At 50.4% G+C, this 72,089-nt stretch overlaps 3 non-coding genes and 1 pseudogene across 3 annotated transcripts; 3 read left to right on the forward strand and 1 right to left on the reverse strand.

Annotated features, from left to right (window-relative positions):
* The first annotated feature begins 45,937 nt into the window (after positions 1-45,937).
* trnaf-gaa (transfer RNA phenylalanine (anticodon GAA)) lies at positions 45,938-46,010 on the forward strand. Its single transcript has one exon. It is a non-coding gene; the product is annotated as a tRNA-Phe (tRNA).
* Positions 46,011-46,035: 25 nt separating this feature from the next.
* On the forward strand, positions 46,036-46,107 carry trnad-guc (transfer RNA aspartic acid (anticodon GUC)). The gene has a single exon. It is a non-coding gene; the product is annotated as a tRNA-Asp (tRNA).
* A 32-nt stretch (positions 46,108-46,139) lies between these two features.
* trnac-gca (transfer RNA cysteine (anticodon GCA)) lies at positions 46,140-46,231 on the forward strand. Its single transcript is given in 2 exon segments — positions 46,140-46,176; positions 46,196-46,231. It is a non-coding gene; the product is annotated as a tRNA-Cys (tRNA).
* A 9,634-nt stretch (positions 46,232-55,865) lies between these two features.
* Positions 55,866-56,067, reverse strand: LOC139276521 (U2 spliceosomal RNA; annotated as a pseudogene).
* Positions 56,068-72,089: the final 16,022 nt, after the last annotated feature.

Here is a 72,089-nt window from a genome sequence, read left to right on the forward strand (position 1 = left end):
TGAAGAATGGTCAATTGGGCAAGGGCTTGGGCCTGTCACTGCCCATCAGAAACATTGACTCAGAGAAACGGGAGATGCGGCTTGTTGGGTCAAGGGTCAATATCTTGCTAGTTTGAGCAAAGGACCCCATGCCTGAAAGTTCCGAGACACATTGTTTGTTGACTGATGCGATTGGAGAACTGGGCAGAGAGGATCTCAATTAAGGAGAACAGAGTTCTTGAATTGAGCTTGAATTGTCTATTTGCTGGAAACTGACAAATGGACAATGAGTGAGAATTAAAGAAAGAAGCAGAGGGACTTTGGAAAGTACTAGAAACCAAAGAACAAAGTGAAGGGATAGACTGGTTAGACCACACCTGGAGCACTGTGAGCAGTTCCGGGCACCACACCTTAGGGAGGGTATATTGGTCTTGGAGAGAGTGCAGCGGGGGTTTACCAGACTGATAACTTAACCCTTGGAGTCCAGGTGCGAGAAGAAATTACACAAACTCGGGTTGTATTCCCTGAAATTTAGACGGTCAAGAGGTGATCTGATCGAGGTTTTCAATATATTAAGGGGAACAGATAGGTAAAAACTTTGGGGTCAAGTTTCGGGCCGTGCCTAGAACGGCACAGCCCCGACATGGACGCCCGTTTTTCGCGCCTAAAAGCGCGACAAAAATTTACCTCGTAATTCTCGGGCTCCTTGCTGGTCGCTGGGAGCTTGGCGCAGCGCGCAGACAGCAGCGGGGGGCGGGGCCACAGAGGCGTGCCGATTCTGCAAGTGGAGAGGGGCGGGGCTAAGTCAAATGAGGGAACATTGTGCTGGCAGCCCTGCGCCTGCGCGTTGGAGCGCGCGTGCACACGCAGTAGCCCAGAAACATTGGCACTCGCCCATTTTTAAAGGAACTTAAAGAAAAGTGCTGATTTGTCTCGTGGACCTCTGGAAAGGCTTAGGATTGAATTTTGGTGATTTTTTTGTGTCTGAAGGAGTGCTTTTAGCAGCACTGTTGAATAAATCACCTGCTGAAATCAGTGAGTGCTGCTTTTCACTGCTAAACTTCCAGAACAGGTGCTGCATTGGTGCATGCAAAATAAGGACTGTGTATTTTGAAAAATACGAGTGTCAATTCAATACAGCAATGGAACAACGTCCACCAAGAACAAAGAATTTCTTGCATGAGGAAGTGGAGATATTAGTTAATGTCATTGAGCAGAGATGGCAGGAGCTGGATACCAGCAACAGAGGTCGCATAAAAGTGCCACCTAAAGAAATGATGAAACGCTGGAACCAAGTTGCAGAAGATTACTGTGCAGTGGTGCATACCAGGAGATCTGGAAGCCAGTGTAAAAAGAAATGGCACGACCTTGGTCAAGTAGTTAGTGTAAGTAATATTTTCATTTTTTAATGTAATCGTAATTGTAACGTGACTATCTGTATGTCCCACCCTGCAGAAAGACGCACTCTGTAAAAAGTTATATTTTACTCTTTGCAGAAGAAATTGGCCCACAACAAAAGGAGGAAGCAACTCGGACAAGAGGAGGCGTGCCCAGCCTGCATCCACTGACACCCTTGGAACAAAGGGTAGCTGCTATGATGAGTCGTACATGGAGAAAAGCAATCAGTACAGCACAAGCTGGGCCCGCACGCGAGGAAGAAGGTAAGTCCTGAAAATGCATCGTGGCCCTTCAAATCAACCTGCTGCACGGCCTGCTATGTGTGAGAGTACTCATGCCACCCATCCGGCCTCCTCCCTTGCTGTTAAACATTGGACTGTTCTGATGTATTTTGCAGAACATGATGATGATGATGATGATGATGATGATGATGATGACGACGATGCTGCTGATGCCAACCCTGAGGATCCTGAAGAAACAGAACAAGAACCAGTACAACCAGATGCGGACGATCCAGACTGGATGATGGCGGCGATGACTGAAATGTCTATAGGGGAGAGCTTCCAAATTAATGTTTATGAGCCCCCATTAAGGGGCATCAGAGTTTCAACCCCTTGCATAGGTTCTGGTTCCACCTTCCATGGTTTTGATTCCGATGTTGCGGGTCCCAGTGGTGCGTTTTTCAAATTGAAATTGTTTTGTAAGTTTTGTAACTTTACAACTTATAAGTGATCTTAGGGTTTTTAAGTGATCTTATAGTGTAAATGCTCTCACTTTTTGTAACTTATTAATTTTGCACCTAAAAAGTGATCCTGAAGTCTAAGTAATCTTAAGAGTGTAAGATTTTTCACATTGAAATTGTTCTGTAACTTTACAAGTTTATAAGTGATCTTAAAGTTTTTAAGTGATCTTTAAGAGTCATATTAAAAAGTGAAGTTTGATAAAACAAATATTTTATTACATTGACGTTAACTTTTCAATAAAATATTTTTTCATTAAAACTGATTCATTTTCCATTAACACAACACAACGTAGGTATTGTGTTCCTAACACAGATGAGACTGCACACAGGGAGGTTAAAGTAACAGTGACCTCAGTCTTTAATAAGACACTCCAGAGTGAGGAACAGGCCTTAGGGGCCGGCTTATATACAGTGCTCCCAAGAGATGCTGGGATCCCTTGGGACTTCAGGGGATGAGCTCCCTGGTGGCTGAACATGGGAGTGCATGCTTTACAGATACACAACAGTAGGAACAACTCCAAAGAATAAACATGTCCATGCACAATAGTGGTCGCAGAGCCCTCAGGCATCAGTAACTGAAGTGTTCACGGATGAGCTGCTGGCGTAGGGCTCGAGCAATTGTTAAAGGAGCACGATGGACGGCCCTCCTCCGACCTCGAGCACCGGCATCAGGCATCATCGTCATCATCCTCGTCCTGCTCTTCCAAAATACTATCATCAGGCACTGGACCCTCACGTGGGTCTTCTGGTTCCACTACCAGCTCCTGCTGCCTCATGATGGCTAAGTTATGGAGCATGCAGCACACAACAGCGAAGTGACCGACAATCTGAGGAGAGTATTGCAAGTGGCCTCCGGAATGGTCCAGGCATCGGAAACGTTGTTTCAATGTGCCAATGGTTCTCTCAATGATGCTGCACGTCGCAATGTGCGCCATGTTGTATTGATAGTCGGCTTCTGTCCGTGTCACGCGTAGGGGCGTCATGAGCCAGGTGGTCTGGGAGACAAAGGGTACGGCCTGTAGCCAGCTCTACCCTTCTGGCTGCTGCTCAAACATGTCAGATAGAATGCTATCGCGTAGGATGAACGCATCGTGGGTGCTGCCAGGGTATCTCGCATCGACTGACATGATGCGCTGCTTGTCGTCACACACGAGCTGTACATTGATGGAGTGGAAACCTTTTCTATTCCTGTACTGCTCGGAATCCTCCACAGGTGCTCGCAAGGCGATGTGGGTACAATCAATGCAGCCCTGTACCTTTGGGAAGCCAGCAATCCTGAAGAAGCCCACAGCCCTCTCATGGATCGCTTGTGCGGTCATTGGGAAATTGATGAAGTCATTCCTTCGCGCATACAGTGCAGCCGTGACCTGGTAAACGCAGGTATGTATTGCACAGTGAGAGATGGCGCACACATCTCCAGTTGTAGCCTGAAACGATCCCAAGGCATAGAAGGCGAGTGCAGCTGTTACCTTCACTTCAACAGACAAGACAGTCGGTGTTCTGCTTCTGGGCTGCAAATCTGCTCTCGGCATATCACAGATCTCAGCAACAACTTCTCTGCGGAAACGCAGCCTTTTGACACAATCAGTCTCGCTCATGTCCAGGTATGAGCGCCTGGCTCGATATTGCCGACGTGGGTAAGGTCTCCTGCCCATCAGCCTACGGGCTATGACGTTCCTGGTGCGGTGAGCTCTAATCAATTCTCTCCTATGCAGTGAATTGCTGGCGAACCATTGCATAATCCCTGGTGTTGACAATGCAGCACCCATTCTGCAATTACAAATTTAAGTTTCAAACTGGCTATCTGGCTGCCTCTCCCTGTCCCTGGCCGAATGGCCTCAGCCTCCCTCGCAGCTCAAAGGCTGCTTGAAACATAAAAAATAGGTGCAGGAGTAGGCCATTCGGCCCTTCGAGCCTTGCTGTGTCTTCGGCCGCCGTCAGCCACTGCTGCCGCCTCTATCCCGTGGCCGACTGGCCTCAGCTTCCCTCGCAGCTCGAAGGCTGCTTACTGTTTCTTCGGCTGCCATCGAGCCACTGACGCCGCCCCTGTCTCCAACATGGAAGGCCTGCCTGAAGCACCGCAGCTCGAAGGCTACCGCTGCTTCACACAGGCAGGAATATTCAATATTTTGTATTTGCTTTGTTTATAATTTTTTATTCAGGATGGCTCTTCATTTGTATAAATAAGACTGTTGAATGCTTGTAAAATGTAATGACTTCCCTCCCCCCCCCTCCCCTCCCCACCCCTCGTTCCCTACGCCTGATTTGTAACCTACGCCTGATTTCTAAAGTGTAGGCAAGGTTTTTCTGAGCGTACAAAAATCTACACTTACTCCATTCTAAGTTAGTTTGGAGTAAATTTTCACTGCCTAAGCTTTCAAAACAGGCATAAGTGGCGGGACACGCCCCCTTTTGAACAAAAAATCTGTTCCAAAATGAATCTGTTCTAACTGACTAGAACTGGAGCAAGCTAAATGCGAGAATTGCAATTTCTAAGATACTCCATTCTAAACCAGTTGCTCCAAAAAACTCAGGCTGAAACTTGACCCCATAGAAACATAGAAACTTACAGCGCAGAAGGAGACCACTCCGGCCCATCGTGTCCACACCGGCCGACAAAGAGCCGCACGGCCCTCGGTCAGCAGCCCTGAAGGTTACATATAAACCTATGAACAATGAACAATGGCGGAAAGGTAAAGAGCACCCAGCCCAACCAGTCCGCCTCACACAACTGCGACACGCCTTATACTGAAACATTCTACACTCCACCCCTACCGGAGCCATGTGATCTCCTGGGAGAGGCAAAAACCAGATAAAAACCCACGCTAATTGGGGAAGAAAATCTGGAAAAATTCCTTTCCGACCCATCCAGGTGATTGAAACTAGTCCAGGAGATCACCCTGGCTGTATTTGATTCCCTGCAGTACTTACCATCGTATCTGTGCCAGCCAACAAGAGGTTATCCAGTCTAATCCCACTTACCAGCTCTGGGTCTGTAACCCTGCAGGTTACAGCACTTCAACTGCCCATCCAAGCACCTTTTAAATGTGGTGAGGGTTTCTGCCTCTACCACCCTTCCAGGCAGCGAGTTCCAGATCCCCATAACTCTCTGCGTGAAGAAGCCTCCCCTCAAATCCCCTTTAAACCTTTCACCAACCACCTTAAACCTATGCCGCCTCGTAATAGACCCCTCCACCAAGGGAAATAGGCCCTTACTATTCACTATATCCAGGCCCCTCAAAATGTTATACACCTCGATGAGGTCTCCTTTCAGCCTTCTCTGTTCCAAGGAGAACAAACCCAGCCTATCCAATCTGACCTCATAGCTAAGATTCTCCATTCCAGGCAGCATCCTAGTAAATATCCTCTGCACCCTCTCTAGTGCAATCACATCCTTCCTATTATACGGCGACCAGAACTGCAGCTGTGGCCTAACCAGTGTATTATACAATTTAAGCATATCCTCCCTGCTCTTGTATTCTATGCCTCGGCCAATAAAGGCAAGATTCCGTATGCCTTCTTAACCACCTTATCCACCTAGCCTGCTACTTTCAGGGATCTGTGGACAAGCACTCCAAGGTCCCTTTGTTCATCTGCACTTCTCAGTGGCCTAACATTTAATGTGTGTACCCTTTCCTTATTCGCACTCCCCAATTGCATCACCTCACACTTCTCCAAATTAAATTCCATTTGCCACTGCTCTGCCCACCTGACCAGTAAATTGATATCCTCCTGCAGCCCATGACTTTCCTCTTCATTATCAACCACACAGCCAATTTTAGTGTCGTCTGCAAACTTCTTAATCATACTCCCTATATTCAAATCTAGATCATTGATATATACCACAAAAAGCAAGGGACCCAGTACTGAGCCCTGAGGAACACCACTGGAAACATCCTTCCAGTCATAAAAACATCCATCAACCATTACTCTTTGCTTCCTACCAAGGGTCAAGGATGTCTCAGAGCTGGTGCAGGACATTCTGAAAAGGGAGGGTGAACAGCCAGTTGTCGTGGTGCACATTGGTACCAACAATATAGGTAAAAAAAGGGATGAGGTCCTACGAGATGAATTTAAGGAGCAAGGAGCTAAATTAAAATGTAGGATCTCAAAAGTAGTAATCTCAGGATTGCTACCAGTGCCACGTGCTAGTCAGAGTAGGAATCGCAGGATAGCTCAGATGAATACGTGGCTTGAGCAGTGGTGCAGCAGGGAGGGATTCAAATTCCTGGGGCATTGGACCCGGTTCTGGGGGAGGTGGGACCAGTACAAACCGGACGGTCTGCACCTGGGCAGGACCGGAACCAATGTCCTAGGGGGAGTGTTTGCTAGTGCTGTTGGGGAGGAGTTAAACTAATGTGGCAGGGGGATGGGAACCAATGCAGGGAGACAGAGGGAAACACCTGGAGTATTGTGTACAGTTTTGGTCTCCTAACATGAGGAAGGACATTCTTGCTATTGAGGGAGTGCAGCGAAGGTTCACCAGACTGATTCCCGGGATGGCGGGACTGACCTATCAAGAAAGACTGGATCAACTGGGCTTGTATTCACTGGAGTTCAGAAGAATGAGAGGGGACCTCATAGAAACGTTTAAAATTCTGACGGGGTTAGACAGGTTAGATGCAGGAAGAATGTTCCCAATGTTGGGGAAGTCCAGAACCAGGGGACACAGTATAAGGATAAGGGATAAGCCATTTAGGACCGAGATGAGGAGGAATTTCTTCACCCAGAGAGTGGTGAACCTGTGGAATTCTCTACCACAGAAAGTTGTTGAGGCCAATTCACTAAATATATTCAAAAAGAAGTTAGATGAAGTCCTTACTACTAGGGGGATCAAGGGGTATGGCGAGAAAGCAGGAAGGGGGTACTGAAGTTGCATGTTCAGCCATGAACTCATTGAATGGCGGTGCAGGCTAGAAGGGCCGAATGGCCTACTCCTGCACCTATTTTCTATGTTTCTATGTTTCTAAAAAGGAGACAAAAGCAAAAGACAGAAAGGAGATGAGTAAAAGTCGAGGGCAGAGAAACCCAAGGCAAAAAACAAAAAGGGCCACTGAATATAAAGGGGCTGCAGGAGGGGTCAAAACTAAAAATCATGGATTAAAAACTAGGATGAAAACACTCTACCTAAACGCACGCAGCATTCGAAATAAAGTAAATGAGTTGACGGCACAAATCATTACAAATGGGTATGATTTGGTGGCCATTACAGAAACATGGTTGCAGGGTGGCCAAGACTGGGAATTAAACATACAGGGATATCTGACAATTCAGAAAGATAGACAAGAAGGGAAAGGAGGTGGGGTAGCTCTGTTAATAAAGGATGATATCAGGGCAGTTGTGAGAAACGATATTGGCTCTAATGAACAAAATGTTGAATCATTGTGGGTGGAGATTAGAGATAGTAAGGGGAAAAAGTCACTGGTGGGCGTAGTTTATAGGCCCCCAAATAATAACTTCACGGTGGGGCGGGCAATAATCAAGGAAATAATGGAGGCATGTGAAAAAGGAACGGCAGTAATCATGGGGGATTTTAACCTACATATGGATTGGTCAAATCAAATCGCACAGGGTAGCCTGGAGGAGGAATTCATAGAATGCATACAGGATTGTTTCTTAGAACAGTATGTTACAGAACCTACAAGGGAGCAAGCTATCTTAGATCTGGTCCTCTGTAATGAGACAGGAATAATAAACGATCTCCTAGTAAAAGATCCTCTCGGAATGAGTGATCACAGTATAGTTGAATTTGTAATACAGATTGCGAGTGAGGAAGTAGTGTCTCAAACAAGCGTACTATGCTTAAACAAAGGGGACCACAGTGGGATGAGGGCAGAGTTGGCTAAAGTAGACTGGGAACACAGACTAAACGGTGGCACAATTGAGGAACAGTGGAGGACTTTTAAGGAACTCTTTCATAGTGCTCAACAAAAATATATTCCAATGAAAAAGAAGGGCAGTAAGAGAAGGGATAACCAGCCATGGATAACCAGGGAAATTAAGGAGATATCAAATTAAAAACCAATGCCTATAAGGTGGCCAAGGTTAGTGGGAAAATAGAAGATTGGGAAAATTTTAAACGACAGCAAAGAATGACTAAGAAAGCAATAAAGAAAGGAAAGATAGATTACAAAGGTAAACTTGCACAAAACATAAAAACGGATAGTAAAAGCTTTTGCAGATATATAAAACGGAAAAGAGTGACTAAAGTAAATGTTGGTCCTTTAGAAGATGAGAAGGGGGTTTTAATAATGGGAAATGTGGAAATGGCTGAGACCTTAAACAATTATTTTGCTTCGGTCTTCACAGTGGAAGACACAGAAACCATGCCAGAAATTGCTGGTCACAGGAATGTGGGAAGGGAGGACCGGGAGACAATCACTATCACTAGGGGGGTAGTGCTGGACAGGCTAATGGGACTCAAGGTAGACAAGTCCCCTGATCCTGATGAAATGCATCCCAGGGAATTAAAAGAGATGGCAGAAGTTATAGCAGATGCATTGGTTATAATCTACCAAAATTCTCTGGACTCTGGAGAGGTACCAGTGGATTGGAAAGCAGCTAATGTAACGCCTCTGTTTAAAAAAGGGGGCAGAAAAAAGGCAGGTAACTATAGGCTGGTTAGTTTAACACCTGTAGTGGGGAAAATGCTTGAAACTATCATTAAGGAAGAAATAGATTTTCAAAAGGCATTCGATAAGGTGCCACACAAAAGGTTATTGCAGAAGATAAAGGTACGCGGAGTCAGTGGAAATGTATTAGCATGGATAGAGAATTGGCTGGCTAACAGAAAGCAGAGAGTCGGGATAAATGGATCCTTTTCGGGTTGGAAATCAGTGGTTAGTGGTGTGCCACAGGGATCGGTGCTGGGACCACAACTGTTTACAATATACATAGATGACCTGGAAGAGGGGACAGAGTGTAGTGTAACAAAATTTGCAGATGACACAAAGATTAGTGGGAAAGCGGGTTGTGTAGAGGACACAGAGAGGCTGCAAAGAGATTTAGATAGGTTAAGCGAATGGGCTAAGGTTTGGCAGATGGTATACAATGTCGGAAAGTGTGAGGTCATCCACCTTGGGGGAGAAAAACAAAAAAAGGAATACTATTTGAATGGGGAGAAATTACAACATGCTGGGGGTCCTTGTGCATGAAACTCTTTTTGGAGTTCACCTGCAAAACATAAAACATTAAACGGTGCCACCCGACCTGGGTGACACTCCAGACATTTACAAGGCCCTTTTTTTTCCCCCCTTTTTTTTTTTGTGTTTTTCTTTTTTTTGTTGTTTTTTTTTTGGGGGGCACTAAAATCACAATTTTTCCCCAGTGCCCCCTATAAAAGGGAAGTGAACACTAAAAGCACCGGCAATTAAAACAAATTAACTTTAAAACGTAAAATCAAATTAAAATTTGGTTGCCGGGCGTGATGATGCACTCCAGTCCCTCCGGTGCCCACCTCTCGCGGAAGGCCGCGAGCGTACCGGTGGACACCGCGTGCTCCATCTCCAAGGACACCCTGGACCGGATGTAAGAGCGGAAGAGAGGCAGGCAGTCAGGTTGAACGACCCCCTCGACCGCCCGCTGCCTGGACCGGCTGATGGCACCCTTGGCCGTGCCCAGGAGCAGTCCTACGAGGAGGCCTTCGGACCTACCCGCTCCCCTCCGCACAGGGTGCCCAAAGATCAGGAGAGTGGGACTGAAGTGCAGCCAGAATTTCAGGAGCAGCCCCTTCAAATAGTGGAACAGGGGCTGCAACCTTGTGCATTCAATAAAAACATGGAACACGGACTCCTCCAGACCGCAGAAATTGCAGGCGGCCTGGGAGTCCGTGAACCGGCTTAAAAATTTGTTGCACGGCACTGCTCCGTGCACCACCCTCCAGGCCAAGTCCCCGATGAATAGTGGGAGGACCCCTGCGTAGAGTGCCCTCCATCGGGGACCCCCGCCTCCTCCGGACGGCAAGATGGTACGCCATGGCGTGTCCGGACGGCCGGCGAGGATGGCAAAGTTGAGGGTGTGCAGGAGCAGCCCGTACAGGAAACCCCTCCGCGCGGAACTGAAAGGCACGGAGGGGATTTCCCGGAGGCGGCTCAAGTTGTGAGGCACCGGCCCCCGAGGGAGGTTCCGGGGTTTGGCGCCGATGAGGAATTCCGTCCGGACGGGGGTCAGTTCGGACGGGATCTCCCTACGTGCTTGAGCCTCCTCGATGCACCTAACGGAGTCAGGGCCCAGAGCTGTTTTTAGCGACTCGATGGCATCGGCCGCGTGGCGGACGTTGGCAGAGTTTAGGCGCCGCGCCAGCGTGTCTGGCGCCATCCAGCCCGCTCCTCCGCCATCGAGCAGGTCCCTGACCCTGGTCACCTCACCAGCCACAGCCCTCTCTTCCGACCGCCACATGAAACCTCGGCCGTGGAGGTACGGATTCCTGAGCAGCGGCTCCTGCAGGACGGCCGCCACTCCAGCCGGCGGAGAGCTGCGCTTGGTGGAGACTTTGTTCCAGACCCTGATGAGTTCCCTGTAAAAGACAGGCAGCTCCCGGAGGGCGGTCCTGGCACCCCCCAAGTTCACAAACAGGAGCTGCGTGTCATAATTGAGGTCGAGCTGCTGGCGGAAGAAATACCTCGCCAGAGCGCACCACCTAGGAGGGGGCTCGACGTAAAGGTATCTCTGCAGGGTCTGAAGACGGAAAGTCGCGAGCTGGGCGCTGACGCACACCAAAGACTGACCGCCCTCCTCAAGCGGGAGACTCAAGACCACAGCAGAGACCCAGTGCTTCCTGTTGTTCCAGAAGAAGTCCACCAGCTTCTTCTGTATCTTGGCGACAAACGCAGGGGGAGGGGTCAAAGTGACCAGCCGGTACCACAACATTGCGGCCACCAGCTGGTTTATGACTAGCGCTCGACCCCTGTAGGACAGCACTCGGAGCAGTCCTGTCCAGCGCCCTAGGCGAGCGGCGACCTTGGCCTCCAGCTCCTGCCAGTTCGCCGGCCAGGCTCCCTCGTCGGGGCTAAGGTAGACTCCCAGATAGAGGAGATGGGTCGTGCTCCAGGCAAAAGGCCTGAGCTCCTCCGGCAGGGAGTCCACCCGCCACTGACCCACCAGGAGTCCGGAACATTTCTCCCAGTTGATCCTGGCGGAGGACGCGGCCGAGTAAATCTCCTGGCACTCACGCATCCTCCGCAGGTCAGCGGGATCCTCTACCGCGAGGAGCACGTCATCGGCGTAAGCCGAGAGGACGACCTCCACGCCCGGCCCTTGCAGAGCCAGTCCCGTCAACCTCGTCCGCAAGAGGCGCAGGAAAAGCTCCACGCAAACAGCATATAACTGGCCGGACATGGGGCACCCCTGGCGCACCCCTCTCCTAAAGCGAAGGGGCGCCGTCAAGGACCCGTTAACCTTAATCAGACACTCCGCGGCGGCGTACAAAAGTCGGATCCGGGCGACGAAATGCGTCCCGAACCCGAAAGCGCGCAGAGTTCCGAGCAGATAGTCGTGATCCACCCTGTCGAACGCCTACTCTTGGTCGAGGGATAGGAAGGCGACCGACAGACCAGCCTCCTGGGAACAATGGATGAGGTCCCGGACCAGATGGATGTTATCGTGGATTGTCCGGCCCGGGACCGTGTATGACTGGTCGGGGTGGATCATGTGGTCCAGCACGGCACCAAGGCGAGCAGACATCGCCCTGGCGAAGATTTTGTAGTCCGTGCTGAGGAGGGAGACCGGGCGCCAGTTCTTAAGGAGGCGGAGATCGCCCTTCTTAGGCAGCAGGACGATGACTGCCCTGCGCCAAGAGAGGGGCATCTCCCCGGTCGCCAGACTTTCCCCCAGGACCCGCGCGTAGTCGCTCCCCAGGACGTCCCAGAACGCCCTGTGGAACTCCACGGTCAGCCCGTCCAGCCCCGGGGATTTTCCCCTCGAGAGCCGGGCGAGGGCACCGGTCAGCTCCGCCAGGCTTAGCGGAGCTTCCAGATTTTCGGCGCCCTCCGGGCTGACCTTCGGCAGGTCCTCCCACATAACTCTACGCGCTTCCTCGCTGGACGGATCCGGAGAGAACAGAGCCCCGTAATATTCACGGACCCTGTTGTTGACGCCCTCCGGATCCGAGACGAGAGAGCCGTCGTCGGCCAGCAGCGTCAAGAGCTGCTTACGGACACTCTGCCTTTTTTCCAGCGAGTAGAAGAAGGGGGAGCCGCGGTCCAGATCCCGCAGGAACCGGATCCGCGACCTCACGAACGCGCCTCGGGACCCGACGAGCTGCAGGTCCTTCAGCGCGGCCTTCTTCGCTTCGTACACCGTCCGCAGGGCCGGGTCCTGGACGACTTGACCGAGACGGGCTTCCAGGTCGAGCACCTCTTTTTCTAGGCGCCCGACTCTGGCCGCCCGCCTCTTGGTCGACCCCCTCGCGTACTCTTGACAGAAGACGCGGACGTGAGCCTTGCCCACGTCCCACCATAGCCTCAAGGAGGGGAAGCCCCCCTGCTTCCTTCTCCAGTCGGACCAGAATCGACGGAACGAGTCCTGGAAACGCACGTCCTCCAGCAGCCGGTTGTTAAAGTGCCAGTACGCGGACCCCGTCCTCGCGCGGAGCGAAGCGAGCTCCGCCCACACCAGGTGGTGGTCCGAACACGGCACCGGCCGCATGGAGGCCGCCGGGACGCAGGAAACGTACGCCCGAGACACGTAAAGGCGGTCGACTCTGGACCATCCAACTCCAGGCCTCACCCAAGTAAAGGCGCTGGAGTCGGGGTGGAGATTTCGCCAGACGTCCACCAAGTCGAAGGACCCGACCAGGTCCCTCAACTTCTCCATCGCCGTCATGCACTGCGGGGCACCGGAGCGGTCCCTCGCCTCGAGGGTGCAGTTAAAATCCCCCCCGAGGACAATGCAGTCGCCGACGTCGAAGGAGCCAAGAAGAGCGGACACCTCTTCAAAGAAGCGCGTTTGCTGCGGGCCGGGATGAGGGGCGTACACGTTCACGAGATGGAGCGGCACGTCCCCCAGGCGAACCGTTACGTGCAGCAAGCGGCCTGGCACGGGCTCCTCGACCCCCAAGATCTCCGGCTGAAAATGCGGGCCCAGCAAGATGGCCACCCCACTAGAAATGGCGGTGAGGTGGCTCATGCGGACCTCTCCTTGCCATTCCAGGAGCCACGTGGCTTCGTCTCCCGGAAGGGTGTGGGTTTCTTGCAGGAAGCACACCGCATATTTCCCCTCCCGCAGGAGCGAAAAATTGTCAAATCTACGGCGTGCCCCTCTGCCGCCGTTGATGTTGAGGCTGGCTATGGTTATCTTCATGACAAAAGCATAGTGCAACCTCTACCTTAACCTATTGTGGGGGGAGGGAGCGGAGTCTTTTGTTGAACTCCGCTCCTTCAGCAGCCCAGCGAGGAACTTTTTGAGCCGGCGCAGCTCAAGGCCTTGAGCCTTTAATAAGGGCCCGCCCGCGGCCATGGTTTTAGCGGCGGCGCGGACGGATGCGACGAGCAGCCCCGGCTCGGACCATCTTTCCAGGGCCAGACGGGCTTGGTCGCGGCGACCCCGGCACTGGACCAAAAAGTCCCGGAGTTCCTCTGCGGGAATGAGGAGGGTCTCAGTGGCGGCCGCGAGCAGATCCACCACCTCACTGGCGATGGACTCCAGATCTTCTCCCTCGTCCCCCACCGAGTCCCCGTCCCCCTCCGGGAGGTCGCCGCTAGCAGCCGGCCCGTCGACCGCACGAGGTACGGCAAACGGCCCGGCCGCTCCATCTGGCCCTGGCTCTGCCCCGATCCCACCCCCAGGATCGTCGGCAGAGGAGTCCCCACTGGGCTCTTTTAAAATTGGTGCTGGGTCGGGAAGCGACAGCGGAAGGGGTTCCTCCTCCGCCCCAGGAGCCGGGGAACACGGAGAGACCTGGTTTAGAAAATTCTCCAGGTCCACCAAGTCCCTCAGCTCCAAAGTAGGGGGCGAGGGTTGTTGTTCTTCCCCCTCCCCGCCGCCTCCCCCCAGCCCAGCGTGTACGGATTCATTAAACTTTTCCATTTTTTCAGTTTCTACCGAGTCGAGCAAATCCCGGGGGAAGTTGGGTATTGGCTGGGCGGGCTCAGGTTCGGCCTTTTCGGCCCCGCCCGCCTCGGTCCCCGGGACGCTCGACCCGGCAGCTACGCATTCTTCCTCTGGCCCCACGCCCCCCACGACAGGCAGATCTTCCACGCCCTCCCCAGGAGGCAACGGCTGGGCAGCCTCGACTGCCTCACCCTCCCCGGGGAAAGACTCCTCGCGCCTGCAGCGCAATTTGGGGGCGCTGGTGGGGGACGCGGGACACGCAGCGGGCACCGCCTCCTCCGCGGAGGGATGTTGTTCCCCCTCCGCCTCATTGGGGCGGTGCCGCATGAATCCCAAAAAGTTAGTTTGCAGGTGCAGCAGGTAATCAGGAAGGCGAATGGAATGTTGGCCTTCATTGCGAGAGGGATGGAGTACAAAAGCAACTGTATAGGGTATTGGTGAGGCCGCACCTGGAGTACTGCGTGCAGTTTTGGTCGCCTTACTTAAGGAAGGATATACTGACTTTGGAGGGTGTACAGAGACGATTCACTAGGTTGATTCCTGAGATGAGGGGGTTATCTTATGATGATAGATTGAGTAGACTGGGTCTTTACTCGTTGGAGTTCAGAAGGATGAGGGGTGATCTTTTAGAAACATTTAAAATAATGAAAGGGTTAGACAAGATAGAGGCAGAGAGGTTGATTCCACTGGTCGGGGAGACTAGAACTAGGGGGCACAGCCTCAAAATACGGGGGAGCCAATTTAAAACCGAGTTGAGAAGGAATTTCTTCTCCCAGAGGGTTGTGAATCTGTGGAATTCTCTGCCCAAGGTAGCAGTTGAGGTTAGCTCATTGAATGTATTCAAATCACAGATAGATTTTTAACTAATAAGGGAATTAAGGGTTATGGGGAGCGGGCGGGTAAGTGGAGCTGAGTCCACAGCCAGATCAGCCATGATCTTGTTGAATGGCGGAGCAGGCTCGAGGGGCTAGATGGCCTACTCCTGTTCCTAATTCTTATGTTCTTATGTAAACCAATTTTGGATCCAACTAGCCACTTTGCCCTGGATTCCATGTACTTTTATCTTCGTGACCAGTCTGCCATGTGGGACCTTATCAAAAGCCTTGCTAAAGTCCATATATACTACATCGTACGCACTACCCTCATCGACCCTCCTGGTTACCTCCTCGAAAAATTCAATCAGGTTAGTCAAACATGATCTTCCCTTAAAAAATCTATGCTGACTGTCCCTGATTAGTCCTGGTCTTTCTAAATGTAGATTTATCCTGTCCTTCAGAATGTTTTCCAATCATTTTCCCACCACTGAGGTTAGGCTGACAGGCCTGTAATTACTTGACCTATCCCTATCTCCCTTCTTAAACAAGGGTGCCCCATTAGCAGTCCTCCAGTCCTCCGGCACCCTGCCTGAATCCAAAGAGGACTGGAAAATGATGGTCAAGGCCTCTGCTATTTCCTTTTTTGCTTCGCTCAACGGCCTAGGATGAATTTCATCTGGGCCTGGGGACTTATCCACTTTCAAAGCTGCTAAACCCCTTAATGCCTCCTCTCTCACTATGTTTATTTCATTAAGAATTTCACACTCCTCGATAGCAGTATCTGGATTGCCCCTTTCCTTTGTGAAAACAGACGCAAAGTATTCACTAAGAACCATACCAACATCTTCCGCCTCCACACAAAGATTACCCTCATGGTCTCTAATAGGACCTACCCTTTTTTTAGTTACCCTCTTGCTCTTAATATATTTATAGAATATCTTTGGGTTTTCCTTGATTTTACTTGCCAAGAATTTTTCATGTTCTCTCTTAGCATTCCTAATATCCTTTTTAATTTTACCACTGAACTTTCTATATTTCTCTAGAGATTCTACAGTATTTAGCCGTCGGTATATGTCATAAGTGTCCCTTTTTTCTTTATCCTCTCCTGTAAGTCCCGAGACATACAAGGGGCTCTAGAATTGTTATTCCCACTCTTTTTCTGTAAGGGCACATGTTTGGCCTGAACCCTCCGGATCTCCTCCTTGAATGCCTCCCACTGTTCCGACACTGAAGTAGCTGTTTCCAGTCCACTGTGGCCAAATCATTTCTCAACTTAGCAAAGTTAACTTTTCCCCAATTTGGGACTTTTATTCCTGTCCTTATCTATAACTACCTTGAATCTGACTGAATGGTCACTGGCACCCAAGTGCTCTCCCACTGATACCCCTTCCACCTGCCCAGCTTCATTCCCCAAAACTAATTCCCAAATCGCCCCCTCCCATGTTGGGCTTGTCACATACTGACTAAAAAAGTTCTCTTGAATGCATTTTAGGAATTCCACACCCTCTATACCCTAGATGGAGAGTAACTATTTCCGCTTGTTGGGGAGTCTAGGACTAGGGGGCATAGTGTGAAAACTAGAGCCAGATCTTTCAGGAGTGAAATTAGGAATCACTTCTACACACAAAGGGTGGTAGTAGTTTGGAACTCTCTTCCGCAAACAGCAATTGATGCGAGATGAATTGTTAATTTTAAATCAAAGATTGATTAATTTTTGTTAACCAATGGTATTAAGGGACATGGGTCAAAGGCGGGCATATGGAGTCAGGTCGCTGATCAGCCATGATCGCACTGAATGGCCTCCTCCTGTTCCTATGTTGCTATAAGTGTGATGGCGAGAGGAGAGGAGAGCAGCAACAACTTGCCCTTCATGTAGGAACATTCTGAGAATGAGACGATGGGAGTCAAGAGGTCACGTGAGAGGCCAAGGTCATGTGCTCAAATATTGTGAATAAAGTTATTTTTGCAAATAAACATGAGATTAAAACCAACCTCGGCAAACCAGCACTAAAGCAGTTAATCGCTGTAAATCAAAATCACTTCCCCCTCCATCTGATCTGCCTCTTGACCTTAGACTAATTGACAGTTTAGCTGGAAGCTAAATTAGAGGTTTATTGTTAATTGCTGTGTGACTTTGAATTTTCTTCGAGCTTGTGACGGAACAGAAGATGTGGGCTGGGCTGGATCACTGACCATGACGAGTTGAGCACACTGCTGGATGGCTGGGAGCTGAGGGACCGTCCAACCTTATCCCGACTCAAGCTCCAGTGGGCAAAGACTGTTTCAAGCTCACAATCTACCAGGCGATGATATCTTTGATCTCGGAATGGATCTGTGCCCTTATGGATCTTGATACCATCTCGATGTGAAAAAATGTGTCCAAAACAACACGTAAAATTGTTATCCTATTTTTCAATTAATATTCTTTGAATCTCACACACACTTATACTGCATTTATATAGAGCCTTTCACAACCTCAGGATGTCCCAAAGCGCTTTATAGTCAATGAAGTACTTTTTGGAGTGTAGTCACTGTTGTAATGTAGGAAACATAGCAGCCAATTTGCGCACAGCAAGCTCCCAAACACAGCAATGTGATAATAATCAGATAATCTGTTTTAGTTATGTTGATTGAGGGATTAAATATTGACCCCAGGAAACCGGGGAGAACTCCCCTGCTTTTCTTCAAAATAGTGCCATGAGATCTTTTACTTCCACCTGAGAGGGCAGGCGAGGCCTCGGTTTAAAATCTCATCCGAAAGATGGCACCTCCGACAGGGCAGGGCTCCCTCAGTACTGCCCCTCCGACAGGGTAGGGCTCCCTCAGTACTGCCCCTCCGACAGTGCAGCGCTCCATCAGTACTGCCCCTCCGACAGTGCAGGGCTCCCTCAGTACTGCCCCTCCGACAGGGCAGGGCTCCCTCAGTACTGCCCCTCCGACAGTGCAGCGCTCCCTCAGTACTGCCCCTCCGACAGGGCAGGGCTCCCTCAGTACTGCCCCTCCGACAGTGCGGCACTCCCTCAGTACTGCCCCTCCAACAGTGCAGCACTCCCTCAGTACTGCCCCTCCGACAGTGCGGCGCTCCCTCAGTACTGCCCCCCGACAATGCGGCGCTCCCTCAGTACTGCACCTCCAACAGTACAGCGCTCCCTCAGTACTGCCCCTCCGACAGTGCAGCGCTCCCTCAGTACTGCCCCTCCGACAGTGCAGCACTTCCGCAGTACTGCCCCTCCAACAGTGCAGCACTCCCTCAGTACTGCCCCTCCGACAGTGCGGCGCTCCCTCAGTACTGCCCCTCCGACAGTGCAGCGCTCCCTCAGTACTGCCCCTCCGACAGTGCGGCACTCCCTCAGTACTGCCCCTCCGACAGGGCAGGGCTCCCTCAGTACTGCCCCTCCGACAGTGCGGCACTCCCTCAGTACTGCCCCTCCGACAGTGCAGCACTCCCTCAGTACTGCCCCTCCGACACTGCAGCACTCCCTCAGTACTGCCCCTCCGACAGTGCGGCGCTCCCTCAGTACTGCCCCTCCGACAGTGCGGCGCTCCCTCAGTACTGCCCCTCCGACAGTGCGGCACTCCCTCAGTACTGCACCTCTGACAGTGTGGCACTCCCTCAGTACTGCCCCTCCGACAGTGCGGCACTCCCTCAGTACTGCCCCTCCGACAGTGCAGCACTCCCTCAGTGCTGCCCCTCCGACAGTGCGGCGCTCCCTCAGTACTGCCCCTCCGACAGTGCAGCACTCCCTCAGTACTGCACCTCCGACAGGGCAGCGCTCCCTCAGTACTGCCCCTCCGACAGTGCAGCGCTCTCTCAGCACTGCCCCTCTGACAGTGCAGCGCTCCCTCAGTACTGCACTTCCAACAGTGCAGCACTCCCTCAGTACTGCCCCTCTGACAGGGCAGAGCTCCCTCAGTACTGCATCTCCGACAGTGCAGCACTCCCTCAGTACTGCACCTCCGACAGTGCAGCACTCCCTCAGTACTGCCCCTCCGACAGTGCAGCGCTCCCTCAGTACTGCCGCTCTGACAGTGCAGCACTCCCTCAGCACTGCCCCTCTGACAGTGCAGCACTCCCTCAGCACTGCCCCTCCGACAGTGCGGTGCTCTCTCAACACTGCCCCTCCGACAGTGCGGCGCTCCCTCAATATTGCCCCTCCGACAGTGCAGCGCTCCCTCAGTATTGCCCCTCCAACAGTGCGGTGCTCTCTCAGCACTGCACTGGAGTGTCAGCCTCGATTTTGTGCTCAAGTTTCTGGAGTGGGATTTAAACCCACAACCTTGTGACTCAGAGTGAGTCTGTCCACCTGTGGTAGAATATTATCCTTTAAGTTCTCGAACACTTTGATGAGATGAAGTCAGACTGGGCCCCAGGATTGCCCACAGTGGCAAGTTTGATCTCACTGAATAGAGATTAAGCTTTGCAAAGAATTGGTTCTGATTTCTCATGTATTTGATGAAAAGTTGTGTTTGAATAACAGTATCATTTTGGAAGAAGGGGAATCTGTAGCAGTTAATGAAAGAATGAAATGGCATTATAACGTGGGTCTGTGGCTGGAGTTGATATCACAGCCCCAGTCATCATCAATCGCAACCAGTCTTTATGACACCATTATTTTAGCAGCACTGTCTCGCCTGGCACTGGGCCAAGAAACTAATGTTTCTAATTTCAATATCGCTCTGTAATCCTGTCAGACATAGGCCAGTTTCACAGCTCTTTATTTATGCATTACGATGGAGTGAATAAGCCAGCCTCAGTTGGAACAAATACATCATCCTTTACATGAGAGATAGAAATGTTTAGAAGATTAAACCTCTAATCCACTGTGGGGAATGTGAGCACAGCTTCACTATATAATGTGTACTCACACTGGAGGGTGAATAAGTTGCCATTTAATGTGAGAGAATAGAAGGTAAATAGGAACAGGAGGACATTCAGCCCATCAAGCCTGCTCTGCTAGAAGATTAAACCTCTAATCATTTTCATTCTAAATTCCCCGCCTTTTCTTACTACACTTACTTCACAACTAATTATCCACCTACCTTTAAAAATCCTGGGTCCTCACCATTGAAGACGCGGCCACTAAACGCGAGTCAGAGGATGCCGAGATACAGGGGAGGTCAGAGGCTGGGTGATGGAATGTGGGGCTGGAGGAGGCCGCAGAGCTCAAGGTTTGGAAAGCGGACAATGTTGGAGAGGATTGAAGGTTTGGATGAGAGTTTCAGCAGCGATGGAGTGAGAAATGGAGACACCAAGGTGGAAGTGGACAGTCTGATGGGTAGGGGAGGGGAAATCGCTCACCTCAGGATCACTCAGGGCACCAAGGTGGCGTCCCATTGCGTTAATTCGGGAGGGGTGGAATTCGGGGGCCCAAAGCACATTCTGGTGAGACAGGAACACAAAGGATTGGGTCTTGTCAAATGTGAAGAAGGGAAAGGTTGGTCATTTGAAATTCAATCCAAAGGGAATGAGAGAGAAGATTTGGTCCACTGATATCAGAACAAGATGCCACAAGGAGCAGTCAGCCAGGATTTAGAAGTAGTTGCCAATCTGTCACCAATTGGCTGGAACTCTATGATCAGCAACCAATGGGTGAGGCTGTACAATGGAAATAATTTACCTGGAGTTTCAGAAGGAGCTTGAACAAGCTCCACGTGTGTGTGATCGGGCATTAATGGTGAGTTAGCTGGCTGCATTGGAAACTGGGTCGGTATCAGGAAGCAGAAGGTGCTATAATGGTGGGGGGGGGGCGAGGGGGGCAATAAATAGAGGAGTTGGGCAGCGGTCTGTTTGGGTCACCTGTTGTCCATTAGTGATCAGGTGGCCAGGATGCGTCGCTGGGTGCTGACTCTCTGTCGCCTTCCAGAAAGAGCTGGGCCACTTCCTGGCTGGGGCAGAGATTGTACCATAAAGAAGGCCAGTGGATTAACCGTGCATTGGTTTCGATCTCCTGAGGGGGTCGGAGAGGAATGCGGTTTTAGACACATGAACTGCAAATGGACATTGGAGCACTGGCGACAGTTCAAAGGGCAACAAGGGTGACGCAAGGTGGGAGGGATTCAGTTATCAGGAAGGAATCACATATTTATTTTCATTGGAGAAAAGAGGGCAGCAGGGAGGAGAGACCTGGAAGTGGGTTTCAGGAATTGTGTGTGGTCCAGGGAGATGAGAGAATGCAGAAAAACAAAACATATCTCTTGCGGAATAAAGGTTGGAAAGACTCCTAAATGTAATTAGGTTTGCAATAAATTACAAAATGGCTATCAGAACATTACTATGGAAGTGAAATCTAATTAAAGAGTTATCCTTGTGTGTGGCTGTGAGGGGCAGATGGTTGTGATGAACAGAGTGTCTGGAGGGGAGGTTAATGAGAATAAACACACTTCGCCCATCAGTCTGACTGATTCGAGACCTCAACCAAACATCAATCACCGCAGAGCTGCCCAAGGGTTCACGTTCCCGAATCACCGCACCAATCCTCATCTATTAAACTGTTCAGTTAAAAGGTGGATGCATTGGGCTGAATGCGAGTTACATTTCACGGTGCATTTGGCCATCTCTCCTCATCCCTCTCTCTAGTCCTGGTCCTGTCTCTGTCCTCAGTGAAGTGCCTTTACTACGTTGCAGGTGGCTCAGAAAATGTGTCATATTATGACTTAAATCAATTGGCAAAAGAACCAGGGGAGATGAGGAGAATGTTTTAACTCAGCGAGTTGTTGTGATCGGGAAGGCGCTGCCAGAAAGGACGGTGGGAGCAGATTCAACAGTAACGTTCAACAACAACAAATACAACTTGCATTTATACAGCACCTTTAATGTAGTAAAGTGTCCCAAGGCCTTTCAAACAGATCACAACTTCCTGCAAAAAATAAATTCAAAAGGGAATTGGATAAATACTGGAACGGGAAATATTTGCCGGGCTGTGGGGAAGAGCGGGGATGGGACTAGTTGGATCGCTCTTTCAAAGAGCGACACAGGCTCATAATAACATAAGAACATAAGAATTAGGAACAGGAGTAGGCCATCTAGCCCCTCGAGCCTGCTCCGCCATTTAACAAGATCATGGCTGATCTGGCCGTGGACTCAGCTCCACTTACCCGCCCTTGCCCCGTAACCCTTAATTCCCTTATTGGTTAAAAATCTATCTGTGATTTGAATACATTCAATGAGCTAGCCTCAACTGCTTCCTTGGGCAGAGAATTCCACAGATTCACAACCCTCTGGGAGAAGAAACTCCTTCTCAACTCGGTTTTAAATTGGCTCCCCCGTATTTTGAGGCTGTGCCCCCTAGTTCTAGTCTCCCCGACCAGTGGAAACAACCTCTCTGCCTCTATCTTGTCTATTCCTTTCATGATTTTAAATGTTTCTATAAGATCACCTCTCATCCTTCTAAACTCCAACGAGTAAAGACCCAATCTACTCAATCTATCATCAGAAGGTAACCCCCTCATCTCCGGAATCAGCCTAGTGAATCGTCTCTGTACCCCCTCCAAAGCTAGTATATCCTTCCTTAAGTAAGGTGACCAAAACTGCACGCAGTACTCCAGGTGCGGCCTCACCAATACCCTATACAGTTGCAGCAGGACTTCCCTGCTTTTGTACTCCATCCCTCTCACAATGAAGGCCAACATTCCATTCGCCTTCCTGATTACCTGCTGCACCCGCAAACTAACTTTTTGGGATTCATGCACAAGGAACCCCAGGTCCCTCTGCACCGCAGCATGTTGTAATTTCTCCCCATTCAAATAATATTCCCTTTTACTGTTTTTTTTCCCAAGGTGGATGACCTCACACTTTCCGACATTGTATTCCATCTGCCAAACCTTAGCCCATTCAATTAATCTATCTAAATCTCTTTGCAGTCTCTCTGTGTCCTCTACACAACCCGCTTTCCCACTAGTCTTTGTGTCATCTGCAAATCTTGTTACACTACACTCTGTCCCCTCTTCCAGGTCATCTATGTATATTGTAAACAGTTGTGGTCCCAGCACCGATCCCTGTGGCACACCACTAACCACCGATTTCCAACCCAAAAAGGACCCATTTATCCTGACTCTCTGCTTTCTGTTAGCCAGCCAATTCTCTATCCATGCTAATACACTTCCTCTGACTCCGCATACCTTTATCTTCTGCAGTAACCTTTTGTGTGGCACCTTATCGAATGCCTTTTGAAAATCTAAATACACCACATCCATCGGTACACCTCTATCCACCATGCTCATTATATCCTCAAAGAATTCCAGTAAATTAGTTGAAAATGATTTCCCCTTTATGAATCCATGCTACAGGGTAGATGCTGAGAGGATGTTTCCCCCGGGCTGGGGAGTCTAGAATCAGGGGTCACAATCTCAGGATAAGGGCTGGCCATTTAAGACTGAGGTGGGGAGGAATTTCCTGCTCCTAATTCTTATGTTCTTGTGACACAAGGAAGGGAGTAGAAATTGAGAGTTTTGGCAGCGTTTCAGGATCACGGTTTGCGAGGTGTTGCCAACGAACGCTCACATAAAGAATGGCCCCTCGGGTGAGGGAGCGTGGGCTGGAAGTGGGGCTTCAGAGCAGCTAGATCGAGGGGGCAGAAAGTGAAGCTGATCATTGTATTTTATAATCTCTTGAACACTCTGAGTTCAACTTAACCCTATTTATTTGGGAGATCTGAGACAGCCATGTGGAGCTTAAGATAGTGTTCCTTCACAGACCCTCTCTCTCAATACAGCTCCCTATACCTCCTAGCTGGAGAGCGCTATACATTATATCGATGCCTCCTAGCTAGAGGGCACTGAATTTAAGAGGAAGTTGGAAACAGATTTTATGTGGAATGAGCTGGCAGCGTCAGAACCATCAGCTGATCCACACCGTGCCATGCGGCAATGCACCGGGTGGTGGCTGCAACGGAGCACGGTATTACAATATCAAATGACAGGGGCGGTTCACAGCGGACAGTGAGGGAGGAGTGAAAGGGACGTACCTGAGACGTGAGGGTAGGTTTATCCCTCGGGACAGGTTCAAATCCAGCACCAGTGGGTAGCTCTCTCGGAGTCAGAAGGTTGTGGGGCCAAGCCCCACTCCAAGGATTGAGTACATAATCCAGGCTGACACTGAAGGGAGCGCCGCAGTGTCGGAGGGGCGGTACTGAGGGAGCGCCGCACTGGCGGAGGGGCGGTACTGAGGGAGCGCCGCACTGTCGGAGGGGCGGTACTGAGGGAGCGCCGCACTGGCGGAGGAGCGGTACTGAGGGAGCGCCGCACTGTCAGAGGGGCGGTACTGAGGGAGCGCCGCACTGTCGGAGGGGCGGTACTGAGGGAGCGCCGCACTGGCGGAGGAGCGGTACTGAGGGAGCGCCGCACTGTCAGAGGGGCGGTACTGAGGGAGCGCCGCACTGTCGGAGGGGCGGTACTGAGGGAGCGCTGCACTGTCGGAGGGGCGGTACTGAGGGAGCGCCGCACTGGCGGAGGGGCGGTACTGAGGGAGCGCTGCACTGTCGGAGGGGCGGTACTGAGGGAGCGCCGCACTGGCGGAGGGGCGGTACTGAGGGAGCGCCGCACTGTCGGAGGGGCGGTACTGAGGGAGCGCTGCACTGTCGGAGGGGCGGTACTGAGGGAGCGCCGCACTGGCGGAGGGGCGGTACTGAGGGAGCGCCGCACTGTCGGAGGGGCGGTACTGAGGGAGCGCTGCACTGTCGGAGGGGCGGTACTGAGGGAGCGCCGCACTGTCAGAGGGGCGGTACTGAGGGAGCGCCGCACTGTCGGAGGGGCGGTACTGAGGGAGCGCTGCACTGTCGGAGGGGCGGTACTGAGGGAGCGCCGCACTGGCGGAGGGGCGGTACTGACGGAGTGCCGCACTGTCGGAGGGGCAGTACTGAGGGAGTGCCGCACTGTCGGAGGGGCGGTACTGAGGGAGCGCCGCACTGTCGGAGGGGCAGTACTGAGGGAGTGCCGCACTGTCGGAGGGGCGGTACTGAGGGAGCGCCGCACTGGCGGAGGGGCGGTACTGACGGAGTGCCGCACTGGCGGAGGGGCGGTACTGAGGAAGCGCTGCACTGTCGGAGGGGCGGTACTGAGGGAGCGCCGCACTGTCGGAGGGGCGGTACTGAGGGAGTGCCGCACTGGCGGAGGGGCGGTACTGAGGGAGTGCCACACTGTCGGAGGGGCGGTACAGAGGGAGCGCCGCACTGTCGGAGGGGCGGTACCGAGGGAGCGCCGCACTGTCGTAGAGGCGGTAATGAGGGAGCGCTGCACTGTCGGAGGGGCGGTACCGAGGGAGCGCCGCACTGTCGGAGGGGCAGTACTGAGGGAGCGCCGCACTGTAGGAGGGCTGTACTGAGGGAGTGCTGCACTGTCTAAGGGGCAGTACTGAGGGAGTGCTGCACTGTCGGATGGGCAGTACTGAGGGAGCGCCGCACTGTCGGAGGGGCAGTACTGAGGGAGCGCCGCACTGTAGGAGGGCTGTACTGAGGGAGCGCCGCACTGTAGGAGGGCTGTACTGAGGGAGTGCTGCACTGTCTAAGGGGCAGTACTGAGGGAGTGCCGCACTGTCGGAGGGGCAGTACTGAGGGAGCGCCGCACTGTAGGAGGGCTGTACTGAGGGAGTGCTGCACTGTCTAAGGGGCAGTACTGAGGGAGTGCTGCACTGTCGGATGGGCAGTACTGAGGGAGCGCCGCACTGTCGGAGGGGCAGTACTGAGGGAGCGCCGCACTGTAGGAGGGCTGTACTGAGGGAGCGCCGCACTGTAGGAGGGCTGTACTGAGGGAGTGCTGCACTGTCTAAGGGGCAGTACTGAGGGAGTGCTACACTGTCAGAGGGGCGGTACTGAGTGAGCGCCGCATGTCGGAGGGGCAGTACTGAGGGAGCACCGTATTGTCGGAGGGGCAGTACTGAAGGATGCTCACTGCTGATGCAGAGTGAGTGCACCCCCAGTGTGGGAGGGAGTCACACAGACCCAGAGTGATAGTGAACAAAATCAAAGCGCCCGGATTTTATCTGAGTGAGCTTTGGCTGTTTTGGTTGCGTTCAGTATCTCCGGGCTAGGGAGCGGGGGAGTATGGGGGGTGGCGGGGTATATAAATCAATCCAATTCCCAGGTCACTAAGCAGTGCCCTGCTGGAAATGGCATCGGTTTGGATTGCAGGATGTGCTGTGATGCCCTCGCAGTTGAATAGCCTGTGAAATTCACTGAGTTCATAATGAACAATGTCCACTAACAATATACCATCGGATCCTGATTCAGCGTTTGGGGGCATGATGGGGGGATAAGGAGCAGAAATCTAGGGGACAGATTCAGCAGCACTCGTATAGAGTCGGTGACACTGGGGACCTCCCACTGCCTGTGCCCGAGTGGTCAGCCCAGAGATTATACACAGGTTCGACTCTCGGTCTACTCTGCTTCTGTTCTCTAATGTTGTGCTTGATGTAATTCCATTGCAAAGTCAAATAAAGTCTAATCTGATTCCACCATCTCCTCCTCCCCCTCAATATCTCTGCATTAATTAACCCGGGATAATGATACTGCAGTTCATTCTTCGCTATAATGGGTATCATCAACTTTTAATGTCTTTGATACCATGCAACTTTTTAATTTAGAAGTCTGAATACAGATGATGAACCGATGATTAAAAGACATAAAGTAAAGCCCTTCACTTTGGATTCAATTAATGGACTTATTAATTTGGCCAAATAGTTACCTTCACAGCACATAAACACTTTAACTAGATTGTCCCAGCAGGGGTAAAGACAGAACCAATTGAATCAGAAGCTTATCAGCGACCTCCTTATGACTGGCAGCAACAGCAGGAGAGAGTGAGCGCTATAACTCTCCGCGCTCCGTCACACCAAACAGCATCCTCGGACCAGAAATGTCCTTGGGCCTTTGCAGCGCTAGTGCTGTTCATCACTCGGCATTCCCTCCACGCACAGGAGACACGGAACCAGCTCTCAGCTGAGAACGTGGGGCCCAGATAATGCACAACAGGGGATTATCAGAGAAGGATTTTAGAAATGGTTTAATGGTCTATGTCATGTAAGTCCATGTCAAAAACATTACAATTGTTGTACCTCTAAGGACATGAGCACATAAATCTAGGCTGACACAGCAGTGCAGTGCTGAGGGAGTGCCGCACTGTCGGAGGGGCAGTACTGGGGGAGCGCCGCACTGTCGGAGGGGCAGTACTGAGCGAGCGCCGCACTGTCGGAGGGGCAGTGCTGAGGGAGCGCCGCACTGTCGGAGGGGCAGTGCTGAGGGAGTGCCGCACTGTCGGAGGGGCGGTGCTGAGGGAGTGCCGCACTGTCGGAGGGGCGGTACTGAGGGAGCGCCGCACTGTCGGAGGGGCAGTGCTGAGCGAGCGCCGCACTGTCGGAGGGGCAGTGCTGAGGGAGTGCCGCATTGTTGAAGGGGCAGCACTGGGGGAGCGCTGCACTGCCAGATGTCATGATGATGATGATGATGATGATGATGATGACGGAGGGAGTGCCACACTGACAGAGGGGCAGTACTGAGGGAGTGCCACACTGTCAGAGGGGCAGTACTGAGGGAGCCTCTGCTGCACTGTCGGAGGTAGCATCTTTGGAGTGAGACGTTAAACCAAGGCCCGGTCTGCTCTCTCAGCTGGACGTAAAAGATCCCATGGCACTATTTTAAAGAAGAGCAGGGGAGTTATCCCCGGTGTCCTGGCCCAATATTTATCCCTCAACCAACATAACAAAACAGATTATCTGGTCATTATCACGTTGCTCTTTGCAGGAGCTTGCTGAGCACAAATTGGCTGCCGCGTTTCCCAATTACAACAAACATTGGCTGTGAAGCCCTTTGAGACATCCGGTGGTCGTGAAAGGCGCTATAGAAATGCAAGTCTTTCTTTCTGGCTATAGCCACAGCAGAGGATTGTCACAAAATCATGGAAATTTAGAAATTTATGACACAAATTGCCCAGTAATTTCCAGGAAGTAAAACACTCCATGTACTTTACTGTGCACCATTCTGGTCTCCATACTATAAAAAGGATATAGAGGCACTGGAGACGGTGTAAGCAAGATTTACAAGGATGATACTTGCGAGGATATAACTTTCAGGAACGACTGAACAGGCTGGGCCTTATTATCTAGAAAAGAGAAGACTTAATAGTGGTCTTTAATATTATGAAGGATTTTGACAGGGTGGATGTAAATACAAGACAGTCACCAATAAATCCAAAGGGGAATTCAGGAGAAACTTCTTTACCCAGAGAGTGGTGAGAATGTGGAACTTGCTGCCACAGGGAGGGGTTGAGGTGAATAGTATCAATGAATTTAAGGGGAAGCTGAATAAACACATGAGGGAGAAAGGAATAGAAGGATATGGTGATGGGGGAGATGGAGAGGGGTGGGAGGGGGCTGGTGTGGAGCATAAACCCCGGCACGGAGCGGGGGTGCATAAACCCCGGAACGGAGCGGTGGGGCATAAAGCCCGGCACGGAGCGGTGGGGCATAAACCCCGGCACGGAGCGGTGGGGAATAAACCCCGGCACGGAGCGGTGGGGTATAAACCCTGGCACGGAGCGGTGGAGCATAAACCCCGGCACGGAGCAGTGGGGCATAAACCCCGGCACGGAGCGGTGGGGTATAAACCCCGGCACGGAGCGGTGGAGCATAAACCCCGGCAAGGAGCGGTGGGGCATAAACCCCGGCACGGAGCGGTGGGGTATAAACCCCGGCACGGAGCGGTGGGGCATAAACCCCGGCACGGAGCGGTGGAGCATAAACCCCGGCACGGAGCGGTGGGACATAAACCCCGGCACGGAGCGGTGGGGCATAAACCCCGGCACGGAGCGGTGGGGCATAAAGCCCGGCATGGAGCGGTGGGGCATAAACCGTAGCATGGAGCAGTGGAGCATAAACCCCGGCACGGAGCGGTGGAGCATAAACCCCGGCACGGAGTGGTGGGCCCAATGGCCTGTTTCGGTGCTGTATAGGGCTAGACTTTCGGGACATCATCGCCCATTTAGCGCCCATATACGCGCTGAGATTCAGGCTATCGCCCATTTTTGATGAAAAATGGAAACTGGCGCCCGATTATCGCCCATTTATCGCCGGCGCAACTTTCGGCATTTCGCCCATAATTCGGCCAAATGATTGCTGAAGAAAAGCTGCAATCACTTGACCTTAACTTGGCACTACGGACGCCATTTTGTAATTCAGAGGATCTTTAATAAAAGGCTGCTTGAAGTGGTTGGGAGGAGACATAATTCATGAGTGATTTTAAGGGCGCTTTTGAATCTTGCCAATCATCTGATCACACTGTAGAAACATAGACATAGAAACATAGAAAATAGGTGCAGGAGTAGGCCATTCGGCCCTTCTAGCCTGCACCGCCATTCAATGAGTTCATGGCTGAACATTCAACTTCAGTACCCCATTCCTGCTTTCTCGCCATACCCCTTGATCCCCCTAGCAGTAAGGACCTCATCTAACTCCTTTTTGAATATATTTAGTGAATTGGCCTCAACAACTTTCTGTGGTAGAGAATTCCACAGGTTCACCACTCTCTGGGTGAAGAAGTTCCTCCGCATCTCGGTCCTAAATGGCTTACCCCTTATCCTTAGACTGTGACCTCTGGTTCTGGACTTCCCCAACATTGGGAACATTCTTCCTGCATCTAACCTGTCTAACCCCGTCAGAATTTTATATGTTTCTATGAGGTCCCCTCTCATTCTTCTGAACTCCAGTGAATACAAGCCCAGTTGATCCAGTCTTTCTTGATAGGTCAGTCCCGCCATCCCGGGAATCAGTCTGGTGAACCTTCGCTGCACTCCCTCAATAGCAAGAATGTCCTTCCTCAGGTTAGGAGACCAAAACTGTACACAATACTCCAGGTGTGGCCTCACCAATGCCCTGTACAACTGTAGCAACACCTCCCTGCCCCTGTACTCAAATCCCCTTGCTATGAAGGCCAACATGCCATTTGCTTTCTTAACCGCCTGCTGCACCTGCATGCCAACCTTCAATGACTGATGTACCATGACACCCAGGTCTCTTTGCACCTCCCCTTTTCCTAATCTGTCACCATTCAGATAATAGTCTGTCTCTCTGTTTTTACCACCAAAGTGGATAACCTCACATTTATCCACATTATACTTCATCTGCCATGCATTTGCCCACTCACCTAACCTATCCAAGTCGCTCTGCAGCCTCACAGCATCCTCCTCGCAGCTCACACTGCCACCCAACTTAGTGTCATCCGCAAATTTGGAGATACTACATTTAATCCCCTCATCTAAATCATTAATGTACAGTGTAAACAGCTGGGGCCCCAGCACAGAACCTTGCGGTACCCCACTAGTCACTGCCTGCCATTCTGAAAAGTACCCATTTACTCCTACTCTTTGCTTCCTGTCTGACAACCAGTTCTCAATCCATGTCAGTACACTACCCCCAATCCCATGTGCTCTAACTTTGCACATCAATCTCTTGTGTGGGACCTTGTCGAACGCCTTCTGAAAGTCCAAATATACCACATCAACTGGTTCTCCCTTATCCACTCTACTGGAAACATCCTCAAAAAATTCCAGAAGATTTGTCAAGCATGATTTCCCTTTCACAAATCCATGCTGACTTGGACCTATCATGTCACCTCTTTCCAAATGCACTGCTATGACATCCTTAATAATTGATTCCATCATTTTACCCACTACCGATGTCAGGCTGACCGGTCTATAATTCCCTGTTTTCTCTCTCCCTCCTTTTTTAAAAAGTGGGGTTACATTGGCTACCCTCCACTCCATAGGAACTGATCCAGAGTCAATGGAATGTTGGAAAATGACTGTCAACGCATCCACTATTTCCAAGGCCACCTCCTTAAGTACTCTGGGATGCAGTCCATCAGGCCCTGGGGATTTATCGGCCTTCAATCCCATCAATTTCCCCAACACAATTTCCCGGCTAATAAGGATTTCCCTCAGTTCCTCCTCCTTACTAGACCCCCCGACCCCTTTTATAACCGGAAGGTTGTTCGTGTCCTCCTTCGTGAATACCGAACCAAAGTACTTGTTCAATTGGTCCGCCATTTCTTTGTTCCCCGTTATGACTTCCCCTGATTCTGACTGCAGGGGACCTACATTTGTCTTTACTAACCTTTTTCTCTTTACATATCTATAGAAACTTTTGCAATCCGTCTTAATGTTCCCTGCAAGCTTCTTCTCATACTCCATTTTCCCTGCCCTAATCAAACCCTTTGTCCTCCTCTGCTGAGTTCTAAATTTCTCCCAGTCCCCAGGTTCGCTGCTATTTCTGGCCAATTTGTATGCCACTTCCTTGGCTTTAATACTATCCCTGATTTCCCTTGATAGCCACGGTTGAGCCACCTTCCCTTTTTTATTTCTATGCCAGACAGGAATGTACAATTGTTGTAGTTCATCCATGCGGTCTCTAAATGTCTGCCATTGCCCATCCACAGTCAACCCCTTAAGTATCATTCGCCAATCCATCTCAGCCAATTCACGCCTCATACCTTCAAAGTTACCCTTCTTTAAGTTCTGGACCATGGTCTCTGAATTAACTGTTTCATTCTCCATCCTAATGCAGAATTCCACCATATTATGGTCACTCTTCCCCAAGGGGCCTCGCACAACGAGATTGCTAATTAATCCTTTCTCATTACATAACACCCAGTCTAAGATGGCCTCCCCCCTAGTTGGTTCCTCGACATATTGGTCTAAAAAACCATCCCTTATGCACTCCAGAAAATCCTCCTCCACCGTATTGCTTCCAGTTTGGTTAGCCCAATCTATGTGCATATTAAAGTCACCCATTATAACTGGTTAATTTCCACTTTATATGGTATTTGTTGAGGACAATTTAAGAAAACAGATTAGGACATTTATAGTAATGGGGCCTCTAATTTCTCAACCAGTACTTATGACTAATCACATGCTGCAGAGTCATCAACATCATCGGTGGTCCCTCGAACGAGGATGACTTGCTTCCAAACCAAAAGGGATGTGTTCACAGGTGTTTCAATGAAGGACCCGATGTTCCAGTCCTGAACTCCAGGGGTGGAAGATGCCTGTGCGTGGATTTTTTTAACATGCGGTGACTGTTGCACATCAGCCACTACACAGGCTTGACAGAGCTAGGCCTTTATCCAGTGGCAAGGGTTAACCAGCATGACTGGAGACCACCTCTGCTGCATGGACCTAGTGCGCACATACATATCGCAGTGTGGCCTGGCCCGTGCTGCCCCTGGGCCCTCGCCTCTTATGGGCTCCGCACCCTCATTTGCCGCTCCTCCGCTACAATCCCTCACCGCCGATCTCTCACCGCCCGCCGCTGCTCCGCCACAAAACATTCGCCGCACTTCCGCCACGATCTCGCACAGCAACTCCGCACCAAACATTCGTCGCACCTCCGCCACGATCTCGCGTCGCTGATCCGCCCTGACCTTCCTGCTCCTGGTATAGTATATACGCTCCTCGAGTCATTGGAGCAGATCGCGACATTGACCATTTCAATTTCAATTCATTACACCTTCAGTATATACAAAATGCAGATTTACACTGTATACAGTAATTCTCAGGACATTGTGTGTGTCCAACACTGGATCACACAGACCCCCACGCAGGGCACACAACCTTCTGTTACTCCCACTCGCCTCCATTTCTTTCTCACTCAAAGACACGGTTATGAACAAATTAGGGCCATATCTAACTCCCTCTTGAATATATCCAATGAACTGGCATCAACAACTCTCTGCAGTAGCAAATTCCACAGGTTAACAACTCTCTGAGTGAAGAAGTTTCTCCTCATCTCAGTCCTAAATGGCTGACCCCTTAGCCTTAGACTATGTCCCCTGGTTCTGGACTTCCTCAACATCGGGAACATTCCTCCTGCATCTAATCTGTCCAGTCCCATCAGAATTTTATATGTTTCTATGAGATCCCCTCTCATCCTTCTAAACACCAGTGAATACAGGCCCAGTCGATCCAGTCTCTGCTCATATGTCAGTCCTGCCATCCCTGGAATCAGTCTGGTGAACCTTCGCTGCACTCCCTCAATAGCAAGAACATCCTTCCTCAGATTAGGAGACCAAAACTGAACACAATATTCCAGATGAGGCCTCACCAAGGCCCTGTGCAACTGCAGTAACACCTCCCTGCTCCCATACTCAAATCCCCTAGCTATGAAGGCCAACATGCCATTTGCCTTCTTCACCGCCTGCTGTATCTGCATGCCAACTTTCAATGACTGATGTACCATGACACCCAGGTTTCGTTGCACCTCCCCCTTTACTAATCTGCCGCCTTTCAGATAATATTCTGCCTTCGTGTTTTTGCCACCAAAGTGGATAACCTCACATTTATCCACATTGTACTGCATCTGCCATGCATTTGCCCACTCACCTAATCTGTCCAAGTCACCCTGCAGCCTCTTAGAGTCCTCCTACAGCTCACACTGCCACCCAGCTTAGTGTCATGAACAGGGAGGCACAGAGTGTGTGAACTTTGGGGTTCTTGAGAATAGCAAACTTCCCCAAGGTGCAGGGAGTAATAGACTGTACGCACATCACCCTGCGAGTACCTTTACAGGATGCAGAACAGCCGTTGCTATGGACGTCAGCCTTGCATGACTGAATACATTGTTAAGGCCCATTTCATATTGCTAAGGCTATCGCCCAAATTAAAAAGGCAAAGCTAGCATTTTTTTTAAATGGCCGATTTTCCAGCGATCCTGAAAAATAAAAAGAGCACTAATGGGCGATAGCGATCATAGTGGAATGTCTAGCCCTATTAATCTATATAGTGACATCACTATTCCCGGTCAGAATGGAGATGATTGGGTAATTCCCCTGTCAATCACACCTGGGGCCCGCACTGCTGTCAGTGACTGGGATTGATTATACACACATCATTTGTGTTCTGTAACTCTCCTTCACTCACTGTATTTTGTTGGAGAAATCCCCCTGCTTTTATCGGGAGAAGTTGCTGAAGTTTAGGTCACCAGTTCTGTTTGCTGTAGTTCGCAGAGACTCTTTTTATATAGACTCTGAAGACTGTTTGCTGCAGTGCGCTGTTTAAATAGACTCTGTAACCTGAGTGAGTAGACTGTTTCTGTGAGTCCTGGTGAAGATTAATCTGCAGGACACTGCTGTGATTAAAACCCAGGAGAAAAATCCCCGGGATGTTAAACAAAATAGTGTTTTTTTTCATTTTCTTTGAACACTTTCAATCAGCCAACAGGTAGAGCAGGATGAGCAACTCTGAGATCAAATCAGAAGAGCAGCAGAAGAGTGTGTTATCGTGGGGAGTCTGACCATCCGCCCAGTAAACAGTCTGAAGTGGGGTAGCAGAGGGAGATAGGACGGAATTATTTGTTTTCAATGTTGATACTTGTTTAGGGAGGGTACGAGAGAGCTAACTTATTACATTTAATCCCTATTAGTGACTCAGGGATGGTATCTGATCCGAGCATGGGGAACTTCTCTTGCAGTGTGAGTGAAAGATTATGTACCACCTGCAAAATGCTTCACACCCACACTGTAACTAGAATATTGCAACCACTGTGCAAATATCAAAAGTTCTGAAACAAAGTGTGCCGGAGTGGGAAGCAGAGATACCTGAATGGCAGCAGCCTCTGCAATCCTCGGCTCCCTGGCCACTGACTGGGCTTCGATATGTGCATTGGGGTGTCGAGGTTACAGGAGGGTGTCTGTATAAATGAGCATTGGGTCATGCAGTGGATTAGAAAACGTTCCTTTCATGGCCTGGGAATGTTTGATGGGACAATGTAGAGGGAGCTTTATTCTGTATCTAACCCTATGCTGTACCTGCCCTGGGAGTGTTTGATGGGACAGTGTCGAGGGAGCTTTACTCTGCATCTAACCCATGCTGTACCTGGGAGTGTTTGATGGGAGTAACATTGAATCACAAAGTACTTACAGCACAGAAACTGCCCATTCAGCCCCACCACTCCGTGCCGAGGTTTATGCCCCACCGCTCCGTGCCGGGGTTTATGCCCCACTGCTCCGTGCCGGGATTTATGCCCCACCGCTCCGTGCCAGGGTTTATGCCCCACCGCTCCTTGCCGGGGTTTATGCCCCACCGCTCCGTGCCAGGGTTTATGCCCCACCGCTTCGTGCCGGAGTTTATGCCCCACCGCTCCGTGCCGGGGTTTATGCCTCACCGCTCTGTGCCGGGGTTTATGCTCCACACCAGCCCCCTCCCACCCCTCTCCATCTCACCCCATCACCATATCCTTCTATTCCTTTCTCCCCCATGTGTTTATCCAGCTTCCCCTTAAATACATCGATACTATTCACCTCAACCCCTCCCTGTGGCAGCGAGTTCCACATTCTCACCACTCTCTGGGGAAAGAAGTTTCTCCTGAATTCCCCATTGGATTTATTGGTGACTGTCTTATATTGACAGTCCCTAGTTTTGGTCTCCCTCACAAGGGTCCTTACCTATAGTCTCTGTGTTTTGTCAGGGATTGCAGCCCTCAAACTTCCACGCAGCTACATGGGAACATTGGACTTATCAATAATCTGCATTCCCAAATCCAATTAAAACTCGAGCTGTCATGTCCCACACACAGCGTGAGCAAGCTGAAATTAAACCAACTATTAGCATGCAGGCAGGAGTTAATTAAGCCAGTTTGGCATTTTCTGCACTTTTTATAGCACCAAGTGTGTGTGTTATAAATTGTATTCCGTGTTAGGTTTAATACCGTGCACGGTTACATTACCAGATGGGTCCCACATACTTCCTGCCCTGTATGAATCTACCTGGTGTCAACTATCTCACTCAATAATTACAATCTGCAATTTGAGCCTGGCTCCCTCGCACCACATCGTACAGATGCATTATACCTGAATGTGTCATACCTCAGACACAGATCGGTGAAGCAAAAATGAAAGCACATCTTTGCTAAGTTACCATGAAATGTCCAACTGGCCAAAATCAAAAGTAGTTTGATTCCGTCGATAAAAGCCAAAGAGGAACAAGCAAGCAGCTGAAAAATAAGCAATTAGATTGTTCAGATGGTGCCTGTCAAGGTTGTTGAGGAAATAATGGAGTGTATTGATAAAGGCAATGCAGTGAATGGTGTGTCAATGGATTTTCTAAAGGCATTAGATACTGTGCCACATCGGAGGTATGTTAGTAACTCAAGGCACGGAGTTAAAGGGAATACAGCAGGCCGGATAGTTAAACAACAACAACTTGTATTTATATAGCACCTTTAATGTATTAACACATCTCAAGGTGCTTCACAGGAGTGGAATAAGATAACATTTTGAAACATAAGAGAGAAATTAAGGCAGAGAGGAAAGAGAGGTAGAGACAAGGATGAAGAAAAAGTAGCGGGTAATAGATATTTTTAGGCTAGACAGATCTGGACAGTGGGGTAATGTGAGGTGATGCATTTTGGAGGGAGAATAAGGAGAGGAAATATAAACTGGTGGGAAAAAGAGCAGAGGGACCTAGGGGTGAGATAGAAACATCGTTAAAAATAGGAGGACAGGTTGTTAATATATGCGTTTCTAGATGTTGTAAATAGGGGCACTGAGTAGAAAGAGGTAACACTAAACCTGTACAATCACTGCTTGGAACATAGTTAGGGTATTGCGTCCAGTCTTGGCTGCCCATCTTTAGCAAAGGCACCAAGATCACAGCGAGGTTGAAGAAAAGATTCACGAACATGATCCCATGGTTGGGAGGTTTTAGTTAAGAGGAGTAAATCCCACTCCCCCACTCTTTCCCCACAGCCCTGCAATCTTTTCTCCTTCAACTGGTTATCCAATTCCCTTTTGAAGGCCGCTATTGAATCTGTTTGCACCACCTTCAGGCAGCGCCTTCCAAATCCGAAACAGTCATTGCGGTAAAAAAAGGTTTTCCTCGTGTTGCCTCTGGTTCTTTTGTCAATCACCTTAAACTGTGTCCTCTGGTTACCGGCCTGCCTGCCCCTGGAAATAGCTTCTCCTTATTTACCCTGTCAAAACCCTTCAAGATTTTGAATAACTCTGTCAAATCTGCTCAGCCTTGTCTGCTCCAAGGAGAATAATCCTAGTTTCTCCAGTCTAACCACGTCCCTGGAACCTTTCTAGTAAATCTCTCCTGCACCTCTCCAATGCCAACACATCCATCCTAAAGTGCGGTACCTAGAATTGACCCAGCTGGGGACACACTAGTGTTTTATTTAGGTTTAGCATAACTTCCTGGCTTCTTGTTTCCTGACTTGATGTTAATATAAAGTCTTATCCTGACATACAGACAGAGCTAAACTGATGTGTAACACATTAAACTGACACTGGGATCTCAGAGTGGAATCTCTCTAACAGCAGCTCTGTGTAAATCACCCCAGCCGGTGACAGGAATCAAATAGTCATTTTGCAAATCGGTGCAGCAAGAAGCAGCATTCAACGGTGTTTGTATGTAAAATGAGGTCAGTTGTAAACACTGTTGTCAGCCTGCCTGAGACAGTGTCAGTGTGATCCACAGCGCGGCCCTGGACACCATGTACTACTTTCCATATCTCGGGAGCCTCCTATCAACAAGAGCAGGCATCGACGACAAGATTCAACACCACCTCCAGTGCGCCAGTGCAGCCTTCGGCCGCCCAAGGAAAAGAGTATATGAAGACCAGGCCCTCAAAACTGCCACCAAGCTTATGGTCTACAGGGCTATAGTAATACTTGCCCTCCTGTATGGCTCAGAGACATGGACCATGTACAGTAGACATCTCAAGTTGCTGGAGAAATATCATCAACGATGTCTCCGCAAGATCCTACAAATCCCCTGGGAGGACAGACGCACTAACATCAGCGTCCTCGTCCAGGCCAACATCCCCAGTATTGAAGCACTGACCACACTCGATCAGCTCCGCTGGGCAGGCCACATAGTCCGCATGCCAGACACGAGACTCCCAAAGCAAGTGCTCTACTCGGAGCTCCTTCACGGCAAACGAGCCAAGGGTGGGCAGCGGAAACGCTGCAAGGACGCCCTCAAAGCCTCCCTGATAAAGTGCAACATCCCCACTGACACCTGGGAGTCCCTGGCCCAAGACCGCCCTAAGTGGAGGAAGTGCATCCGAGAGGGTGCTGAGCACCTGGAGTCTCAACACCGAGAGCATGTAGAAATCAAGCGCAGGCAACGGAAAGAGCATGCGGCAAACCTGTCTCACCCACCCCTTCCCTCAACAACTATCTGTCCCACCTGTAACAGAGTCTGTGGTTCTCGTATTGGACTGTTCAGCCACCAAGGAACTCACTTCAGGAGTGGAAGCAAGCCTTCCTCGATTCCGAGGGACTGCCTATGATATGAGGCTTAATATACACTGGGCCTAACCCCAGTAATCTAGGCACTCACTGACACAACTGCTAAATTACAGCGGTATCTACACCATCTGTATCATCATCTATGCTTGCCGCCCGAGTGTTGCAGGAACAGATACCAATCACACGGGGCGAGTGAGGCCAAACAAATCCATGAGTCCGGGCCGATGAGGCAAACCTTAAACCATCAAAAGCTCTCTGAGATTGTCTGACAGTACGATTGTTGCGGGGCTGAGTACAGGCAGAAACAGAACACGAACCTAATACAGGACAAATGGTCTGTTTCTGTTACATGATTCTATAAAACACATTCAAATTCACGCTCACACACTTACAGGCATTGGTGTGCCGTGCTTCACTAACAGTGAACCCAGTCCCTGTGTGACCTTCCGGAGAAAGTGAGAGGCGCCTTCTTGAACTGCTGCAGGAAGGAACTCCCACACAAGGCTGACTTTTTCATAGCGGTTGTGTACAACTGAGTGTCTCGCTGGGCCATTTCAGAGGGCAGTTAAGAGTCAACTACATTGCTGTGGGTCTGGAGTCACATATAGGCCCAGACCGGGTAAGGACGGCAGGTTTCATTCCCTAAAGGACATTAATGAACCAGATGGGTTTTTACAACAATCCGATGGTTACATGGTCACCAATACTGATACTAGCTTTTTATTGCAGATTTATTTAATTACCTGAATTTAAATTCCCCAGCTGCCGAGGTGGGATTTAAACTCACGTCTCTGGATCATTAGTCCAGCCACCATGCTGCCGTACCCGTTGTGTGTAACTCACAGAGTCCAGACGGAAGAACGCTCAGTGTGTGAGCTGCGAGAGACAGGATGCCACTGGGGCAGTTCCTGGCACCCTGACCGTGAATCCCTGAGAATACATCGAGAGCAGGAGCTTTACACCATGCGCCCAGATTATCATATTCCATTTATTGCCAGACCTGGATATCTCTCGCAGTTTAATGATCAATAACTGCAGGAAGCAGTCAGTGTCTTGGTGCTGTGTGGTGACATGGCTCTGAATCTGGTACGTGGCCCTCAGGCCTTTCCTCAATGTGGTGTGTGTTCCTAACAACGGCTGCAACGATGTGGATTCATTCCCCACGGTTCGTCGGAAAATTAACGCTGATCAAAGGAAGGCTTTCAGAATTATACACAGCCCCTCGGAAATGAGTGGAGTTCTTAAATAAACCGAATCTTAACTACAGCAGTGTCAGTGATGGACAGGGTGAGAGTTGGAGAACTCACTTCACAAACTCACCTGTCTCATAGGGAAAGGAGAAGGCCATTCAGCCCCTCGAGCCTGCTCCGCCATTCTGGCTGCAGTGTGTACCATCTATAAGATGCACTGCAGCAACTCGCCAAGACTTCTTCGGCAGCACCTCCCAAACCCGCGACCTCCACCACCACCAGCATCCATTGCATTTTGGGGGAGAGTTTTCTAGATTTCCACTACCCTTAGTGTTAAAAAATGTTTCCTATTTCCACTCCTGAACGTCTTGGCTCTAAAAACAGAAAATGTTGGAAATCTCAATGGGTCAGGCAGCATCTGTGGAGAGAGAAACAGAGTTAACGTTTCAGGTCGATGACCCTTCGCCAGAACTGGCAATAGTTCAAAAATGTAACAGAATCTTAAGGAAGTGCTGGGGCCCTGAAAGGAAGGGGGGGAGGAGGGGGGAAGGGGGGTTGCGGGGGGGGGGAGAACAAAAGGGAAGGTCTGTGATGGGTGGAAGGCTGAAGAGATTTGAGAGACAAAGGGGATGATGGGCTGAATTGAGATGGTAATGGCACAAGTTAGGAAACAAAAGATGAGTCTAGATAGAGTGTGAATGGCGGCGTAATTGCCAGCTGAGAAACAAAATACAAATAAAAAAAGGAGAGGAAGTTTTTGTAAAAAAAAAAGGGAGGAAAGGGAACAAAATAGGGGCAGAGGTTAAGGTCTGAAATTGTTGAACTCGATGTTGGGTCCAGAAGGCTGTAAAGTGCCTAAATGAAAGATGAGGTGCTGTTCCTTGAGCTTCATTGGAACAGTGTAGGAGACCGAGGTCAGAGTGGGAGTGGGGCGGGGAATTAAAGTGACAGGCGACGGGAAGTTCGGGTCACGCTTACGGACTGAACGGAGGTGTTCCGCAAAGCGGTCACCCAATCTGCGTTTGGTCTCCCCAACGTAGAGGAGACCACATTGTGAGCAGCGAATACAGTATATTACATTGAAAGAACTAATTTTAAGGTTATACCCCCTTGTTCTGGACTCCCCCACCAGAGCTTATCAACATCTACCCTATCGAATCTTTTTAACATTTTAAACACCTTGATCAGATCACCCCTCAATCTCCGAAACTCAAGCAAATTGATCACAGATTTCCTCAAGTTTGTTCAGAAACGCTTGATCGAAATTGGACCCAATTTGGTTATATCTCTGCTCCGGTTTGGAGGGGGGAGAATGGAATTGGTTAACAGGGAATGGTAGTATAGTGGCAATGTTACTGGACTCAATGCTCCAGAAACGTGAGTTCAAATCCCACCACCGCAGCTGGAGAATTTAAATTCAGTTAATTAAATAAATCTGGAATTAAAAGGATTTTGTACGGATAGGCAGAAAGGAAAAGGAGGTGAGGTCACTCTGTTAATAAATGATGAGATCAGTGCAGTAGTAAGAAATGATATTGGCTCCGAAGATCAATATGTAGAATCAGTTTGGGTGGAAATAAGAAATAACAAGGGAAGGGGTCCATGAGTTCCTCGCTGTAGTTATTGGAGGTGAGGGTAGAGGAGGCAAGGGAGAGAAGTCTTGTGAGGTGGTTGGTAATTGGACAGAGAAGCTGGGGGTTATCTTTGTACTCCAGGATGATCGTGGAGTAGTAGATGATTTTGGCAAAAGGTGGTGAGGCCCAATAACATGCTAAGGTCCTGCCAGATATCTTGATGGATGGCTAACCCAGCTGTGCATCAGATACGCTCAAGTCTGTGCTCCTTGGATTTGAGGTTGTGAAGATGGGCGCTATACCAGAGGGAATGATCAGGATGAAAGGGAGTAAAGGTTTTACTGGGAATGAGGGCATCAAGATGGAGGTGACGGAATGGTGAATGGAGGAACCAAGACTAGGCAGTTAGTAGCTTGAAAGTACATTTGTAAGTAACTTAAATTCCTACCACGAGTGGATGCAGAGGGAAGTAAGGTTGGAAATGCAAAGGGAAATGTGGACAGTAAGGTACGTAAAGAAGTGCTCAGAGATGGCTTCTGTGTGATTGAGACCAAGGGAGTTGAGAGGCCATGGGAGGTGGCAAAGTCGATGGGCGACTATGAATATGGGTAGGAAAGGTTTTATGAAGGGAGAAATTTAGGGAAGACGAAATGGCAGTTAATTCATGGAGAGGACAGAGGGAGCTGATTTTGGTGGGAGTAGTCTACAGGCCCCCAAACAGTAGCCACTCTGTGGCACAGAGTATAAATCAAGAAATAATGGAGGCTTGTAAGAAAGGTACAGCAATAATCATGGGAGATTTTAATCTTCATATTGATTGGACAAATCAAATTCGCAAAGGTAGCCTTGAGGAAGAGTTCATAGAGTGTATGCAGGATTGTTTCTTGGAACAATGCATTGTGGAACCAACCAGGGAACAAACTATTTTAGATCTGGTATTGTGTAACAAGTCTGGATTAATTAATGATCTTGCAGTGAAGGATCCTCTTGGGAAGAGTGATCATAACATGGTAAAAATTTAAATTCAGTTTGAGGATGAGAAAGCTAGGTCTCAAACTAGTGTCCTGACCTTAAATAAAGGTAATTACAAAGGTATGGAGGCAGAGTTGGTTAAAGTGGATTGGGAAAATATATTAAAGGGTAAGACTGTAGAAACGCAGTGGCAAACATTTAAGGAGATGTTTCATAACTCTCAGCAAAGATTTATTCCAGTGAGAAATAAATATGCTAAGAGAAGGATAAACCATCCCTGGCTAACTGAGGAAGTAAAGGATGATATCAAGTTGAAAACAAAGGCATACAATTTTGCAAAGGACAGTGGAAGGCCAGAGGTTTGGGAAATTTTTAGAAACCAGGAAAGGACGACTAAAAAAATGGTAAAGGCAGAGTAGATAGCATATGAGAATAAACTAGCAAGAAATATAAAAACAGACAGTAAGAGCTTCTACAGGTATATAAAGAGGAAGAGAGTAACTAAAGTAAACATTGGTCCCTTAGAGGCTGAGGCTGGAGAATTAATAATGGGAAACAGGGAAATGGCAGAGACTTTGAACAAATATTTTGTATTAGTTTTCATGGTAGAGGACACTAAAAACATCCCAATAATTGATAATCAAGGAGCTATTACGGGGGTGGGGGAGGGACTTAAAACAATCACTATCACGAGATTGGGAGTAATATATTAGCATGGATAGAGGATTGGCTCCTCCCCTGTGATTGTGGTTGAGTTATAAAGCCAATGACTCCTGCAGACAGCAATACAGTGGAATTAGCAGCACATCAGCCCAGCACCAGGTTGGCTTGTTTGGTGTCCAGTGTCATGACGACTGTCAGCACTTTATAGATTTCATTCCCATTCTCAGTTCTATCAGTCTCGATTCACCCGATCGGAGCGAAAGCTGAACGACGATAGTCCGTCAGCTTTCAGACTCATTTGTATCCTGGTGCCAGCCACAACTTGCCAGATTTATTAGAGAAATAACAGCGTTTGCCGTTATCAACGTTGCGATCGTCCCGCAACGTGTGGCAAGGAAGAGATATTTGCGCCACTCTACCGTTAGCCTCGCGGAAACAGCACCTTGCCTGCAACCTCCCCGTGAGATTCAAGAATCGCTTCATTTGTGCAATTACCCATTACACTCACCGTGGAAAGTTAGGGCTGGTACTTAACAGCGTAAGGACCTTTTTACTGAGGAGATTGCTGTTCCAGCCCAGAAAGGGAATCATTCCTACAGCTAGTAAATTCTTCCTAGAGAATTTTAACAATTAACTTTTTTTTATTTTTTAACCTTTTTTTTACTTTTCCTTTCTGTCTTTTTTTAATCTCTCTCTTAATCCAATCTTTCTTTCCCTCTCTCTCTTTATTTCTCTTTCTGTAGCTGATTTGACTGTAATTCGCCTATTTTCTCCGTTGTTCCTCTGTTTCTTTCTCAATCCTGAACTGTCACGGGTTAAGGAGACAGACGGCCGGTCCCACCGCTCACTGAGGTTCCAGATGCCCCATCGCCGTCACCGTCACTGCCCCGTTATCAGCATGCACTCCCAGCAAAAAGAATTCAAGCTGAAGGGTGAGGGGAAAAAATGTAACAGACTGTTCACACGCCAGCATAATCTGGGCCATTAAATCAGTTCACTGGCTCCACCGACTGCAACACTTCATTCAAACTGTTAGTTTAATATCCACAGCCTGAATACTAACAGTTAAACACTGACCACGAGCTCCTTAATGTACGTATTAATTGTTCTTTCAACAAATGCGACATTCTCAATGTCTTGAATAATCAGGATTACATTTTGTAACTGTTCCACCCTTGCAGACGCCCACAGTCAGACACTAACTTGGTGGGCACTAACTTGGTTAACAAACACACTACTCCTCCAGCCCTGCTGCATGAACCGAGATCTTTAAAAAGCAGCACTGCTGTAGAAACATCAGGCTCGGGATTTTGCGCTCTGGGGGAGTACTGATATTCCCCCAAAGCAGGAAAAGAGCCACAGAAACAGCTTTTCAGAAGTGGATCAAACTGCACAAACACAAGCCAACATTAACTCAACCTAGTCTACCCCTGATAGAACGGTTACAGCACGGAAGGAGGCCATTCAGCCCGTGCCGGCTCTCTGCAAGAGCACCTCAGCCAGTCCCATTCCCCCGCCCCTTCCCCATAGCCCTGCAAAAAACAAATTCAGGTACTTATCCAACTCCCTTTTGAAAGCTGTGATTGAGTCCAGGCAGTGAATAATTGAACCCGAGGTCCCAGGCTTGAGTCGGGGTTGCCAACCTTCCAGGATTGTCCTGGAGTCTCCAGGAATTGAAGATTAATCTTCAGGTCACTGCTGCAAACAAAAAATCAAAAATCGTCAGGAGAAGAATCATGAAACAAAATTGTGTGTGTGTGGGGGGGGGGGGGGGTTTCTGTCATTTTCTCTGAACATTTTCATTTCTTAGTTATGAAAATATTAGCGGTGGGGGTGGGGGGGGAGGCCATGTGACTGAGAGTCAAGAATCATCCAATCAGGTAACGAAGAGTCTGCTCACTTCCCCAACTGGCCGTGGGAAGGCGGGGCCCATGGGAACGGCCGTGTTGGACGACCAATGGCAGGAGCGTGGGGGCGGGAGGTCATGTGATGAAACCTCCAGAAATACATCATCATTATCATCATAGGCAGTCCCTCGAAGCGAGGATGACTTGCTTCCACGCCAAAAAAGGATGAGTTCACAGGTGTTCCAATGAAGGACCTAATATTCCAGATCCTGAACTACAGATTGAAGGGTGGAAGATGCCTGTGTGTGGATTTTTTTAACATGTGGTGGCCGTTGCACACCAGCCACCACACGGGCTTGACGGAGCTAGGTCTTGGTCCAGTGGCAAGGGTTAACCAGGACGACTGGAGACCTGCTCTGCTGCACAGACCTAGTGCGCACACATATCGCAGTGTGGGCTGGGCCCGTGCTGCCCCTGGGCCCCTGGCCCCGAACTCACGCCTCCCCTGAGCCTCGATCACGTCCCTCCACAATCTCTCACCGATCCTGCTGTATCTGCCCACGCTCCAATCACCGACCTGAACCTTGATGACGTCACTCTTCGCTGCCGTCGCAGCTCATGCTGCTCCCTCAAGTGGTATGCCTACACGCTGCTCCCAGGCCGCTGCTCCAAGGCCACTCCTTTTATGGCCCTGACCTGCCGCTTTCACGCAAGTCGGGGTCTCCACGCTGCTCCTGAATACATCAAATCAGAGTTGGCAACCCAAGGTTCGAGTCCCAATTCGTGTTGACTTGCCTGTCCTCAGTCGGGACAGCAGGGGGCCTCGAGATTCCTCAGATAGGGAGGGTGAAAATCAGCCACAGTGGCTCAGGGACCCCTGCATTAGGTGGACTCTGGTGAGGACAGAATCAAGCCCATGGTTGAACAGTTTGCTGTCATTGGTTGACCCATAGTTAAAGGAGGGCTCCTCCCCTGTGTGACCCTCAGTGAGAGAGAGAGCAGAGGTCAGATCTGGAAAAGGAATCAATGAATGATGGTGAATTGTAGAGAGTTGTGGAACAGCTAAGAATGGGTTGGTGATAACTAGTCGGGAGTTAATGTGAGTTAACAAAGTTCGAGAGGGTGCAGAGGCGATTCATTGCCATGGTATCAGGGATATAAGAATTCAGTTGCATGGAGAGACTGGAGAAGCTGGGGTTGTTCTCTTGTGGGTTAAGGTAATTGGGCAAAGAAACAGAGGGGAGATGTGTAAAATAACTTACGCAGTGAGTTGTTGTGATCTGGAATGCATGGCCTGTGAGGCTGGTGGAAGCTGATTCAATAGTAACTTTCAAAAGATAATTGGATAAATACTTGATGAGTGAAATTTGCAGGGCTGTGGGGAAAGAGTAGTGAGTGGGATTAATTGGATAGCTCCTTCACAGAGCCGGCACAGGCACGATCAGCCTTCACCTGTGCTTTGTGATTCTATGATTCGGGCCGAAATAGCTCAGTTGGGAGAGCGTTAGACTGAAGATCTAAAGGTCCCTGGTTCAATCCCGGGTTGCGGCAATATCTGGTGATTTTGCGAGTCAGTTCCTCGTTAGTATAGTGGTGAGTATTCCCGCCTGTCACGCGGGAGACCGGGGTTCAATTCCCCGACGGGGAGGCAGTTGTTTCAAGATGTCGAATTGCTGCTTCCCTTCAATAGCTCAGTTGGTAGAGCGGAGGACTGCAGTGGAATACTCAGCAAAGTCATCCTTAGGTCGCTGGTTCAATTCCGGCTCGAAGGAGCTAGTGTACTACCAAAAAGAATTTCTATTAAGGTCTAATGTAGGAATCTGATATTAATCTTCATCAAATATTCCTCAGATCAGTTCCTCACTGAATCTCTCTATGGTAAATCAGTGCTTCTATTTCTTTCTCTTCTTTTGATGCTTCAGGCAATATTCAGAAATAATTCCTTCCTGGGTGTCAGCTCGACTCAACAGAACATTAGCAAAATCTTACAACAGCACTGCCGAAAAACAGCAAATATATCTGGAGAGTGAACATTAGACCAGCCTCCTGTGTCAGCTATGGCTCAGTGGGTCACGCTCACCTCTGGGTCAGAAGGTTGTGGGTTCAAGTCCCACTCCAGAGAGGGAGCGCCGCACTGTCTGAGGGGCAGTACTGAGGGAGTGCGGCACTGTCGGAGGGGCAGTACTGAGGGAGTGCCGCACTGTCTGAGGCGCAGTACTGAGGGAGTGCCGCACTGTCGGAGAGGCAGTACTGAGGGAGTGCCGCACTGTCGGAGAGGCAGTACTGAGGGAGTGCCGCACTGTCTGAGAGGCAGTACTGAGGGAGTGCCGCACTGTCGGAGGGGCAGTACTGAGGGAGTGCCGCTCTGTCGGTGGGCAGTACTGAAGGAGCGCTGCACTGTCAGAGGGGCAGTACTGAGGGAGTGTCGGAGATGCAGTACTGAGGGAGTGCCACACTGTTGGAGGGGCAGTACTGAGAGAGCGCCGCACTGTCGGAGGGGCGGTACTGAGGGAGTGCTGCACTGTCGGAGGGGCAGTGCTGAGGGAGTGCTGCACTGTCAGAGGGGCTGACTTTTGAATGAGACATTAAACCGAGGCCCCATCTGCCTGTTCCGCTGGATGTTGAAGATCCCACGGACACTGTTGAAATAAGTGAAGGTCGTTCCTTGCCCAAACCTTCCCCCCTCAACTCAACGTCCCACAGATAACTGGCCATCTGTCTCCTTACTGTCGGTGGCATCTTGCTGCATGCCAAGTGGTTGCATTAACAACAGTTCCTGCACCTCAATGTTGTTCACTCCAAGAGCCAGGTGACAGGATGCACTCCGAACACTAGCCTTTCCTCACTGCTCCTGCTGTGGTATAGACAGGGATTGAGGTGTTCCCTCTCCACATCTCTCCTGTTCACATGCTCCTCTTAACCTTAATTCTCCCCTCCCTTGTCACAGTGAGTCAGTCAATGTACTGGAGACCAGAGAGTGGCCAGAACCTCTGATCCAGACACACTGACTGACTATGCAAGAGCTGAAAGCCAATCAACTGAAATTCTACCTCGTCCCGAAGCTGCACTTTATCCCGGGATCTCTGCAGCCACTCCTCTCTGGCCCTGGGCCGCTCCCCCGCCCCGCCCCGCTCTCCACAGTGTGCGGCCTGGGAATCTGACTACACAGGACCTCACAGATCGCGGAGTCACCACGCGTTCACACACCGTAGAGGGAGCATCGCTGGAGACATCCCAGATCACACAGCAAGTCTTGGGAGCCCCCCCTCCCTCTTACAGTGACTCCCTGTGTACCCCCTCCCCTCTCCCTTACAGTGGGTCCCTGAGTACCCCCTCCCCTGTTACACGGTGAGACCCCCCACTTGCATGGTACTGCCAGCTCCTCCTGTCCTCCCCCATGGATTGAATGCTGACTGGCCATCCTGCCCCTCCCCTCAGCCGTGAGAATTGAAGTGTCACCATGTGGCCAGGATTCCACGCCTAACCAGTACGATGTTTGGATGGACCTTTGAATTGCCATGTTTGATCAATGTTTAATCACGCAGTCGCAGCCTCTGCCGTTCACTGACCAGCATTCGCTGCAGGATAAGACAGCCCACACACTGACCGCCAAAGCTCGCTTCAGAACAGTGATAGTTTGTGCTGGGCTTCCTGCTCCTGGCCCCAGGTGCAGTTCCTCACCATGCCAACAATGGTCATAAGAACATAAGAAATAGGAGGAGGAGTCGGCCATTCTGCCCCTCGAGCCTGCTCCGCCATTCAATAAGATCATGGCTGATCTGATCTTGGCCTCAACTTCACTTCCCCGCCTGCTCCCCACATCCCTTGACTCCCATCATCCTGTGGTAAAACTCATCAAAGCATCAGTCAAACCAGGAATCCAACTCCACTGTTTTACTGTGACATCATCATCATCATAGGCAGTCCCTCGGAATCGAGGAAGACTTGCTTCCACTCTTAACATGAGTTCTTAGGTGGCTGTACAGTCCAATACAAGAACCACAGTCCCTGTCACAGGTGGGACAGACAGTCATTGAGGGAAGGGGTGGGTAGGACTGGTTTGCCGCACGCTCTTTCTGCTGCCTGCGCTTGATTTCTGCATGCTCTCGGCGATGAGACTCGAGGAGCTCAGCACCCTCCTGGATGCACTTCCTCCACTTAGGGCGGTCTTTGGCCAGGGACTCCCAGGAGTCGGTGGGAATGTTGCACTTTATCAGGGAGGCTTTGAGGGTGTCCTTGTAACGTTTCCTCTGCCCATCTTTGACTCATTTGCCGTGAAGGAGTTCCGAGTAGAGCACTTACTTTGGGAGTCTCGTGTCTGCCATGCGGACAATGTGGCCTGCCCAACGGAGCTGCTCGAGTGTGGTCAATGCTTCAATGCTGGGGATGTTGGCCTGGTCGAGGACACTAATGTTGGTGTGTCTGTCCTCCCAGGGGATTTGTAGGATCTTGCGGAGACATCGTTGGTGGTATTTCTCCAGCGACTTGAGGTGTCTGCTGAGATGGTCCACGTCTCTGAGCCATACAGGAGGGCGGGTATTACTACAGACCTGCAGACCATGAGCTTGGTGGCAGATTTGAGGGCTTGGTCTTTGGACACTCTTTTCCTCAGGTAGCCGAAGGCTGCACTGGCGCACTGGAGGCAGTGTTGGATCTCCTCATCAATGTCTGCTTTTGTTGATAAGAGGCTCCCGAGGTATGGGAAATGGTCCACGTTGTCCAGGGCCACGCTGTGGATATTGATGACTGGGAGGCAGTGCTGTGCGGCGAGGACTGGCTGGTGGAGGACTTTTGTCTTACGGATGTTTAGCGTAAGGCCCATGCTTTCGTACGCCTCAATAAATACGTCGACTATGACACAGGATTATTGAATGGCGGAGCAGGCTCAAGGGGCCGAATGGCTGACTCCTGCTCCTGATTTGTATGTTCTTAGCCCCTCCAGCCTGCTCCGCCAGTCAATCAGATCACGGCTGATCTGTACCTCAACCCCATATCTCTATTTTTCCTCCTTATCCCTCGATACCCCTCCCCAACAAATATCTGCTGATCCCAGTCTTGAAAGCTCCAATTGGTTCCCAGCATCTGCAGCCTTTTGGGGAGAGAGTTCGGGAGTTCCACGACCCTTTGTGTGAAGAAAGTGCCGCCTGATTTCACTCCTGAACGGCCGGGCTCTAATTTTAAGATTGTGTCCCCTCGTTCTGGACTCTCCCCACCAGAGGAAATAGTTTCTGTAACTCTACACAATTAACATTTGAAATACTTCGATCAGATCATCTCTCAATCTTCTGTACTCAAAGGAATACAAGCCAAATTGATGCAACCTATCCTCATAATTTAACCCTCTAATAAAAGAAAAAGAAAGACTTGGATTTATATAGCGCCTTTCATGACCACCAAACGTCTCAAAGCGCTTTGCAGCCAATTAAGTACTTTTTGGAGTGTAGTCACTGTTGTAATGTGGGAAAATCCTTGGTATTATTCTGGAGAATCTGCACTGCACCCCTCCAAGGCCAAACCCTGGGGTCCATCTGTGATTACCTCAATCATGGACTCTCCCCACTCCTACCGCCATGTACAATCGATTATTCTGCTGTTATGACAGAGTCATGTCCCTTTAATTGTATTAATCCACTGCTAAGAAAGGAATATGTGTCCAATTAAGGCCACAAAGTCTAATTGTTGTTAAGTAAACACAAGCGTAGGTGAAATAGAGTTTAATTGGAGTTTGGCCAGGTAACTTTGAAAATTGGAAAGTGCCTGTAAGTTTCAGGGGAGAAATTCGAAGCATTTGTCCCTCCCGGCATTGCAGCCCGATGTCCTGTGCTCGGAGATGGTGCCGTCATTGCCGTGCACACTCCCCATTAGCACCCCGCCCCCAAATTGGACAGTTTGTTGGCGGGGTCAGTGCTGCAATCGCTCAGTCCAGTGCTCGACTTGATCGCGCGGCACCCCCGCTCCCTGGTGGTCCGGGTAGGTGGCTCCTTCTTTGGCAGTGTCGGCAGCGTGGGTCCTCCCCTTCAATTGAGGGACGAGCCCTTCAGACACGGCAGCACCGCACGGCCCATTGCCCATGACTCACTGCGTAGCGCTGCACAGCCCACGGCCCACGGCCCATAGTGTAGTGCTGCACGGCCCATAGTGTGCTGCACGGCCCACAGCCCACGGCCCACGGCCCATAGTGTAGTGCTGCACGGCCCATAGTGTGCTGCACGGCCCACTGCCCACTGCCCACGGCCCATAGTGTAGTGCTGCTGAGGCACCGCCCCGTTACCGCCCCAGGAAGAAAGTGCAGCTTTATTGCGAGGGCGAGACTTCTGTGTCTGCCGCAAAGTAGCGCAACTCCTAAGAACATAAGAACATAAGAAATAGGAGCAGGAGTAGGCCATGCGGCCCCTCGAGCCTGCTCCGCCATTTAATACGATCATGGCTGATCTGATCATGGACTCAGCTCCACTTCCCTTCCCGCTCCCCATAACCCTTTATTCCCTTGTCGTTTAAGAAACTGTCTATCTCTGTCTTAAATTTATTCAATATCCCGGCTTCCACAGCTCTCTGAGGCAGCAAATTCCACAGATTTACAACCCTCTGAGAAGAAATTCCTCCTCATCTCAGTTTTAAATGGGCGGTCCCTTATTCTAAGATTATGCCTCCTGAGCGTTACCGCCCCCAAACAGGCTGATAACGAATGCCTCGACCTCAGACTCCAGGTCAATGACTAGCTTTCATTTTGTAAAGGATTATTTTTATGTACATGTATCGAAGTGTGACTCTGGTGTGCTATGGGCATGCAGTCCATGCAATGTGTTTATAAATACCAGCGTCCTGCCGGGAGATGAACAAAGGGATGGGGTGCCGTGTTTGCTCGCCAGTACCAGGGAACCCATTGCCAGTGCGTCACATTTTATGGGTAAGGTTTCCTCTGCCTTGGGTTTGAGATTTCATTTAGCCCCGTGTTTATAAGGAACTCAAAAAACCCTCAAAGAGTGAATAATTGGGGATGTGTAAGACTTGTGCTCTGTCAGATAGCCTCAGGAAGAGCAGTGTTAAAGAGCAGGATTCGCAGATAATACCCACCTCAGTGAATGCAAAGGGAATATGTCCCTCCCTCTTTATATCAGTGAGCTGACTTTAACCAGAATCACCCCCTCCATTGTACTCTGTGTGCTTCATGGGGCTGAATGGATCCACAGGCTGTGTGAGAGAATTTTTATCTTATTAAAATGATAATCTTTCTCTGAGTTCCCGAGTTCTGACAAAAGAGCAATTTAATTCTGGGAAGGTACAAAATAGTCCTAAGATAGTATTTAAAGAGGGAATCAGTGCACTGAGTTACCATCGAACATTTACTGTCAATCCCCCAGGGCAGGGATAGTAGCAGGAGGGACATCATCAATCCAGGCTCGGAGATCAGCCGTCCACACACCTCACACCTTCTCTCGCCACACAACACTTGGTGTTGGGAGCAGTAAATAGTAAAGTCCAACCCATAATATGCACCCCTAGCCCTCAGCCCAAATTCCAAAACTCGAAGGTTGAGGGAACAATTTGGTGCGATGTTTCTGTCTCCAGCTTCTGGTCAGTGGCGTTTGAACTCTCCTCTCCTGTTCCTCCAGATTCTCCATCCAACACACACCTCCCCCTCCCTATATCCACAACACACACCTCCCCCACACTGTATCCACAATACACACCTCCCCCACACTGTATCCACAATACACACCTCGCCCTCCCTGTATCCACAATACACACCTCCCCCTCCCTGTATCCACAACACACACCTCCCCCACACTGTATTCACAATATACACCTCCCCCTCCCTGTATCCACAATACACACCTCCCCCTCCCTGTATCCACAATACACACCTCCCCCTCCCTGTATCCACAATACACACCTCCCCCTCCCTGTATCCACAATACACACCTCCCCCTCCCTGTATCCACAACACACACCTCCCCCTCCCTGTATTAACAATACACACCTCCCCCTCCCTGTATCCACAACACACACCTCCCCCTCCCTGTATTAAAAATACACACCTCCCCCACCGTGTATCCACACTTCATGGGAACCTATGCAGCGAGACAGAGCGAAAGTAATATGGAGTCAGAAACAGATGGTAGAAAGGTAAAAAGCAATAGTGGAAGGCCGAGTAAACAAAGGCAAGAAACAAAAAGGGCCACAGTACATCATAATTCTAAAAGGACAAAGGGTGTTAAAAAAACAAGCCTGAAGGCTTTGTGTCTTAATGCAAGGAGTATCCGTAATAAGGTGGATGAATTAACTGTCCAAATAGATGTTAACAGATATGATGTGATTGGGATTACAGAGACGTGGCTCCAGGATGATCAGGGCTGGGAACTCAACATCCAGGGGTATTCAACATTCAGGAAGGATAGAATAAAAGGAAAAGGAGGTGGGGTAGCATTGCTGGTTAAAGAGGAGATTAATGCAATAGTTAGGAAGGACATTAGCTTGGATGATATGGAATCTATATGGGTAGAGCTGCAGAACACCAAAGGGCAAAAAACATTAGTGGGAGTTGTGTACAGACCTCCAACAGTAGTAGTGATGTTGGGGAGGGCATCAAACAGGAAATTAGGGGTGCATGCAATAAAGGTGCAGCAGTTATCTGGGTGACTTTAATATGCATATAGATTGGGCTAACCAAACTGGAAGCAATACGGTGGAGGAGGATTTCCTGGAGTGCATAAGGGATGGTTTTCTAGACCAATATGTCGAGGAACCAACTAGGGGGGAGGCCACCTTAGACTGGGTGTTGTGTAATGAGAGAGGATTAATTAGCAATCTCGTTGTGCGAGGCCCCTTGGGGAAGAGTGACCATAATATGGTGAAATTCTACATTAGGATGGAGAATGAAACAGTTAATTCAGAGACCATGCTCCAGAACTTAAAGAAGGGTAACTTTGAAGGTATGAGGTATGAATTGGCTAGGATAGATTGGCGAATGATACTTAAGGGGTTGACAGTGGATGGGCAATGGCAGACATTTAGAGACCACATGGATGAACTACAACAATTGTACATCCCTGTCTGGCGTAAAAATAAAAAAGGGAAGGTGGCTCAACCGTGGCTATCAAGGGAAATCAAGGATAGTATTAAAGCCAAGGAAGTGGCATACAAATTGGCCAGAAATAGCAACGAACCTGGGGACTAGGAGAAATTTAGAACTCAACAGAGAAGGACAAAGGGTTTAATTAGGGCAGGGAAAATAGAGTACGAGAGGAAGCTTGCAGGGAACATTAAGACGGACTGCAAAAGCTTCTATAGCTATGTAACGAGAAAAAGGTTAGTAAAGACAAACGTAGGTCCCCTGCAGTCAGAATTAGGGGAAGTCATAATGGGGATCAAAGAAATGGCAGACCAATTGAACAAGTACTTTGGTTCACTATTCACTAAGGAGGACACAAACAACCTACCGGATATAAAAGGGGTCAGAGGGTCTAGCAAGAAGGAGGAACTGAGGGAAATCCTTATTAGTCAGGAAATTGTGTTGGGGAAATTGATGGGATTGAAGGCCGATAAATCCCCAGGGCCTAATGGACTGCATCCCAGAGTATTTAAGGAGGTGGTCTTGGAAATAGCGGATGCATTGACAGTCATTTTCCAACATTCCATAGACTCTGGATCAGTTCCTATGGAGTGGAGGGTAGCCAATATAACCCCACTTTTTAAAAAAGGAGGGACAGAGAAAACAGGGAATTATAGACCGGTCAGCCTAACATCGGTAGTGGGTAAAATGATGGAATCAATTATTAAGGATGTCATAGCAGCACATTTGGAAAGAGGTGACATGATAGGTCCAAGTCAGCATGGATTTGTGAAAGGAAAATCATGCTTGACAAATCTTCTGGAATTTTTTGAGGATGTTTCCAGTAGAGTGAACAAGGGAGAACCAGTTGATGTGATGTATTTGGACTTTCAGAAGGCTTTCGACAAGGTCCCACACAAGAGATTAATGTGCAAAGTTAAAACACATGGGATTGGGGGTAGTGTGCTGACGTGGATTGAGAACTGGTTGGCAGACAGGAAGCAAAGAGTAGGAGTAAATGGGTACTTTTCAGAATGGCAGGCAGTGACTAGTGGGGTACCGCAAGGTTCTGTGCTGGGGCCCCAGCTGTTTACACTGTACATTAATGATTTAGACGAGGGGATTAAATGTAGTATCTCCAAATTTGCGGATGACACTAAGTTGGGTGGCAGTGTGAGCTGCGAGGAGGATGCTATGAGGCTGCAGAGTGACTTGGATAGGTTATGTGAGTAGGCAAATGCATGGCAGATGAAGTATAATGTGGATAAATGTGAGATTATCCACTTTGATGGTAAAAACAGAGAGACAGACTATTATCTGAATGGTGACAGATTAGGAAAAGGGGAGGTGCAACGAGACCTGGGTGTCATGGTACATTAGTCATTGAAGGTTGGCATGCAAGTACAGCAGGCGGTTAAGAAAGCAAATGGCATGTTGGCCTTCATAGCAAGGGGATTTGAGTACAGGGGCAGGGAGGTGTTACTACAGTTGTACAGGGCCTTGGTGAGGCCACACCTGGAGTATTGTGTACAGTTTTGGTCTCCTAACTTGAGGAAGGACATTCTTGCTATTGAGGGAGTGCAGCGAAGGTTCACCAGACTGATTCCCGGGATGGCGGGACTGACATATCAAGAAAGACTGGATCAACTGGGCTTGTATTCACTGGAGTTCAGAAGAATGAGAGGTGATCTCATAGAAACGTTTAAAATTCTGACGGGTTTAGACAGGTTAGATGCAGGAAGAATGTTCCCAATGTTGGGGAATTCCAGAACCAAGGGTCACAGTCTAAGGATAAGGGGTGAGCCATTTAGGACCGAGATGAAGAGAAACTTCTTCATCCAGAGAGTGGTGAACTTGTGGAATTCTCTACCACAGGAAGTTGTTGAGGCCAATTCACTAAATATATTCAAAAAGGAGTTAGATGTAGTCCTTACTACTAGGGGGATCAAGGGGTATGGCAAGAAAGCAGGAAGGGGGTACTGAAGTTGCATGTTAAGCCATGAACTCATTGAATGGCGGTGCAGACTCGAAGGGCCGAATGGCCTACTCCTGCACCTATTTTCTATGTTTCTACTTCACTCCAGATCCTCTAACTCATTCTACCTCAGGGCCTCAAAACTATCGAACCTTAACTTCCTATTCTATAGAGTTACACTTTTTCTGTATTCATCCCTGGGATGTGGGCATCGCTGACAAGGCCGGCATTTATTTATTTATTTATTTATTTTTTAATTTTTATTTTTTTGAAATTCGTAGCCAATCGTTCCAATTCTTTGTCAAATCACAAACGCCAGAGGTCACCTTGCACACGCCAAGGATCACTCTGCGCCAATGCTCTTAGCCAAAAGGCCTAGAGCCACTGCACCGTTCCTGGAAGTACTGCAATACCAGGTTCGTGCCATGGAGGTGGATGGGTCAGGTCCCCCACACACCTCCTGTTTCCAAAAAAGCAAGCATATACCTTCCTGATCCAGGGAGAACCACCCGGAGGTCATGGTGGCTACTCCCCTGTCAGGTCAGTTACGCATGATCTTAGCCAAAAGGCCGAGAAGCGACAAGGCCGGCATTTATTGCCCATCCCGAATTGCCCTTGAGAAGGTGGTGGTGAGCCACCTTTTTGAACCGCTGCAGTCCGTGTGGTGAAGGTGCTCCCACAGTGCTGTTAGGGAGGGAGTTCCAGGATTTTGACCCAGTGACGATGAAGGAACGGTGTGCAGTGGTGGTTGCTTTTCCCCAGGCAGGACCATCAAAGCAGCAACCCTCTCTTCCAAGGGTGTCAGTGGTAGCGGATTTGTCAGGCCGCCTCCTGTCCAAATTCTTTCTTGTTTGTTGTGTGCCACTTTCCTCTGCAAAGATGAAAATATAACTTTTTAGAAAGGGTGTCTTTCTGCTGAGTGGGACACATACAGATGGTCACATTTACAATTGCAATTCCATTGAAAAATGAAAATATTACTTACACTAACTACATGACCAAGGTCCTGCCACTTCTTTTTGCACTGGCCTCCAGACCTCGGGGTGGTCACCGTTGCACAGTAATCTTCTGCAAGTTGGTTCCAGCGTTTCTTCATTTCTTTGGGTGGAACTTTTATGTGACCTCTGCTGGTGTCCAGCTCATGCCATCTGGCCTCAATTACAGTAACCAGTGCCTCCACGTCATCCTGTGAGAAATTCTTGGTCCTTGAGCCGTGTTGCATCTTATATTGCAGCTGCGATTTTTTGAATGAGAATTAAAGTTCTCACACGCAACTGGCTCTTTAAAAATGGCCGAATGCAGAGCGAGAGCTGTACTGGGCATGCGCACCCATAGCAATCACCTCAAAAACATCCTTTTTCTTGTGCATGCGCAGATGGGGCAGCATCGTTCTTTCGGCGCAGACATTAGGCTTCAACCCCGAGGTCACAGGACAGGCTGCATGGCGTCAATTTTAAAAAATAGAACTGGGAAACTTCGCACATTTATTTTTGGAGCAGTTGTGGCCTGGAAGAATGGGCGTAACTCTGGCTATATGCCGAAAAAGGGCTTTGGGCAAAATTGAATCCATGACATCTATATCTTCCTGTATCTCTGTACCCTGCACCTCGATCCCATATTCCTCCTTGTTTTATTGAGGATATCTGCCTCTTTCTTCCAGTTCATGAAGGAGTTTTAGATGAAAGGTCACAGACCTGAAACGTTAACTCTGTTTCTCTCCACAGATGCTGCCCGACCCGCTGAGTATTTCCAGCTTTCTCTGTTTTTATTTCAGATTCCAGCACCTGCAGTATTTTGTTTTTGTGTTAGTGTTCAGTGACTGAGCTGCTGTTCCTTGGCCTCTGCCATTATTGAATATAAATAGAATTCCCACAGTGCTGAGAGAGTGAATAGTTACTTCGGGCAGTGAAGCAGTAACAGGATGGCAGAAATTCTACGGCGCGCGCCTCGGATAATTTACCACAAGTGCCCATTGAAACCAAGTTAATCACAACATTTAAGAGGAAATTAACTAAGCACAAGAGCAGAGATATTAAAAGAGTGCAGGGAAATGGGATTAAAGCGCAGAGCTCCAATAGCAACAACTTGAATTTATCCAGCGTCTTTAATGTAGTAAAACGTCCCATGGCGTTTCACAGAAAGAAAGACTTCTGTGAAAGGCATGTATATAGCGCCTTTTACAACCACCGGATGTCCCAAAGCACTTTACAGCCAATAAAGATAATGACCACATAATCTGTTTTTAATGATGTTGATTGAGGGATAAACATTGACCTCAGGGAGAACTCCCTTTCGAAATAGTGGCCATGGGATCTTTCATGTTCACCTGAGAGGGCAGACGAAGCCTCGGTTTAACATCCCATCTGAAAGACAGCACCTCAGCACTGCACTGGAGCGTCAACCGAGATTTCTGTGCTCAAGTCTCTGGAGTGGGACTTGAACCCACAACCTTCTGACTCAAAAGACAAGAGTGCTGCCCACTGAGCCACAGCTGACACTGTTTTGAAGGAGGAGAGAGAGGTAGCTCTAGCCCGAACTCCACAACACCAGCCTTCCCCATGCCAGTCAGTCACTTTCTTTTGAATTTCTGGTGAATGGTTAAAACTCAGAGACGGATTCTCTGCCTTTAGCGACGAGCACCACAGCGCAGCGGCCTCGTGAAGCAGCAAGGGAAGGAGGGAAGGTGAGCGGGGAGAGTCGGAGGGCACAGAGGCTACTCTCTGTTTCACCCTGGCTCCCTGCAACCGTCTTATCAAAGGAATCAAACTGAGACCCAGAGATTGTCTGCACCAGCCTGATGCATGGTGGTACCCAAAACACAAACCCATCTTTTCTGTGTCAACCGTTGACAGTCCAGTTGTTGTGCTTCCACAATTCCTGTTTTTGATTTCAGATTACCAGCATTCCTGTTTCGCTTCTAACCCCAACTCTGTAAAATCAAAGTGTGGACGCTGTCCGGCCTGTGATGTACCGTGACTTAACCATACACACAGCGAGACCACGTGTCTGGCTGTCTGCAAGTCTGCCTGTATATTTGGTTATCTGTGTGTTTGACTGTCTGTCTGTCTGCCTGTATGTCTGTCTGTATGTCGGTCTGTTCCTGATTTTTTTACATCAGGAAACCCAGGTGCAGGGTGAGGCCTCTAATTGCTGGACAGCACCACGAAGGAAATGAGTCGGAGTAGAGACGATGTAAATTGATAAGCTGACAGCAAGCTTGGATACAGCTGGAAGATTGTAGCGGAAAGTGAAGCCTGAGGGAGGTGAGCCATTTTGGGAAAGAATGAACTAGAGTCGGAGAGGGTGCAATGTGTTCTGTGTAACACAGTGAAGATGCAGAGAGAGGGGAAGCAGAGTGGGTCATGCAGACAGTCAGACACACACGCAGACAGTCAGACAGACACGCAGTCAGACATTCAGACCGTCAGACACGCGGACCGGACAGTCAGACACGCAGACAGACACAGTCAGACACGCGGACAGACAGACATACAGACACGTAGACAGACAGACATGCAGACAGACACATAGGCAGACAGACACACAGGCAGACAGACAGATTGTCAGACATGCAGACAGACACGCAGACAGACAGACATGGACATGCTGACAGTCAGACATGCTGACACACAGACACACAGACAGACGCAGACAGACACACAGACAGTCAGACACGCAGTCAGACAGACACGCAGTCAGGCAGACACGCAGACCGACACGCAGACCGTCAGACACGCAGACAGTCAGACAAAAAGACAGACACACAGACAGTTAGACACACAGACAGAAATGCAGGCACATAGACAGACACAGTCAGACACACAGGCAGACAGACACGCAGACAGACAGACATGCAGACAGACAGACCCTAGACACGCAGACAGACAGGCATGCAGACAGACACGCAGGCATGCAGACAGACACGCAGACAGACACGTAGACAGATAACCAAACATGCAGACAGACAGAGACAGACATGCAGACATGCTGACAGTCAGACATGCTGACACACAGACAGACACAGGCAGTCAGACATGCAGACAGACCGACACGCAGACAGTGAGACACGCAGACATGCAGACAGACAGACACACAGAAAAACAGTTAGACACAGACATACAGACACGTAGACAGTCAGACACGCAGACAGACAGACCCTAGACATGCAGACAGACACGCAGACAGACAGACATTGCAGACAGACACGCAGACATGCAGACAGACATGCAGACAGATAACAAAACATGCAGACAGACTTGCAGCAGACAGAGACAGACAGACATGCAGACAGTCAGACACGCAGACAGACCGACACGCAGACAGTCAGACACGCAGACAGTCAGACACGCAGACAGTCAGACACGCAGACAGACCGACACGCAGACAGTGAGGAACGCAGACAGTGAGGAACGCAGATAGTGAGACATGCAGACAGTGAGACATGCAGACAGACACACAGAAAAACAGTTAGACACACACAGACAGACATACGGACACGTAGACAGATAGACATGCAGACAGACAGACACGCAGACAGACATGCAGGCAGACAGACAGACATGCATACAGACACACAGACATACAGACAGATAACCAAACATGCAGACAGACTTGCAGCAGACAGAGACAGACATGCTGACAGTCAGACATGCTGACACACAGACAGACACAGGCAGTCAGACAGACCGACATGCAGACAGTGAGACACGCAGTCAGACATGCAGACAGACAGACACACAGAAAAACAGTTAGACACACAGACAGACACAGTCAGACATGCAGACAGACCGACACGCAGACAGTCAGACACGCAGTCAGACACGCAGACAGACCGACACACAGACAGTGAGGAACGCAGACAGTGAAACACGCAGACAGTGAGACACGCAGACAGACACACAGAAAAACAGTTAGACACACAGACAGACATACAGACACGTAGACAGACATAGACACGTAGACAGACAGTCAGACATGCAGACAGACAGACACGCAGACAGACATGCAGGCAGACAGACAGACATGCATACATACAGACATACAGACATAACCAAACATGCAGACAGACTTGCATCAGACAGAGACAGACAGACATGCAGACAGACATGTTGACAGTCAGACATGCTGACACACAGACAGACACACAGACAGTCAGACACGCAGACAGACCGACACGCAGACAGTGAGACACGCAGTGAGACACGCAGACAGTGAGACAAGCAGACAGTCAGACACGCAGACAGACAGAAAAACAGTTAGACACACAGACAGACACGTAGACAGTCAGACATACAGACAGACAGACACGCAGACAGACATGCAGACAGACATGCATACAGACATACAGACAGATAACCAAACATGCAGACAGACTTGCAGCAGACAGAGACAGACAGACATGCAGACAGACAGACATGCAGACAGACATGTTGACAGTCAGACATGCTGACGCACAGACAGTCAGACACGCAAACATGCAGACAGTCAAACACACAGACAGACGGACATGCAGACAGAGTCAGACACACAGACATGCAGGCAGACACGCAGACAGACAGTTAGACACACAGACAGACAGACATGCAGACATATAGACAGACAGATATGCAGACAGACATGCAGACAGACAGATAACCAAACATTCAGACAGACTTGTAGACAGACACGCTGACAGTCAGACACACTGCCAGTCAGAGAGGCACAGACAGTCAGACACCAGACAGTCAGACACACAATCAGAAACGCTGCCACACACAGTCAGACCCGCAGACAGACAGGCATGCAATCAGGCATGCAGACAGTCAGGCACGCAGACAGGCAAACATGCAGACAGACAGACATGCAGTCAGGCACACAGACAGGCAAACATGCAGACAGACAGACACGCAGACAGACAGACACGCGGACAGTCAGGCACGCAGACAGACAGGCACGCAGACAGTCAGGCACACAGAAAGACAAACATGCAGACAGTCAGACACGCAGACACGCGGACAGTCAGACACGTGGACAGTCAGACAGACAGCCACGCAGACAGTCAGGTACACAGAAAGACAAACATGCAGACAGATAGACACGCAGACAAACAGACATGCAGACAGACAGGCACGCAGACAGACAGTCAGACATGCAGACAGACAGACAGACACGCAGTCAGGCACGCAGACAGTCAGGCACACAGAAAGACAAACATGCAGACAGACAGACACGCATGCAGACAGTCAGACACGCAGACAAATACCCAGACAGACAGTCAGACATGCAGACAGTCAGACACGCAGACAGACAGACAGGCACGCAGACAGACAGACAGAGGTTTTAGACCCTCCGCCCGGTATGGGAGCAGTGTGACGTGCTACAGTCTCCATCGATTGGCGAGCTATTCACTTCTGTTTGCAGAGTCAATGCAATAAAAATAACTGAGCCCCATTTAAAATGGGAAACTGTATCATTTGGGCTGCAGATGACAGAGACATATTACTCTTACAGAGTTAAGGACAATTATTCAAAAAGGCTGGCAGTTATTGCTCTCCTCTGATAGCTCGGAACCATCAGCAAAATCTCACAGCCACTCAGCACAAAGGCTTTAATAGTTTTTATTGATCACTTTTATCTTCCTTGAAATGATGTCTTTCCAAATGAATTTTCATTAGAAGTATTTTGTTAACATTTATTTTGCTACTTGTCAGAGAAATTTATAGAAACGGAACCAAATTCAAAATCTACAAATAAATTCTCCTGAATGTCTGTGTCTCAGTGCACAGCAGTCGCTGAATCGAGAGATACATTTGGACACAATGCTCTTTGCAAAAGCCGTCTGCTCACCAGCCTGGCACTGCCTGTGAGAATATTTATCCCTTGATCAACATCACTGAAACAGACCATCTGGTCATTTATCACACTGCTGTTTGTGGGAGCTTGCTGTGCGCAAATTGGCTGCTGCGTTTCCTACATTCCAGCAGTGACTACATTTCAAAAAGTGCTTCATTGGCTGTAAAGTGCTTTGGGACGTCCTGAGGTTGTGAAAGGCGCTATATAAATGTAAGTTCTTTCAGATGAAACCTCATGATTGGATGCCTGATTAAATTGAATCTTACTTTTCCGATTAGCAACGCTCCACATCTAGTTAGTCTGATTACGTCCTTGTGAAGCACATTGGGACGTTACTATAAAGGCACTATATAAATGCAGTGTATTGCTGCTGCAGACATGTTGCTCCCTCGCAGCTTTTGAAGTTTCAATTCTGCTCTGGCTTTGCTCCCCCCGCTGGCGGGTGTGGGTGTGGAGTATCTCCCCCCCACCCTCCAACCATGTTCAGCCTGGCTCCAGCCCAACCTGGAACAGAGGAAGGCACCTGTAGGGCAAGGAAAGATCCCACCAGAAACCCATCGCCATCCTTCCCTCAGCTGGCGACCGAGAATGTTGCCGAGTGGCGATGTGTCTCCGTCTCCCAGATCGGCCGAGGACAAGCAAACAGCCACCAGCGAGAGTGAGCAGAGCCCTCTCTGCTGAATTACAGTCGAACCTGACCATTCCAACACACTCCTGGCTGGCCTCCCACATTCTACCCTATGTCAACTAGAGCTGATCCAAAAACTTGGCTGCCCGTGTCCTCACTCACACCCAGTCCTGCTCACCCATCACCCCCTGTGTTCACTGTCCCGTGACCTAACTCGCACCGAGTCCCACTCACCCATCACCCCCTGTGTTCACTGCCCCGTGTCCTAACTCACACCCAGTCCTGCTCACCCATCACCCCCTGTGTTCACTGCCCCGTGTCCTAACTCGCACCGAGTCCCACTCACCCATCACCCCCTGTGTTCACTGCCCCGTGACCTAACTCACACCCAGTCCCGCTCACCCATCACCCCCTGTGTTCACTGCCCCGTGACCTAACTCACACCGAGTCCCACTCACCCATCACCCCCTGTGTTCACTGCCCCGTGACCTAACTCGCACCGAGTCCCACTCACCCATCACCCCCTGTGCTCACTGCCCCGTGTCCTCACTCACACCCAGTCCTGCTCACCCATCACCCCCTGTGTTCACTGCCCCGTGACCTAACTCGCACCGAGTCCCACTCACCCATCACCCACTGTGTTCACTGCCCCGTGTCCTAACTCGCACCGAGTCCCACTCACCCATCACCCCCTGTGTTCACTGCCCCGTGTCCTAACTCACACCCAGTCCTGCTCACCCATCACCCCCTGTGTTCACTGCCTCGTGTCCTAACTCACACCCAGTCCCACTCACCCATCATCCCCTGAGCTCGCTGCCCCGTGTCCTAACTCGCACCCAGTCCCACTCACCCATCACCCCGTGTTCACTGCCCCGTGTCCTAACTCACACCCAGTCCTGCTCACCCATCACCCCCTGTGTTCACTGCCCCGTGACCTAACTCGCACCAAGTCCCGCTCACCCATCACCCCCTGTGTTCACTGCCCCGTGACCTAACTCGCACCGAGTCCCACTCACCCATCACCCCCTGTGTTCACTGCCCCGTGTCCTAACTCGCACCGAGTCCCACTCACCCATCACCCCCTGTGCTCACTGCCCCGTGTCCTAACTCGCACCGAGTCCCACTCACCCATCACCCCCTGTGCTCACTGCCCCGTGTCCTAACTCGCACCAAGTCCCGCTCACCCATCACCCCCTGTGTTCACTGTCCTGTGACCTAACTCGCACCGAGTCCCACTCACCCATCACCCCCTGTGTTCACTGCCCCGTGTCCTAACTCGCACCCAGTCCTGCTCACCCATCACCCCCTGTGTTCACTGCCCCGTGACCTAACTCGCACCAAGTCCCGCTCACCCATCACCCCCTGTGTTCACTGTCCCGTGACCTAACTCGCACCGAGTCCCACTCACCCATCACCCCCTGTGCTCACTGCCCCGTGTCCTAACTCGCACCAAGTCCCACTCACCCATCTCCCCCTGTGCTCGCTGCCCCGTGTCCTAACTCGCACCCAGTCCCACTCACCCATCACCCCCTGTGCTAACTGCCCCGTGTCCTAACTCGCACCAAGTCCCACTCACCCATCATCCCCTGTGCTCGCTGACCCACTTTGGCTCACGGTTAAGCAACGCCTCGATTTCAAAATTCTCATCCTTATTTTCAAATCCCTCCATGGCCTCGCCCCTCCCTATCTCTGTAATCTCCTCCAGCCCCACAACCCCACCCCCACCCCCCAAGATGTCTGTGCTCCTCGAACTCTGCCCCGCTGAGCATCCCTGATTATAATCGCTCCACCATCGGTGGCCGTGCCTTCTGTTGCCTGGGCCCCAAGCTCTGGAACTCCCTCCCTAAACCTCTCCGTCTCTCTTTCCTCCTTCAAGATGCTCCTTAAAACCTATCACTTATCGGCCGTAATTTCTTCTTAAGTAGCTCGGTGTCAAATTTATTTGTTTTGTCGTATAACACTTCTGTGAAGCGTCTTGAGACATTTTACTGTGTTAAAGGTGCTATATAAAAACAAGTTGTTGTATTGCAGGATTGGACCCTTCACCTCAACACTTCCACCTGGCCCATCAATCACAATTCATGTGGTTACAGAGAAAGGGTGAGGATCTGTCCGGGGCCGGGGGGAGGGGGGCCTGTGCTCAGGGGAGGGGAGGGGGGCTGTGCCCAGTGGGGGGGAGGGGGGAGAGGGAGGGGAAGGGGGGGGTGCTGTGCCCAGGGGAGGGGGACTGTGCCCAGGGGAAGGGGGGCTGTGCCTGGGGGGGGGGGAGGGGCCATGGGAGGGGGAGGGGGACTGTGCCCAGGGGGGGGGCTGTGCCCGGGGGCGGGGGGAGGGGGAGGGGAAGGGGTGGTGCTGTGCCCAGGGGCTGGGGGACTGTGCCCAGGGGGGGAGCTGTGCCCAGGGGGGGGGGGGGGGGGGGAGGGGGACTGTGCCCAGGGAGGGGGCTGTGCCCAGGGGGGGGGCTGTGCCCAGGTGGGGGGGGGGGGGGGAGGGGGCCATGGGAGGGGGGGGACTGTGCCCAGGGAGGGGGCTGTGCCCAGGGGGTGGGAGGGGGCCATGGGAGGGGGAGGGGGCTGTGCCCAGGGGCCTCCCGCACACAGCACGGTGCCAGTGTTTTCAGATTACGGAGCGGTGGTTAAGGAATGTGACAGAAGATGTTTGACGTGCTACAAACAGCTCTCGGGGCTGCTTTGCGCAGTGTGCGGGGTGAGCGGGTCGGGAACTGATGAACGAAACATGTTTCCAATCAGTGCCGACGTCGCATTCCATCTCCATCTGCCCCGGTGACACGGCGAGGTGCCAGTGATGGAGAGAATGTCTGACAGCTCGGTGTCGCTGAGAAATTTCAGCAACACTCGGGCTCCTCCCGGCCTCGCCTCAAGTCACCAGATCCAAGTCAACCTTGGCCCTGACAACGCCCCAGTCGAGGGTTGGAGTGGGAGATGGGGGTATGGGGAGCGGGGAGGGAGGTGGGAGGATGGGGGTGGGGAGGGGGATGTGGGGTGGGTGTGGGGAGGGGGGTGAGGGGTGTGGGGAGGGGGGTGTGTAGGTGGAGGTGGGGGGATGTGGGATGGGTGTGGGGAGGGGGTGTGGGGTGGGAAGGGGGTGGAGGTGGGGTGGGGAGAGGGGGGGAGGGGGTGAGGGGGGTGGGGCGGGAGGAGGGGGTGGGGAGGGGGGTGAGGGGGTGGGTGTGGGGAGGGGGAGGAGGTGAGGGGATGTGGGGTGGGTGAGGGGGGTTGGGTGTGGGGGGTGGGGAGGGGGAGGGGGTGGGGAGAGGGAGGAGGTGAGGGGATGTGGGGTGGGTGAGGGGGGTTGGGTGTGGGGGGTGGGGAGGGGGTGGGGAGGGGGAGGAGGTGAGGGGATGTGGGGTGGGTGAGGGGGGTTGGGTGTGGGGGGTGGGGAGAGGGGGTGGGGAAGGAGGAGGGGGAGGGAGTGGGGAGGGGGAGGAGGTGAGGGGATGTGGGGTGGGTGAGGTGGGTTGGGTGTGGGGAGGAGGAGGGGGTGGAGGTGAGGTGGGGAGAGGGGAGTGGGAAGGGGGTGGGGGGGGGGGGTCTCAGCTGCCGTCTCTGCCACAATCAGCATGGGTAGCCACACTTATCTACATAATAATACTGGCTACATGTCAAACGTAATGAATTGGCTGTGAAATACTGAGATGGCCCAAGGACCGAGCATCCATTGTACAGATCTGGTATTTGCCTAATTTATATTCAATATAATTATAGAATCTTACAGCACCGAAGCTGGCCATTCGGCCCACCTTCCGGTGCCTTTGGTAGAGCGATCCGATCAGTCCCAATCCCCTGCCCTTTCCCCACAGCCCGGCACATTTCTCCTTTTTAAGTATTTATCCAATTCCCCGGTTTGAAAGTTGCTGTTGAATCTGCTCCCACCATTCTCGCAAACAGCGCGTTCCCGATCACAACAACTCGCTGCGTTAAAACACATTTCACCTCATTCCGCTCATTCAATCCTTTACAAAATCTCCACTTTCCTCAACTAATGAAAACAATGTCAGTCTGTGTACCTGGTTCTTGCTTTCTATCACAGAGGTTCAGTTGATTTCTTGGCACAGCTGAAATATACGCGGAGGACAACCCATTCCTGGCTCAGGGCCAAGGTCCCTCGATCGAGGCAACAACCTGGGGGGTGATCTGCCCCTCCCGAGGTGTGGTGAGATTGTGACCATCCTTGCCTGGCAGAGGCACATTCCGAATGCACAGCCAGGTTTGAAATCAGGTTAGAAACAGAGTAAAGCTCCCTCTATACTGTCCCATCAAACACTCCCAGGGCAGGTACAGCACGGGGTTAGATACAGAGTTAGATACACTTAAGAGCCAGACAAGAAGTTGGGTCAGGAGCTTGTGGTCAGGAGTCAGGGGTTGTGTTCAGGGGCTTGAGATCAGGAGCTGGGAGGTCAGCGGGGTGTCAGGAGCCGCCGGAGGTCAGAAGCTGGGGGCTGGGGGGGGGGGGGCAGGGGCTGTGGGTCAGCGGTATCGGGGGGTCAGTGGCTGGGGGTCAGGGGGGGATCAGGGGCTGTGGGTCAGCTGTGTCGGGGGGTCAGGGGCTGGGGTCGTGGTGAGGTCGGAGGGTCAGGGGCGGTGGGTCGGCAGGGTCGTGGTGTCAGGACCGGTCAGGGGGGTCAGGGGCTGTGGGTCGGCGGTGGGGGGTCAGGGGCTGGGGGTCGGGGGGGTCAGGGACTGTGGGTAGGCCGGTGTCGGGGGATCAGGGGCTGGGGGTCGGGGGGAGGTCGGGGGGGTCAGGAGCTGTGGGTCGGCGGTGTCAGGGGCTGGGGGTCGGGTGGGTCAGGGGCTGTGGGTCGGCGGTGTCAGGGGCTGGGGATCGGGGGGGGTCAGGGGGGTCAAGGGCTGTGGGTCGGCGGTGTCGGGGGGGTCAAGGGCTGGGGTTCAGGGGGTGATCAGGGGCTGTGGGTCAGCTGTGTCGGGGGGTCAGGGGCTGGGGTCGTGGTGAGGTCGGAGGGTCAGGGGCGGTGGGTCGGCAGGGTCATGGTGTCAGGACCAGTCAGGGGGGTCAGGGACTGTGGGTCGGCGGTGTTGGCGGGGGGGGTCAGGGGGTCGGGGGGGTCAGGGGCTGTGGGTAGGCCGGTGTCGGGGGATCAGGGGCTGGGGGTCGGGGGGAGGTCGGGGGGTCAGGGGCTGTGGGTCGGCGGTGTCAGGGGCTGGGGGTCGGGTGTGTCAGGGGCTGGGGGTCGGGGGGGTCAAGGGCTGTGGGTCAAGGGCTGTGGGTCAGCGGTGTCGGGGGGGTCAAGGGCTGGGGTTCAGGGGGGGTCAGGGGCTGTGGTTCGGCGGTGTTGGGGGGTCAGGGGCTGGGGTTCAGGGGGGAGGTCGGGGCGATCAGGGGCTGGGGGTCAGGCGGTGCCATTTGCAAATCACGAGTCACCACAGTAAATGGGGAAAAAACGCGAAATTTACAGCCCACTTTACATTTCAAAGATTTGCAGACAGCTAATCAGAAACCCAAGACTCTCTGACCTAAACCTGGACCAATGGCAACCCTACAAATAGGATGAGTGACAGACAGACAGGCAGACAGGGCCAGATAGACATGGACAGAGACAGAGAGAGAGAGAGAGAGAGACAGACAGACAGACAGACAGGGACAGAGACAGACAGACAGACAGACAGACAGGGACAGACAGAGACAGATAGGAACAGACAGATAGGGACAGACAGACATGGACAGACAGGGGCAGACAGGGACAGATAGGGACAGACAGATAGGGACAGGCAGACAGGGGCAGACAGGGACAGAGAGAGAGAGACAGACAGACAGACAGGGGCAGACAGGGACAGAGAGAGAGACAGACAGGCAGACAGGGACAGGCAGACAGGGACAGATAGGGACAGACAGACATGGACAGACAGGGACAGAGAGAGAGAGACAGACAGACAGGGACAGACAGAAACAGATAGCGACAGACAGACAGAGAGCGAGAGAGAGACAGCCAGACAGACAGGGGCAGACAGAGACAGATAGGGATAGACAAACATGGACAGACAGACAGGGACAGAGAGAGACAGACAGACAGGGGCAGACAGGGACAGAGAGAGACAGACAGACAGGGGCAGACAGCGACAGAGAGAGAGACAGACGGGCAGACAGGGACAGACAGACAGGGACAGACTGAGAGAGAGAGACAGACAGACAGACAGGGACAGAGCGGAAGAGAGAGACAGACAGGGGCAGACAGACAGACAGGGGTAGAATATTGCAGCTAATTGAGATGAAAGTGATTGTAGTGTAATCTCTACACTGGAGAATTTCAGGAATTGTTGCATTCCTGCTGAGAGTTGGCACCTTTTTCTGAATCAGTCTTGTTGCAGGAAACGACATGTTTGCTCACAATAAGTTGGGTCCCTGCAGATACTTGAAATATTCAAAAGCTGTGTTTTTTATTTATTCTACAGCCGGAAGCAGAGTTTGACCATGGACTGATGGATTGGTGTCGAGTACAGCAACGCCCAGTCTGAGGGAAGAGTCGGAACACTGCCTTCAACTCCTTCAGTGCCCGAGGGGAAATTCTGCCTTCACTGTACTAACATTGGCAAAACTCACTGTAACCTGCTTGTGATAAATGCTACACATTAACTAAAGCACCTTTAATTTATTCTAAATCGAGAAAAAGTGACAGATAGATAGATAAGACAGATGGTCATATCTAGATAGACACACACGGGCAGGTTGGCCGATATTACATCGAGTGTCCAGCACAGACACAGGCCATTCGGCCCACAGCTCCATGCCGGGGTTTATGCTCCACATCAGCCTCCCACCCCTCTCCATCTCCCCCCATCACCATATCCTTCTATTCCTTTCTCCCTCATGTGTTTATCCAACTTCCCCTTAAATACATCTCTGCTATTTGTCTCAACCCCTCCCTGTGGTAGTTAGTTCCACATTCTCACCATTCTCTGGGTGAAGAAGTTTCTCCTGAATTCCCCATTGGATTTATTGGTGACTATCTTATATTTATGGGTCCACAAGTGGAAACATCTTCTCTACGTCTATCCTATCAAACCCTTTCATAATCTTGAAAATCTCTACCAGCTCAGCCCCCCAGCCTGTTCAGCCGTTCATGGATGGAACAGGAGGTCAATAGATGGGTGGGCAATTGTGTGCCAATAAAGCCGATCTCAAACCAATCACAACATATGTCCATCATGTGAAATTGCTCAATCCTTCGCTTCCAGGAATGGTTGTGGATTATGGGCTGGTCACCAGAATTGTAAGGTCCTCGGGATTTGGGCACTGCTGGCAAGGCGGGCACTTATTGCCCGTCATGGGTAGTCCCGGCAGGTGCTCGTAGGTCTTCTCCTTGAACCCTACAATTTCTTAACAAAGGCTGTTTTTAAGTTGCCTTTACTAGAAACCTGCTAGGGACATTCCAGGAGAAACAGAATGAAAGCATGTCCATATGGGCTACCTTGTCACTGATTGGCTGATGGTGGATGGTGTCGTGATCATGTGGCTTCTGCAGGGCACTGGGTCATTGTATCAAAAGAACTGTGTTCAGAGGGAGCTGATCGAATGAGCGAAGAATCCGATCATTCCAACCCATGTTCATTTGTTCTCCACAGGATTGGGGGAACATCTATCCAGGTGTAACTGGTTGTACTTGATCAGTAAAATTACTGAGTGCAGAAAGTTACCAGAATGGTGCCAGGGATGAGGGACTTCAGCGACGTGGAGAGACTGGAGAAGCTGGGGTTGTTCTCCTTGAAGCAGAAAAGGTTGAGAGGATATTTGATCGAGGTGTTCAATATTATGTGGGGTCTGGACAGAGTAGATCGAGAGAAACTATTCCCATTGGTGGAAGGGTCGAGAACCAGAGGACACAGATTTAAGGTGATTGGCAGAAGAACCAAAGGCAACATGAGGAAAACGTTTTTACTCAGCAAGTGGTTAGGATCTGGAATGCACAACCTGAAAGGATGATAGAGGCAGACTCAATCACTGCTTTCAATGAAGAGTTGGATAAGTACCTGAAAGAAAAGAATTTGCAGGGCTACAGGGAAAGGGCGAGCGAGTGAGACTGGCTGAAATGCTCTTGCAGAGAGCCGGATGGGCCAAATGGCCTCCTTCCGTGCTATAACCATTCTACAATTCTATTCTATGATAATATATTGTTGTCTTGTCGAAGTGATCTACAAACTATTGCACCCCTCATGATGATGGTGCCCCCACACTGGCTTAAGGCGGGGAATTGCAGGATAGTTAACCAACGGCGATATACATCCAAGTCAGGATGTCAAGAGACTTGAAAGGGAAATTGTAGATAATGGGGTTCCTCTCGGTTGCAGGAGGGGAGGATTGTTGCAGTGCATCCTGTAAATTGTAGGTACTGCAGCCATGATGGCTCGGTGATGGTGAGGGTGGATATGGATCCCAGTGAAGCAAACTGCTTTGTCCGGGATGGTGTCGAGCTTTGAGTGTTGGAGAACATTCCATCAAACTTGAGCCTTGTCGATGGTGCAGAGGCTTTGAGGGTTCAAGTAGTAAACCATTTTCACAGAGTACCCAACCTCTGGTGTGCAAAATTAAAGCACATGGTATTGGGGGTAATGTACTGGCGTGGATAGAGAACTGATTGGCAGACAGGAAGCAGAGAGTCGGGATAAATGGGTCCTTTTCAGAATGGCAGGCAGTGACTAGTGGGGTGCCGCAGGGCTCAGTGCTGGGACCCCAGCTATTTACAATATACATCAATGATTTAGATGAAGGAATTGAATGTAATATCTCCAAGTTTGCAGATGACACTAAGCTGGGTGGCAGTGTGTGCTGTGAGGAGGATGCTAAGAGGCTGCAGGGTGACTTGGACAGGTTAGGTGAATGGGCAAATGCTTGGCAGATGCAGTATAATGTTGATAAATGTGAGGTTATCCACTTTGGTGGCAAAAACATGAAGCCATCTGAATGGCGGTAGATTAGGAAAAGGGGAGGTGCAACGAGACCTGGATGTCATGGTTCATCAGTCATTGAAAGTTGGCATGCAGGTACAGCAAGCGAAGAAGGCAAATGGTATGTTGGCCTTCATAGCTAGGGGATTCGAGTATAGGATCAGGGAGATCTTACTGTAGTTGTGCAGGGCCTTGGTGAGGCCTCACCTGGAATAATGTGTTCAGT

The sequence above is a fragment of the Pristiophorus japonicus genome, chromosome 11, assembly GCF_044704955.1.
Source record: "Pristiophorus japonicus isolate sPriJap1 chromosome 11, sPriJap1.hap1, whole genome shotgun sequence".
Lineage (NCBI taxonomy): Eukaryota > Metazoa > Chordata > Chondrichthyes > Pristiophoridae > Pristiophorus > Pristiophorus japonicus.